Source organism: Erythrolamprus reginae, chromosome 1, assembly GCF_031021105.1.
Source record: "Erythrolamprus reginae isolate rEryReg1 chromosome 1, rEryReg1.hap1, whole genome shotgun sequence".
NCBI lineage: Eukaryota > Metazoa > Chordata > Lepidosauria > Squamata > Dipsadidae > Erythrolamprus > Erythrolamprus reginae.
Window position 1 is genome coordinate 372,362,206 of NC_091950.1, and position 72,089 is coordinate 372,434,294.

The following is a 72,089-nucleotide window of genomic DNA, read 5'->3' on the forward strand; positions in this document are numbered from 1 at the left end:
ATTCCATTTGCTTCTTTTTAACCCACGGCCTCGGGTCAATTTGAGACGGAAAGTCACTGTCTTCCGTTGAAACTTCCCCCAACAAAAATACAAAAGGCGTTCGCGAGTTATTGTCGCAGGGCGACAGGAGCCCGCTTCACTCAAGGCCGCTGAGATTCCCATCCGAGCGAAACAACCCTCGCGTTGCCAAGACTACTGCATCTCCAGAAGGCCCTGTCTCCTGCCCCGTCATGCCAAAAACCCGTGAACCCGTCTTCCCTCTTTCAAGATGGCCGCCCCACCGGCCTCCGTTCTACTGACGGTGATCCCACCCTCCGGCTCACTTGACGCGACTGACAAGAGAGAGAAAAGAGAAACGTCGGCCGGCCTATGGGGGCGTGGCTTCTTTATATCTTCTCCAGAATTGGCTCTCCTGTTTCTAACGGAGGGGGAATGATGAGGGGCCCGCGTTGCTATAGGCTGCTTCGTTCCATGCTACCGAGAGTAACTGTTGGACGAAGGAGCGAGGGAGCCGCTTGGTGCCATTGGCTACGCCGCTGTCACTCCTTCACACACACACCCCCAACCGTCAGTGGTGGCGCTCCGTTTCTGGGCCTGAGGCGGGACTGCTGGTCAGGCCGCGCTCGGGAAGCGGGTCCGCATTATCTTCGCGGCGAGGGACGGTGGAAGAGAGAGCTTGCGCGGAGGCGCCGCGAGGTAATGCCGGGACCCGGGAGGGAGCTGGCGCGGCGCTGAGAGACCGAGGCTAAACGGGGAGAGAGAAAGAGAGAGAGAGATGCGCTGGCCTTGCGGGTCCGCACCTCCCGTTGCTGCCTCCGACGCTGTGTGCAGCTGCAGCTTAGGTGGGTGATTCTGGTTAGCTTCGGAGCTGAGCAGCCGGGAGGGGAAGGACGCTTCCCTTCTGCCCCCCCCCCTTTTTTTTTTCTTTGAAAGGCCCGTCCGTCGTGGTGGGCAAAGCGAGTGACATTCCTCGGCTGCTGCTTCCAGCCCCCGGAATGAATGGAAGAAAAGGGGACGGCAGGAGGATGACCAGCAAAAGGGGGAGGGGGGATGAAATGTATGCGCGATTTCATTCTGGAAAAACTCAGTTGGAAGGCTACGAAATGAGATTTTTTTTCCGGATTCCTTGGGGAGATTGATCTGAGTATGAGCTAAGTAGCTTAAATACGGTAGGCGGTATTTCTTCGATGGAGGATTAATTTTTTAAAAAACAAATATTAATTTTTTTTGGGAGGGGGCGAGGTCTGGAAAGCTCAGAAAGCCTGTCCTAGGTGTCTCATCTGTCTTAAGTCTTGCCAAAGGCATTGCGACTTCACAAGGAGCGAAACGATAGATTAAAATATAATAATAATAATAATAATAATAATAATAGTATAATCATCATAATAATGTAATAATATTAATAAAAATAATAATCGGGAGCCGCCCCGAGTCTTCAGAGAGGGGCAGCATACAACTCTAATAAGTTATTATTATTATTATTATTATTATTATTATTATCGATTATCAGTAACTGGGAGGGAAAAGTAAAATCTTATGTTTCAAAAGCGTTAAAAATTCCTTCATCATCTTTTTGCAAGTTAAAGCTATAAGCGGATGAGTGCCTTTTAAACTACAGTTTCGGGTCATGGGGAACTGGGACAAACGATGAATTAAATAACGTATTGAATATTTGCATAGAAAAATATATTTTCAGCTTTTCACTTAATTTATAAGCCATCCAACTCTTCCGGACTCTTTATTATTTGTTTGTTTAATTCGACTTCTATGCCGCCCAATCCCGAAGGACTCAGGGCGGCTTACAACAATATAAAAATGTAAGAACAATTAAAAAGAAGTCAAATATGCAATTCTAACTATAAAATCCAGATTAAAACCCACACTAACTTATTGCGGTTGGCTCTGGGCCAGCTCCTGCTACAAGGACTGTGGGGGTTGATGTGGGAGAGGCCGGTTTTACTGCCAATAGCTTCCGATAGTGAAGCGTCTGTGTTAGGGGAAAATTCTGGAAGTGAAGTAGGATCAACTGATGAGGAGGTAATTACAGGCAGCCCATTAGCTAGTTGCCCCATTAGTGAATCATCATCGTTAGATTCAGAAGAAGAGGGATTCATAGATGCTGGCAGACACAGGTTTATGTCAAGGAAGGAACAACTGCGCAAGTATTATAGGAAATAAGGAGAACACCTGTGGCTGGGGCAATTAGGCTAATGGGGCTGCTGATAAATTGCCTACTTTGTTGCCTCTCAGCATGGGAGTTTATCAATTTGGAGAGAGAGAACTGTATTTTATGTCAGGATTTTACAAAGACTTCTTTGAACTGTTTCAGGATTTTACCAGGACTCACTAATTCACAGTTAAGTTTGGCTTGAGGACTCTTGAAGGAGGGTGGCTGTGATGTCTTAACAGCTGCGTTTATCTGTTTTGCTTTTGTTTTGGCTTATCACAGCCTTCAAAGTTTGTGGTTTGTGGGAGAGCACTTTGGCTGATAAAAGTGTGTTTGGACCATATTTGTTCTTTGTGATAAACTTCCTTTGTTTACTTTACAATAGAGTGTGTTTGAATTTCTACTTCAGACTTAATTGGGGCTTGTAACTTGAAGCCTGGCATAACACTAACTAAACAATCAAAATGCATGCCCAACATTCATACAATTTGTGTATGATGGTTGTTAATCCATGGGCCCCAGGCCTGCTGGCAAAGCCAGGTCTTTGTGGCCTGATTTATCCTTTATCCTTATTTGATTAGATAAGTTTTGGATTTATTGCCCTGATGGTCTATGTCAGTGGTTCTGAACCTTTCTAATGCCGCAACCCCTTAATACAGTTACTCATGTTGTGGTGACCCCCAGCCATAAGTCGAGCACCAATTCTCCCAACCAAGCTTTAAGCTGATTGACAGGAAGGTCAGAGGGACACCCCCACTGTAAACACCTGATTGGTCAGATTGTAAAAATTTGTTCCAAGGCACGAGATTAGAAGTTTTAGTTCCTAACACCATGGAAATTTTGTCTTTTCTCGTGGTCGTAGGTGACCCCTGTGAAGCAGTTCTTTGATCCCCAAAGGGGTCCCAGCCCCCAGGTTAACCACTGACCTATGTGATCAGGATGGAGACAATTACAAACAAATACTTGGGGGAGGGGGGATTGAACAGATTTTTTTCTTCTGAACGTGTGTGTGCGTGTGTGTGTGTGTGTGTGAGAAAACTACTTCAGATTTCAATCATTGGTAGGGTTTTGTTACAGATTTGCTGGCACCTTTTTCTGATGGACAGGGATTCCCGTTAACTGGTTCAGTTATTCATAGTTTCAAAAGTGTTACACCACTAAACTTAGAATATGAAGAATGTTATATAGTACCTGGAAGCTGTTTTATGTATGATAAATGGGCAAAGGTGTATGTGTAAACTTAAAACTGGTGAAGTTATGGCCATTAAGTGTTCCTTCAGGCTAATAATTGTTGTATATGAGCAATCATTTTTCTTGTGCTAAAGATGAAGGTCATTCACAGAATTTTTTTTCAAATGGATGCCAAATATTGTATCTAACTTCACTAAAGATACTACTATATACATACTTAAGAATGGACAGACAAGAAAACAAACAAATGAATCAATTAAACAAGTCAGCCAGGAATTCTCACTCAAGGCACAAATGTCAGCCTTCTGAGATACACCTGAAACACAGCCAGATAAGCTAATTCTAATTTATTGTAAATCTATATTAGCCAAATCTTGGAAGTCTGAAATTACATTCCCCTATCTCTATCTCCTTTACAGCCCAAGAAATTAGGTAGGGTTTGTTGTGGGCCTCTTGCTTCACTCACATTCTTGCTTCAGGCCTTTTATCTGATGCTCCCTTGGTCTCATTTCTTTGCCTTGTCTCACAAGGGCTTTCCCATTACATTATACAAACGGCCAAGCTCAAATTACCGTATTTTTCGCTCCATAAGACGCAGGTTTTTTCCTCCCAAAGTAGGATGAAAAATCAGCCCCGTCTTATGGAGCGAAGATGGCGGCGGGCGGGGCTTGGCGGCGGGCGGGACTTGGCGGCGGGCGGGACGCGCGAGGGAGCGAGCGATCCGGCGTGTCGGGCTGCCCGGGAAGGCGAGCGGTGCGCGGTAGGCACGGGGACAGGGGGGGGAATCGTCTGAACGCGGTTCCGAGTTGGGGGGTTCGGGGGGGTGCTGGAAAGCCCCCCAGGCCGGCTGCGATCTTTTAAAACAGCCGCACCGCTTCTCAGCTGACTCCTGAAGCGCGGAAGTTCGCTTTTGGCTTCAGGAGTCAGCTGGGAAGCGGCGCGGCTGTTTTAAAAGATCACAGCCGGCCTGGGGGGCTTCCCAGCACCCCCCCGAACCTCTAAAATCTAGGTGCGTCTTATCAGCAGGTGCGTCTTATAGAGCGAAAAATACGGTATGTCATTTTCACACATCATGTGAAAAGCTACCGTGTTTCCCCGATAGTAAGGCAGTGTCTTACTATCTTTTTACCCCCAAAAGCCCCACTGTGTCTTACTTTGGGGGTATGTCTTACATTGTCCCGGGCACCGGGGCCGGCTCGCCTTCGGGCGCGGGGAGCTGCCGGAAAGGAGGCAGGCGCCGACCTCGACATTCGGCGGGTTGCGGGGAGCATCCCCTCGCCGCTCCCGGCAATGTTTCTCGGCAGGGGAGGCCAACTCCGCGGCGACACGGACGCTCGGCTGGCTGGCTAAAGGCAGGTCAAGGGGTGGATGGGCAGTCAAAAAGGGTGAGCGGCCGCCGCTGTGCCCTCCTTCGCCCGCCTCCTTTCCGGCAGCTCCCTGCGCGCCCCTCGCCTTCGCTCGCCACGGCGCCACCGCCTCTTCCCCTGCCGAGGCTCAGCTGCAAGCGGCCAGCGAGGCCGAGCGGCTCCGAGGCGAGCGGAAAGGAGGCGGGCGAAGGAGGGCGCAGTTCCGGCCGCTCGCCTCGGAGCCGAGCAGCCTTGCTGGCCGCTTGCAGCTGAGCCTCGGCAGGGGAAGAGGCGGGTGGCGCCGCGGCGAGCGAAGGCGAGGGGCGCGCAGGGAGCTGCCGGAAAGGAGGCTGGTGAAGGAGGGCGCAGCTCCGGCCGCTCGCCTCGGAGCCGCTCGGCCTCGCTGGCCGCTTGCAGCTGAGCCTCGGCAGGGGAAGCGGCCAGCGAGGCCGATCGGCTCCGAGGCGAGCGGCCGGAGCTGCGCCCTCCTTCACCAGCCTCCTTTCCGGCAGCTCCCTGCGCGCCCCTCGCCTTCGCTCGCCGCGGCGCCACCGCCTCTTCCCCTGCCGAGGCTCAGCTGTAAGCGGCCAGCGAGGCCGCTCGGCTCCGAGGCGAGCGGAAAGGAGGCGGGCGAAGGAGGGCGCAGCTCCGGCCGCTCGCCTCGGAGCCGATCGGCCTCGCTGGCCGCTTGCAGCTGAGCCTCGGCAGGGGAAGAGGCGGTGGCGCCGCGGCGAGCGAAGGCGAGGGGCGCGCGGGGAGCTTGGAAGCAATGTCATCGCCCCCCCCCCGCAATACCGTTTATCTACCGTGTTTCCCCGAAAGTAAGACATATGTCTTACTTTCGGGGTATGGCTTATATAAGCCGACCCCCCTGAAACCCACCATATGTCTTACAATCGGGGGGGGTCTTACTATCGGGGAAACACGGTAGTAGAAAGATAGTGGTGTGACAGGTAGAAGGAATAGATCATCCTGGAGAAAATCTGGGTGGTTGCTAAGATTCAGAGCATAGAACCTTTGATTCAGTTAATCAGAAGTTCTATGCTCCCTTGTGCATTGACTTACTGTTATTGTCCTCATAAATGTTGATGATTTTGCTTTTTAGTTTTGTAATCTACAATTTACATAATGAAGTTGCTCCTTAAATCTTATTACAAGCCAAGATTTCTAAATTAGGTCTAAAACTAGATACTTTAATTTCACTGTGATTTATTTACATTTGTAGACATGGAGCTGTTTCCTAAACATTGGTCTATCTTACTCAGTATTACCTGTTCTGATTACTAATTTCTTTTGAGGATACAGATGTGAATTAGTTAAAAAATTTAGAAACATGTAAAATATTCATGGAATAATGTTAGAAACTCCTCCTTGCCTTTCTCTGTTGTAACAGGTATAATCCATTAAAAATCCTTAGCTGAAGAGTTAGTTGAACCAACCGAACTTTTCTTATAATGATATGAAGATTACAGTGCAGACTGTGTAAAGATTTTCACACAGAATAACCTCACTGGATTAACCATGTGATGATGGATTAAAGCATATTTCTAGTATAAAAATATAAAGGAAATGCTAGAATATGAGAATAGCAACAGATGACAAGTATGGTATTTTGCTTATCTTGTAAATCAGTATTATTGCATTAAATTAAATGATCTATAATTTGTGAGCAACACTTCAGGTTTTTATAGATGGTTATGTCTATGGTGAGCAAGGGAATGAAAGATGCAAAATGGGAGGCATGGAATTTTTGCAGAGACTTTGTTTTGTTTATATTATAGTTTTCATGTACTTTCCACCTTGAAATAGTGGAGCATAAAACTAGATTTTAATTACTCTTGGTATCACAAAATCAATTACTCTTGGTATCACAAAAAGATTAAACTAAATAACTAAAGATTGCATGCTGATTTTGCTTAACTTAATATTACAGTACTTGGTTTTAAGGTACAGTAAAGCTTCTAAAAGGAAAGTAGAGTTACATTAACTTTTTGTGAACTAGATTGATGAAAACGTAGACTTACTTTACATAGTAAAAATTATACTTTCTCCTTAGTTCTTACAATGATATGCTGATAATTCATAGATAAAACCAAATCTAGAAACACTACAATTAAGTAAGTAAATCCATGAGATGCAAATATTACAATGCTAAGTAAAACAATAAAGTTTTATATTTGTATTAAAATCAGGTAGTAATCAGGAGAGAAAAATTTTGTTTGGCATTCATGTGATTTGATTTTATTGGGATATTTCTAAATCACTATTTGTTATGGTTATACAAATCCTTCAGTTCAAATACTAAAACAATCACAATTTAAATTTCTGATTTTATTAGCAGTCTGCCTTTTAAACGGAAATTTTTATAAAACAACAATCCAAGTGTTTAGGCTTCATTCAAATATAACATCAGACTCTTGAATTTATATTTCATAATTGCCTGCATGCTACTTGGTTTCACAAAGAGCCATACTATGCCATTGCTTTTTATATATAAAACCACTATCTTCTGAACTCAAGTAGTTTTGTCAGCAACTTCATTGATAAGATTAATTCTGATATTTTTGAATATAGATGTGCAACAAGGAATGCTTGAGTATGACCAATAAATTTTTTTTATTATATCTAAGATGTTATATAATATACAGTATGTAGCATATAAACTGGATTGAATGTAATGTATAGTAGAGATAGTAACCAGGATTCAAAAGACAAAAGATGATTCAGTATACATGCATGTACAGTAGTTAAGAATGTATTTTATATTGATTAATAAATAAAATCAGCCTTTCTACAGGATCACATGCCAATTGCAGGGGATAGCTATAGAAATCCCAGGAAAGATGAAGCTGCTCTAAGGTGTTACAAAACACATTTTGGCTTTGAAATATGGTTTTCTGCACAGTCTAACACATTGTAAGAGACGTCACAGTTTCCAACTTGCTAGTAATAGATTTTGAGCCAAAGTGGTTAAGTGCCAGCATTTCACAAGTAATGCCAGGCAGAAGAGTTGAGGAAGTTTTGTCCTCAATTGACTCAGCTGCACCTCTTACTATTTTGGTGTTGCTGAGTTCTGTACTGGCTAGATGAATTGTTACATTTTACAATATTCTGTTTTTATAGTTGATAAAAGCATGCATTTAAAAATAGCCAGGATAAATGTTGATTCTTTACATGTGCAGAACTATGCTGCATTATAGTTCTGTGTAAAACTGAAACCCTAACAAGCACTTGTGCAAGACACTAATCCTAAGACTATAACCTAGGGAAAAAAGTTAAAATAGATTTAATTCTAAATAAGCATGAAGGATCTACAGTTGATTATGTTTACTTTATTGTATGTCACTTTGGTTAATTAGGAAAGTAGATTAGAAGAGAAAGATAGAAAACTTTTTGGTTAATGTTAGGGGCAAGGCTGTACCAATTATAGTGTTGAAGGAAGTGATCAACAAACTTCAGTTATACAGTTCAATTGATTCTTAATAAGCACAGAATAGTATTGTGTTGTTTCAACATGCTGAAAAGAAACAATTAAGAAAAAAGAGAATTGTGTGCTCTGGCTCTTAAATTCAAAGATAATTAACCTGCGGACTGTTTCTAATATTTAACGAAATATAGCCAAGAGACAAATTCTTGAACTTTAAAATTTGCACATTTTATTCTTTTGTTTTGGCTAATCCTAATAAATGTATTACCCAATTTAGGGATTTTTGATTTTTTTTAAAACACATAAAGTTGATTGATGTCCCTACATAGGAACATAAGCAGTCCCCTTCTGGATTATCTGTTGTTGAAAATGTTGCATCTCCCTCCTCTTCTTCCTTCCTTTAATGAAGTACAAAATTTAATATCCTGCCTTGCATGCAACATGTTACAGATTCAAATCCCAGTAAGGTTCAAATCCCTTCCATTTCACTTATCAGCAAAAATACATATAATATAAATACATAGAAACACACCTTTGCAAAAGGAAACATATAATATTCAAATATATATATTATATAGACCATTATATAGAAATATATACACAAAACTCACTTTAGAGTAGTAGATGCTTGGATCAAACTTCCAGCTGACCTGGTTGGTAAATCCACATTAACTGAATTTAAGCATGCCTAGGATAAACATATATCCATCCTAAGATAAAATACAGGAAATAGTATAAGTGCAGACTAGATGGACCATGAGATCTTTTTCTGCCGTCAATTTTCTATGATTCTATCTCCCCACTCCATATTTTCTACAGATGATTCTTGTTAAAATCAGATTTTCCTTTTTAGATACTTGGTAATATTTTTCCCCCTTTGAAAGAGCCAAATCCCATAGAAGGATCAAAGGCCATCTTCCAGTTAGTTTTCCTCATAGTTTAAACATCGAAGTTTGGATCTTAGTAATAGAAACAGGGAACAAACTATTTAAAAAGTCTTGAAGGTTAGAATTGAGTTGTGCACATCAAACCACATCTTGCAAACAGAGAAATAGTAAACTAAGTTGAACTCATTCATGTTCCTATTTTATAATTGCATATACTTTCTAGATGGCCAGATCTCTTTTGAGATCTTTTTTGGCATTCTTGGAATAAAATGTAATGTTGGAGATTGCAGCTTTGATTTTTAGCATGCGATATTTGCATGTTTAAAAATGATATGAGAAATTGAAAAGCATTTTTAAAAAATGTATTGTTGGCAACTTATTTGTTCCAAGTGGCATCCAGTTGGTAACTTTAATCATGCAATGCTGGTTTTGCAATTTTTATGCGATCATGTCGTAGCTAATTTTTATAAATATAATTATTTTAGCTACTTTAGATAGTGGGAAGCAATGCAATCCTTTTTAATCTGCTATCTGAAACATTCAGTCTCCTCATACTGTATATGATTCTTAAATATGCAATTCTGGGTTTTGTTTTTGTTTTGTTTGCAGGAGCAAGTTGCTGAATTCAGGGAGACCTATTTCTGAATAGATTCCCATTGGGATATATCGCTAATTGGACAGATTCAGCAACTTTTTATTCTTTAATAATACTGATACAGTGATACCTTGTCTTACAAACTTAATTGGTTCTGGGACAAGGTTCTTAAGGTGAAAAGTTTGTAAGACGAAACAATGTTTCCCATAGGAATCAATGGAAAAGCGATTAATGAGTGCAAGCCCAAAATTCACCCCTTTTGCCAGCCGAAGGGCCCATTTTTGCGCTGCTGGGATTCCCCTGAGGTTCCCCTCCATAGGAAACCCCACCTCCGGACTTCTGTGTTTTTGCGATGCTGCAGGGGAATCCCAGCAGGGGAACCCCAGCATCGCAAAAACAAGCGCTTCGCTGGCAACGGAAGTCCGGAGGTGGGGTTTCCCATGGAGGGGAGCCTCAATGGAATCCCAGCAGCGCAAAAATGGGTGCTTCGTTGGCAACCGAAGTCCAGAGGTGGGGCATCCCAGCGGCGGCGGTGGGTTTGTAAGGTGAAAATAGTTTGTAAGAAGACGCAAAAAAATCTTAAACCCCGGGTTTGTATCTCAAAAAGTTTGTATGATGAGGTGTTTGTAAGATGAGGTATCACTGTACTTCTTTTTTGTTTTGGGGTTGGTTTTTTAAAGCAAAATGAAAATTTGGGCCCTTACATAAGATTAACTAGATCACAAATGTGGCAAACATGATTGTCACAGTAGGCATGGTCAGCACCATAAAACAGCATGCCTTGCCATCCTTCAGCACAGTTCTTCAAAAAATCCTAATTGAGTCAAGCAATCCAGCTTCAGCAATTTCAACTTCCCTTCAGGCAAATGCCATTCCAAAAACATCCCTTGAACTGCACACGCAGCATACAGCTCACACAGCATACAATTACAGAGAACAATTGCTCCAAAGCTTCCACACACTCCACCATCTCAAACACTCATATTCTTTCCTGATTTTACATATTTATCTTGAGAAGTCAAACCAAATGTTTTACCCTTAAATACTGATAGGGAAGGAACTCTTAACTAAAAAGCACAAACGTTTTTCACAGTATCTTCCGATGCATGAGCTGGAGAGCAGAAATTTGCTGAGTTTTTATTTTCTTAAATTGGTTCTCTTCCCGTTGGTCTTTTTTGGTAAGATTTTGCAACAGCTGAAACTCCAAAAGCTAAAAGTAAGGGAGACTTGAGAGGAGAAAAAGCAGGAACGGAGCAAAGAAATCAAAGGATTGAGAGACAAATTGAACAATGGAAAAGCAAATGTAAGCAGACTGTTTGAATAAGATTTTGTTTAAAGTGCTTACTTAATAATTATAACTACCAAACCTCATTTTTAAGTCTATAAACTATTTTTTTAAATGGACACTGGTCACATTTAGTTTTAAACAATCTTTTTGAAAAGTTGAAGAACATGTTTTTTAAAATATATAAATAAAATGCATAGTTTATACATTTAAGGGCAAATGGCCTGATTTGTATTAAAAATGGTTGTACAGTATATTCAATAAATTTATTTTCAAAAAAAAAAGAAAAAAAAGATAGTCTTTATCCATCATGAAGCAAGCATTCCCTTTGGAATCCCTAAGATGTTAATTACCATATCATTTGTTTTTGACATTTCTTAGACATATTTGTATATTTCTAAACAAACTGTACTATAACAAACTATTATGGGGCCTGGAAGTGTTCTGGGAAATCAAGATGACAACTGAGGGAGGTACTTTATTTCATAGTATCCTAGCTTTGCATCCAGGAAAAATAAAGTAGACATAGATTTCATTAAGGCTCAGCATCCCTGGCTGAAATACCTTTGGAAATTTCTTTTTCAATGATAAAAGGGCAGATGTGACACATTGCTATATTTTTGTGTCCATATTTGTATATCAACAGAACACAAACCCAAAGAGGAGAATTAGGACCAAAAGAATGATGCCTAGAAGTTGAGCTATTCTAAACTTAATTGATTCCCTGTATTTTCCCCCTCTTTCATGCAAATCTTAGAACTTTGCCCAATTGTTTTTAGTAATGAGAAGATAATGCTTTGTTATTCTTGAATTCATATGGTGAAGTCATCAATAAAATAGATTTTATAGATAGAGTCCAATATATAGTTACCTGGAAATAAAATTTGTTGAATAAAGCTGAGCCTGTGGATACACATTCAAAAAGGTTTGAATGAATTAACAAAATACTTCTATGCATTCATGTTCAGTAGTCTACCCTGCTAAATTTTGTAAGGCTTACTCTAGGCTCAGTCAGGATCATAATGTCAGGTTTGCTTATTACTTAGTTCGAGTAACAGATATTTATCTTACCTTGAACACAGTAATTACTATTGCTTTCCCATCTGAAGCACGCTGATAGAAATATGGTCATAGATTCATTTGCAGTGGCTGTTTGGTACATAATTTCAGTTCTCATGGCTTTCTTGTTTTAAATGTGATCTATGAGAACTCTATTATGTGCATTGTGGTTGTTACCTAAATTTGGCTTTGTCTGAGATACTAATTTTTGCCTGTGCATGATCATGAATATTTGATGGTTGAACTGCTTAGTAATATTAATAGCTTAATAATGCATACATTAGAAGATAATGCAACTCCACTGCTTTAAACAAATGGTCTGGCTGAGTGCCATTATAAATGAGTATGACAAATTTGAAGAATAAATACGGCAAGGAGATATTAATTTCTCTTACTTATATTCTAGTTCACTTTATAAAGGTAAATGTCTCCCTGTCCATTCATGTCTGATTTTAGGGCACAGACTTCATCCCCATTTCTTGGCCAAGGAAGCCAGTGTTATTGAAGACATTTTCCATGGTCAAGTGGCCAGCATGGCTATATGCGAAAGACGCACAGAATACTGTTATCTTTCCACCTAATAATCTAGTTGGATTTGCATGCTTTCAAATTGCTGGGGGGGGGGGGGGGGGGCAGGAACAGGAGTTCACTCCATTGTGCAGCACTTGGAACTTTTTAATAGGATTCTAATTCCATAAATTATCAGTAGAAACCTTAATGGGCACAGGGACTCCTTCCCCATCCAAACTAAAATTATTCTGGCATTTCATGTATGATATGCCTAGTTTTGTTTTATTTTCAGTCATAATAATTATGATTGAATGAAAAAAGTTTCCAGGATGAAATACTAGCCTTTATTTCTTAGAACATTTGATCCCAAATGTATTCAGAGATATTACTGGGAAGTAAAAGCAGCAGACAGCTGGAAAGAATTGCTTCATTTTGAAGTTTGATGGACAACCCAAATTGAAATGGCACAAATAGCATCCTTTGTATTGTTCTATAAATATGGAGATATACATAATGACAGTCTTGGGAGGAAGGATTGGGAGTGACTCAGTGTAGTGGGAAGAGGTTAAAAAATGGCTAGAAATGGTCTGGAGGTGAGAAAGAGGATGAAAGAAGGCTTGAATTAGAAATGTGACCAAGCAACAAAAAGGATAAAGAGCCCAAGGAATAGCAACTCTGAATGATTTCTACTATTCATAAACTTGTCATATTGAGTGTAGGATAGAAAAATTGTGGACCACTGACGATAGGAAGTGCCATTTGTTTCACTGTATTATGCTTGTACATTATATTTCATTTTGTTTTCTTTTTGTTAATATGTTGGGCCTTAGGCAATATCTATTTTTTTAAAAAGACTTCTCCCAAGGATGTTTTTTCAAGAGGCAACTTGAAGATGTTTTTCCTTGAAGATGTTTCGCTTCTCAGCAGCTCTTGCTGAAGAAACTTCTTGGATAAGATGCGAAACGACTTCAAAGAAAAGTCCAGTCTCCTCTTGAAAAAGCACCTTTGGGACAACTATGACCTGGATGACTGAGAATCTCCATAGACAAAAGACTTTTCTCTTTTGCAACGAAATTGTGAATGAAGAGCTCATATTAACTGAAGGTGATGTTGAAGAATTGTTAAGTGTTAGGGCCTGGAAGGAAGTATGTTTAGTTAACATGGTACTGAAGAGTACCTTTTGAGTTGCAATCTAAGAAATTGGACTCATTCAAGTCCAACTCTTTATATTTCAGTATTTCACAGACAAATTCTCCATGGTGTCCTCCGGAGAGTCCAGGATGGGAGCTCTAGTCCTCCTCCCTCTCAACGGTCCCCAGTTCTTCAACTCAGTCAGAGCTCTGGGACGTTCAGGAGATCATTCCTGAAATATTTAGAGTTAGGTCTTTGAGTTTGAAGGTTGAAAATCCCTGTTTTCACAAGGAAAAGGTAAATAAGATGACTTTGTGCTGAGCTGTCAAATCAGCTGTTCGGTGGTACTCTCCACTGCCTCTTGCATTTCCAATGGTCCAATGACAAAGAGCTTAGTCCTGGGCTCTGGGCTAGCTGGGTCGGTTTCCCATCTTCCTCTTTTTGACATGTCTGCTGCCCAGTCACAGCCCTTGGCTTTGCACTGAATCTGTGGTAGAATAAACAACTTAAATAGAATGGGCAGTAGCAACTGTATTAATATCTTTCCTACTTGCTCCTTAGATGAAACATGTTAACCAGTGTGAGATGGAATACAACAGCACATTAGTATGCATGATATATTGTAGGTTGATATTGTAGGTTGCTGTTAAGCAATGTAGTGCTAATAATACTTGTGAACTAAAAATAAATTCTAGTCTTTCAAAGTGTTCTATCATTTTAATGGCAACCATAAAAATTACTTACCTGGAAAACTAATATTAGAAAAGAGGTATATATTTAGTAGCCTTTTGATGTTAAGCAGCAGCTGGGGGGAAAAGCAGACAGCCTGCTCAAATGATCCGCCAACTCCTCAGATCACCAGCCACTTTGTGGGTCATCATTCAGAATTCTTGCTTTAATGTACTTGCAGATGAATAAAACACTTTTTACAGTGTTTTGCTAATTGTTCTCTTTTAGCAATATTGCAGATTTTAGCATTTAAGTTCCATCAGTGGGTTTTCAGGGAGCTTTTTAAAATGTCCAATGATCCAGAATTGTCTACAATTATTTTAAATAGAAGATTTTGTAATTCATTAGTATGAAAAATTTTAATAAACCTACCAAGTGAATGGGCTACTCAATCTAAATGTATATTTTTAGTATAGATATATTTTTACCATTGAAATGAAATCAAAAATTCAGTTCTAATATGATTGATAGCTGTGGTTAATCAGGGTAATTCTTAAACCATGTGACCTTTTTATGCTGAAGTTTTTGCATCAATATTTGTGTCATTACGAATAAAAAGAAAGTACTGAGGAATCAGCGTTGGGTTTTCTGTCTAAATTTTGCACATGCATTCACACACATACAGAGAGAGAGAGAGAGATGTAGATAGATGTTCAAAGTCTGTCACATCTAAACTCCATGCTTAAGTTCTTGAGGGAGGACTTGAAATGTTACATTCATCTAGAAAGTACCCACATTAAACTGCATACCAACTGTACTTCTTAGTAAAGTTAGGCTTGATCATTTGTAATCCTCTTGTCATTTGGAAACGTTCTGCTTTTGTCACTGAAAAATTGACAAATGGCAAGGACAATAGTAATATATATCTTGTGTCTCTACCTGGCAACATGATATTTATATCTCTGACTGAGGCAGATACTGGTTAGTTGGGCATGTGCACAATTACTGCTGCTTATTTTAGTAGCGCTAATTATTAATCCTTTTCTGCAACATAATGATGAGCACTTGGAAGTACATGCTGTATACAAAGGCAGGCATGGTTTTCTTTAATCCTATGATCTTTATATGTCTCAAGTCAATTTAAATATAAAATTGCACCCATTTGGACTTATTTATATATTTATTTACAGTTATGTGTAAATATGCAAACAGCAGTAAAGCGTGGAATAGTGGGAGGAAAAAATTGTGTTCTTCCCAATGAAAGTAATGTAGCTGATTTGTATTACAGTAACACAATTATTTCAGTTACTTAATCTTTTATTGATGTTTAAGTTATAAACTGAAAGTGAGATAATTATTTTACTTTTATTCATGAATTAAATATTCAGTTATTTATTCTTTATTCAGTAAGTGACTTGACTAAATTCATTGTCTTTCTGTCTTTGTGATGTAGGTAACATAATCCATGGGTAAAGTTGGGAAAATGTGGAACAGCTTCAAGTACAGATGCCAAAGTCTCTTTAATCCCGAAGGTGGAAATAGAAATGAAAATGTAGACATAAATTCCAATAGTGCATCTGTTAGAGATAAAAGTGTTTGTGTGCCTGGTCCAACTCAGCAGCAACCAAGCAGTCCTTTGCAACTGAATCTAAATATTTCAAAAGGCTTTTCTAGAAAGAATCAAAACTGTGCCACCGAAATCCCTCAGATTGTTGAAATAAGCATTGAGAAAGAGATTGACTTGAGTGTTGCCTCAGGAGCTAAATTTGCACGAAGGGATTCCTACTCAAGGCATGCTCCATGGGGTGGGAAAAAGAAACATTCCTGCTCTACAAAAACCCAGAGCTCAATGGAAAGTGATACAAGATTTGGCTGTTCTCACTTGCAAAGGAGGGAAAGAAGATATGGTGTGAGCTCAGTTAACGATACAGATAGCATCTCAAGCAGAACCGTAGGAAATCATTCTCTGAGGCAAAGATTGCAGGAAACTGTAGGATTATGTTTCCCTATGAGAACTTACTGCAAACAATCTAAGCCTCTTTTTTCCAACAAAAGGAAGATCCATCTTTCTGAACTAATGTTAGAAAAATGTCCTTTTCCTGCTGGATCAGATCTGGCCCAAAAGTGGCATTTAATTAAGCAGCACACTGCTCCAGTGAGCCCACATTCTGCTATTTTTGATGCATTTGACTCCTCCTTGGCTTCTACAGAAGATGAGGAAGATAGGCTGAGAGAGAGACGAAGGCTTAGTATAGAAGAAGGCGTGGATCCTCCTCCCAATGCTCAGATACATACTTTTGAAGCTACTGCACAGGTTAATCCATTATATAAATTAGGGCCAAAGCTGCCCCCTGGCATGTCTGAACTGATGGGAGACTGCAATTCAACAACGCAAGGAAGTTGTGATTTGGAGGAAGACACAACTACTCTCTGCTTGCAGTCGCGTAGACAGAAGCAGCGCCACATATCTGGTGAGAGCCACAGCCACATCAGCAGGCAAGGAGCTTGGAAAGTACACACTCAGATTGATTATATTCACTGCCTAGTGCCAGACTTGCTTCAGATTACCAGTAATCCCTGCTACTGGGGTGTGATGGACCGTTATGAAGCAGAAGCACTTCTAGAAGGAAAACCCGAAGGCACTTTTTTGCTCAGGGACTCTGCTCAGGAAGACTACCTCTTCTCCGTGAGCTTCCGCCGTTACAACCGGTCTTTACATGCACGCATCGAGCAGTGGAATCACAACTTCAGTTTTGATGCTCATGATCCCTGTGTGTTTCACTCTTCCACTGTAACAGGGCTTCTGGAACATTACAAAGATCCAATCTCCTGCATGTTTTTTGAACCGCTACTTACAGTTTCTCTAAATAGGACTTTTCCCTTCAGCTTGCAATATATCTGCCGGGCAGTAATTTGCAGGTGCACTTCATATGATGGCATTGATTGTCTTCCTTTGCCAACGATGTTGCAGGACTTTCTGAAGGAATATCATTATAAGCAAAAGGTCAGAGTACGATGGTTGGAGCGGGAACCAATTAAGGCAAAGTGAACAGAGTTCAGAATCCCTAGTAAACTCACATTGTGATTTTTTTTTGTGTATGTGTTACAGTATACTACGTTAAGCACATCAGTGTTCAGCTTTTAATGTACTTTGAGCTTATTGTGTTTATGATGCTGCCTCCAGTTAGTTGTGAATACCTCTTGAAACATGAACAGAACACAAAATGACATTTTTCATCCATTTAAATTTGCCAGTTACAAAACATGTCTACTTTCTATTACATTATTAACATAAGATAGCTATTGGGCATTAACTTTTAAATTCTATTCAGTTTCATAATTCACAATAAAGTAGCGTGCTAACTTTTTTCTTCTTGATTAATATGAGCCCTTAGATACCAAAAATTGATTCCACGTAACTGCATTCTCAATTTTAAAAAGTACTACTTTTCATACTTATGCCATTTTTAATATCGAAACTGTTTTAAGAGGAAAAATCATAAGTAACGGGAAATCACTATAACGTCATTTCTATGTTTTAAAATCATGTGCATTAAGAAGTTCTGTACCAATATTTGGTTCCAGGATTGTCTTCATATTAAAACATTTTAATAGATTAATAATGTGGGAATAATTAGATAATTAAATTTGCCAAAAATGAATATAAATAAATAGTTCTAAAACAGAGCAAGAAAAATACCTTCAGATATATTGGCGGTAGGTGAAGCATAGTCTAGTAAAGAGGTCCCCAATCCACAGATCGGCACCATGCCACGCAAGCAAGCGTTGCTTCATCCGTGCACATACAGGATCGAGATAATATGCAAAACCATGCCCTGCCAGTCTGTGGAAAAACTGCCTTTTAGAGAGGAACCAGTCTGTGGCACCCAAAAGCTTGGGGGGGGCTTTAGTCTAGCAGGTCTCCTGGATGCAAAGGAAGTTTACCCTGTCAGTACAGCAAAGGAGCAATGCCTCTTCAGATAAGTCCATATGCCATAACTTGTTTCATTAACCAGGGTCATCTCCACTCTGCCTTTTCAAAATTAACACTTTGTTATTTTAAAAAATCCGGTGGCTTCTAATTAATACACCACTGTAATAAATACAGTGGTTAAGATAAACCTTGATCTTGAATTAACACTTGAAATTTGTATTAACTCAGAAGTTCTTTGTCTGATCTGCAAGTTCTGTCGAGAGACTTCTGGAAATGTAGTGTGACACTGAAGAGTATCTGAACTAGATCTTGCATTTGATTTATTTTTTCTGATCATGGTGATCAAGACCATTTTAATCTGGGTTGGATTATGAAACAGGCTAATACAACCTTGGTCCAGGTTTCTGCTTTTCAAAATAGAAAACTGCTACAAGTTACTGCGTTTAGTAATGAAAGGGACTCTTTAACAGCCTAACCTTATGCCCGTTATTTTTTAAAGTGTTGTTTCTGAGGATGCTAGTACTAAAGAAAAATGTTTATTCAAATATGGATTATGCACTTCAATTGGTAGAAAATTAATTGGAATCTTATGAACCATTTAATTTATTTCAATTTATGTGGCTTGTCAAATATAAATTAAAAGCTTATCACTCTGATATTTTTTTAAAACTTCTTCGGAAAGTATGTTTACAGATCTGCTACCAACTACAATACCATCTAGCTTAGTTATAGCTTAGACTGATCCAGAACAATTAATATTCTATCCCACTTCTTCTTTTCCTCTGATGCCTATTTGATGCATTGGAACAGTTGTATTTGTAAATCGTATAGCAGCTTTTTTATAATTTGCATATTGTGTTCCTCCCTAAGTGAAATACTTTGGAAAACTTGCTCTTTTGCTTTTATTTTTCCCCTTTGGGAACAGAACATACCTTGTTTTGTTCTAGCTGTGTTTGCACTAAAATTTGTATTGGAAAACAGAGTCCCTTAGTTTTGCTTATGTGTCTTGTATCAGTGGGTAGTTTTCTTAGTTTCTTAACCAGTTGCAACAGTATATTCTTTTCCATGGCAGCAAATGGGAGGTGACAGACTTCAAAGCTGCATATACAAAAAAGTTATATTGTAAGCCGACAGTAACCAGTTTATCCACATATGTGTTTTTCTTCTGCTTGGTGTGCCTTGTTACAGCTTTTTGTGTGCGTGTGTGCAAATAAAGTACAATATTTTCAATTTTATTCTTGTACAATTACTCATTTATATTTTCATAACACTTCTTGGAGCTATTAACATTTTTTGGATCTTGCAAACAGTCAAATCTATCTGCAGCTATATATTCCATTCCTATAGTAACCCCATGGCTACCATATAATAAATATATTTTATTTTATAACTAAATAAATACATTTAATAATTAAATAAATGAAGATTCATTAGACAAGCTAACTTATTCCATAGGATGGTTATGGTAAGACAGGATTGCTATATAGGTATTATTACATTGAGTTTTTGAAGGAGAGACAGGATACCCTGTTTCCCCAATAGTAAGACACCCCCGATTGTAAGACGTATCGGGGGTTTCAGGGGGGTCGGCTAATATAAGCCGTACCCCAAAAGTAAGACATATGTCTTACTTTCGGGGAAACATGGGGGTATTGCCGGGGGGAGCTCGATGACATCGGGAAGACCCAGGGAAGGTTTCTTTGGCCGCCCAGCAGCTGATCTGCTCGGCAGCGCGGCAGCAGCCCTGGCGGCGGTTCCCTCGGCAGCGCGGGACGGCGCTGGTCCGAAGCGAGCCGAGCGGGCGGCGGCTTGCAGCAAAGGCGCTCGTCCCAGCAACCGAGTCCTGCCGAGGCTCGGCTGCAAGCGGCCAGCGAGGCCGACCGGCTCCGAGGCGAGCGGCCGGAGCTGCGCCCTCCTTCGCCCGCCTCCTTTCCGGCAGGCAGGTGGGGCTGCCCAACTGCGCAGAGCAGCTCCTCCCCTCCAGACACACGCTTCCCCGACACGCGTCTGCGGCTCCACGCGTGCACCGAGGGAAATCCTTTGTGCCTTGCCGCCGAGCTCTCCCACCTGCTCGGCGGCCGCAAGCCTCTCCCTGCCACCGCGCTGCCGAGGGAACCGCCGCCAGGGCTGCTGCCGCGCTGCCGAGCAGATCAGCTGCTGGGCGGCCGAAGAAACCTTCCCTGGGTCTTCCCCGCCGCCCACGCAAAGGGGAAACCCCAATCTTCGCCTCCTCGCTGCTGCGCCACTGAAAGGACCCTTTCAATTTTTTTCCAATGTAAGACATACCCCGAAAGTAAGACGTAGTGGGGCTTTTGGGGGTAAAAAGAAAGTAAGACACTGTCTTACTTTCAGGGAAACACGGTACATACCAGACAGAACTTTTAAATAATTTGTGCCTGAATGCTTCCTGGTCACGTCACTAAATCTCAACATCAGTGTAATTATCTAAAATTCAAAGGACAACCATTTCCAAGTACAGTGGTATCTCTACTTAAGAACACCTCTACTTAAGAACTTTTATAGATAAGAACCGGGTGCTCCAGATTTTTTTGCCTCTACTTAAGAAACATTTTCTACTTAAGAATCCGAGCCTGGAAAAAATTCCCAGGAAATTTGAGAGCGGCATGAAGGCCCGGCCAGTTTCCTGCCATTCCCCCTCTAATCCCAGCCATCTCAGGCTTTTCTGGGCTGCCAGAGGAGCCTTTCGGTGGCACTTAAGGAGGCTTTGGCAGTACAGCGCAAACGGAGCATTTTCCTTTCTCTAGGTGCTTGGAGAGGGAATAAACCACTTCGCTGTGGTGACTCTCTCATGCTGCCTCCCATACACTGGCACGAGGTTGCCTCCCAAAGTGTCGGCACGGAAAGGAAAAAGGGGGCGCTCACCTTACCTTCTTCCTTCAGCAGTGACTGTTCTGCTCTTCCTCCTCCTCCTCCTCCCACCCCAATTCTGAGCTTTTATTTCTTTCCTAATGCACATTGATTCCTATGGGAAAAATTGCTTCTACTTAAGAGCGTTTCTACTTAAGAACCTGGTCACGGAATGAATTAAGTTCTTAAGTAGAGGTACCACTGAATTCTTGATACGCAGATACTAGATTTTTATTGTGTAATCAGAACTAAAGAACATGATTCCTATTGAATGGATGCATATAGTATCTTAACTGGATCGATTTATATCACATCATACATTTTAGACACGCAGCTACATTTTAGCAATACAGTGATCCCCCGTTTATTGCGTCCCCAACCATTGCGAACAGGGTACTTCGCTATTTTTCAACCCGGAAGTCAAAATACCATCTACGCATGCGTGCCCGTGGGCACGCATGCGTAGATGGCAACCGGGAGATCAGCTGCTGGGCGGCTTCCCTGAGTCTTCCCCCTCTTGCTGGCGTCAGCGAGGAGTTTCCCCACCGCCCACGCAAACTCCTCGCTGCCGCCCGCCCTTCGCCCGCCCACGCCGTTCGTTCTCGGCGCTTTCGAGCTGAGTCCGGGAGCGAATTCGCTCCCGGACTCAGCTCGAAAGTGGCGAGAATGAACGGCGTGGACAGGCCGTTCCTTGCCGTTCGTTCTCGGCGCTTTCGAGCTGAGTCCGGGAGCGAATTCGCTCCCGGATTCAGCTCGAAAGTGGCGAGAATGAACGGCGTGGACAGGCCGTTCCTTGCCGTTCGTTCTCGGCGCTTTCGAGCTGAGTCCGGGAGCGAATTCGCTCCCGGATTCAGCTCGAAAGCGGCGAGAATGAACGGCGTGGACAGGCCGTTCCTTGCCGTTCGTTCTCGGCGCTTTCGAGCTGAGTCCGGGAGCGAATTCGCTCCCGGATTCAGCTCGAAAGCGGCGAGAATGAACGGCGTGGACAGGCCGTTCCTTGCCGTTCGTTCTCGGCGCTTTCGAGCTGAGTCCGGGAACGAATTCGCTCCCGGACTCAGCTCGAAAGCGGCGAGAATGAACGGCGTGGACAAGCCGTTCCTTTCCGTTCGTTCTCGGCGCTTTCGAGCTGAGTCCGGGAGCGAATTTGCTCCCGGACTCAGCTCGAAAGCGGCGAGAATGAACGGCGTGGACAAGCCGTTCCTTGCCGCTTGCTATCGGCGCTTTTGAGCTCAGTCCGGGAGCGAATTCGCTCCCGGCCTCAGCTCGAAAGCGCCGAGAGCCAGCGCCCCCCGGACCTCCAACCCGGGTTTGGGGGGCTGCTAGGAAGCCCTCCATGCCGGCGGCAAACAGCCGCGCCGCCCCCAATCTTCGGCTCCTCGCTAGCGCTGTGGGAGTAAAAACACCATCTGCACATGCGCAGATGGTGTTTTTACTTCCGCAGCGCTACTTCGCGAAAACCCGCTCGTTGCGGGGGTCCTGGAACGGAACCCTCGCAACGAGCGGGGGATCACTGTACTTCATTTTGTGGGGGAAATGGATACATTTCTTTAACTGTCCATTATTGACTTAATTGATCTTTATTCAGGGTTAAGTACCTTTCCAGCTGCAAAACTGTTTCAACTTCTTGCTACCGGCAGGAATTTTGGTTTTGATTTTCCCAACCCCGTTGAGATACTAGTTGCTTTAGAGATGTAGGATTCCTTGTTGTTGCTCTCGTGTGGTAGCACTATTAAAATAGTGGGTTATTTTTCGTTTTGTGTTCATTTCATTTTTAAAACCTACAATACTCTCCATTGTCAAAAACTGGAAATTGCATATTCTTTCAGAAAATTATTATTTATTTTAGATATTTTATCAGAAAACGAAATAACCAGTTGAGTTGAAATTGGAATGATATATAAACTTTGATATTCTAAATTTTAAAACCAATATATTTATATTTCTTACTGAAAAACAAAATGGTCCTCCATTCAAATCTCTGGTTCTATTAAGAACAATTTCTACTGTGAATTTATGGAAATAATATTACTGCGAGATCCTAGCGATATAGTTTGTAATGCCTTTACCGATAAACTTTTACTTATGTTTCTGTTTGAATTGTTAGTATAGAAATTTTACTAAGAACACTCTTGCATCTGATCTGGATTTTATACTATTTGGTGATGTTCTTACGTCAGGTTTTTTGAGACAGATTGACTGTAGTGGGTGGAGCTGACCTCAAAGAATGAGAGACACCATCCCTTCAGCCAATAAGGACCAAATCTGTCAAATTGTGTTTCTTTGTCCTCCTGCCTTAATTCCCCCTCCTTGACTCAGTCCTTGACCTGAACAAGACATCTGTTTTCCTTGCTCCCATTCTTTGGAGATTTCCTCCAATCGCTCTTCGAGTTTTACACTGTAAGTTCTCCCCAGCTGACTGGTTTGACATCGCAGTCGCTGGGTTGACGGCTTTGGCTTTGGCTCTCTCCGCCTGCCGAGCTGATGGCCATTGCATTCACAGGGGTTTTTCCTTTCATTTCAGCCTTGGGAGCTTTGCTCTGTTTTCCTTTGTCTGGCTCGCGCTTTTCACCTCTTTCCAGCTGAGGGACGCTGGCTGCGTAGCATAATAGTGAAGGCTTATGACCTGCAGTCCTTGCCACGACCTACCCGAGTGACAGTGCACTCAGCACGTGCTACTATGATGGCTGTGTGTTCCACTCAAGCATTAATCGAGGAGATCACCACTTAGGACTCACCGACTCCCTTTATCCACCACTACAAAATAGACAGCGGAGGTGACCTTTGTTCGCAGAGTTCTCCAACACGTGGTACTGGGGAAGCCGACCAGACTTAGCCCTCCCAACAAACAGACTGCTTTGGTATGTCCCATTCTTGGAGATTAGCTCCACTCACTATGGAGTAGGCACATTGGTTTTACCTGATATGCCTCTTCTCATGGTGGAGCTTGTCAGGGTTAGTATTGACCTGATATTCCAAATGCAGGAAGAAGGAGTATAATTACTGCAATGACTAACAAGAAAAAAATGCTGAGTCCCCGTGAATCTACAGAATGTGCTACAACCCGATTGGTGGACAAATGTATAAAATGTAATGCACCTTTGCATTACATTTTTATACATTTGGCATGTGGCTTGTTGTGGATGGTCTGTAGTAATATTGTAATAGTGTTGTCTAGTGAGATAGTTATAGTCTAAGTCGTTAGAATAGTTAGAATTTTGTAATTTTTGCATTAGAGCCTCCTTTTGGCAGTAGCTTGCATTTTCCCCCCTTGTAAGCAGTTTCTGCTTTAATCCTAACACATTTTCCTGCCTGTTTACTATATTTGGGTAAAGAGCATGGTTTTTATTTTAACCACGGTCAAGACTAGGTTACAATCAGTGGATGACTTGGTTCATTAAGTGTTGTACCACATGATTCTTGGCAAATGTATCTTTTTCTTTTATGTATGCTGAGAGCATATGCACCAAGACAAATTCCTTGTGTGTCCAATCACCCCTGGCCAATAAAGAATTCTATTCTATTCAGTGATAGCAACTACATATTCTAGAATAATGTGTTTAGCTGCATTTTCTCTTTGGCCCAATTTCTTTCCCTCTTCCCTTTTGTTGGCTTGATGAATTAAAAAATAGAAGACATACAGAACTGACCCATATTGCAGAAGGTGTCTTTGGATCTTTTCAACTTTGTCATGTAAACACATTTAAAAGGATTGAGACTGCTGGGTCAACCTGGGTGTTTCAGTAAGGAGACCAAATAAAACAAGTTAATGGAATATTTGGAACAGAAAATAGACTTAATGCAGAAAGCCAAAGCAAGAAAATGCTTAGAGGGGCATCCGGTATTTGATGCATCAGTGTTGGATTTAATGCATCACTGCCGTAACAGTACAAATGGATTTCAGTTCCAAAATGTCAAATTTCTGTTCCAAAGATAGACAATAATGAACTTTTATGTCATATGGTCTTTGGCATGTTACAGTGCTATTGGCATGGTTCTGCTGGAATCCTCAAAACATTGCATTTACTTCTTTTTTTTAAAGCCTTTCGAATGTAGCAAGATATTGGAACATTCAATTGTAACAAACATAACATATGAAATGCATCTGTACTAGGTGCCACATTTAATTACTTCAGTTATATTATATGCTTTCAATGCTACCATAGATAAATTCATTGATGAAAAGAAGAATTTGGGCACAGTGCTTGGAACTCCACTGAAACACTGTACCATTATGGTGCTATTAAATTATTTGTTCCTTCCAACTTTGTTGAGAAAAGGCTTAGCAGTGAGAGAACAGCAATGATTCCTTTGCAAAAAATCTGAGGATTCACATTAGGAGTACCCTCTACAGTCTGGAAATGAACTATGAAATGGAAATTACAGCATTACAATAATGATGCGCTCATAGCCTAGGCCAGGGATGGCGAACCTATGGCATGGGTGCCACAGGTGGCACGCAGAGCCATATCTGTCGGCACGTGACCCGTTGCCCTAGCTCAGCTCCAGCACACGTGCACAACAGCCATTTTTTTATTTTTAGCTTGCACGGAGGCTCTGGGACGGGATTTTTGGCTTCCGAAGGCCTACGGGAGGGTGGGGGAGGGCATATTTGCCATCCCCAAATTCCAGGTAAGCCTCTGGAGTCTAGGGAGGATGAAAAACCGGCCTACTGTGCCCACCCAAAATTTGGAAAATGGGCTGTTTCTGACCTCCAGAGGGCCTCTGGGGGAGCAGGGGAGGCAATTTTCACTTTCACCAGGCATTGAGTTATAGGTGTTGGCACTTGTGCAGGGATGTTAGTGTGTGCACAGACACTTTTGGCACCTGAGGGGAAAAAGGCCTAGAGCAGTAATGGCTAACCTTTTTTTGGTTGGGTACCAAAAGGGTTACAATAATGTGTGTGTGTGTGCCCACACCCATAATGCAATTCCTACCACCTGTGCTTCCCCACCCCCCATAGGTTCACCATCACAGGACTAGAGGGTTCTATGGCCTACAGCAGGGGCAGGCAAAGTTGGTTCTTTTATGACTTGTGGACTTCAACTTCCAGAATTCCTGAGCCAATCATGCTAGCTCAGGAATTCTGGGAGTTGAAGTACACAAGTCATAAAAGAGCCAACTTTGCCTACCCCTGGCCTAGAGCAGTGTTTCCCAACCTTTTTTGAGCCGCGGCACATTATTCACATTTACAAAATCCTGGGGAACATTAAGCGAGGGGGGGGGGCTAAAAAAGTTTGGACAAAAAAAATCTCAATCTTCCTCCCTTTCGCTCTATTTCTCTCTCCATCCCTCTTTCTTTCTCCCTTCCTTCCTTTCTTTTTTGCTCTCTTTCTCTCTCCCTCCTTCCTCCCTCTATGTCTTTCCCTCTCCCTCCTTCCCCCCTCTGAGCTTCGGTTCGCGGCACACCTGACCATGGTCTAGAGGGTTCTCTTCGGAGAAGGGCAGCATACAAGTCTAATTATTATTATTATTATTATTATTATTATTATTATTATTATTATTAATAATAATAATAATAATGTAGCTTGCTTTTTTTCACCATTATGTAAAATGAGTAGCTTACATTCTCCTTCCTTTTTGCTCCTAGACAAAGAGTTCAGTGTACCTTTAAAGTCTGAATGTAAACTCACATATGGAAACACTTCACCTTTTTTTTATAAGGAAAGAGATTATTCTAAGGAGTTAACACTGAAACGTGTTTGGAGTTTAAAATTCAAATGATTAAACCTAGATTTTTAGTTATTCCTTCAATCACTATGAATTAAACTGAAAGTCTAACTCTAAACTATTTTCTCGGGAACTTAGTAGCTTTATTAAAAGTGAGCATTCTTTTAGGAAACACATTGTTCCTTTTTTTACAAGAAGATTTTAATATCTTTAATCAAGCTGAAAATAATTTAATTTGATTTATTTAATTAATTTCAATTGTATTCATTTAAACAAAGCTGTATTATTTTATATTAAGCTGAAAGATGTTTAGATTATCAGGAAAACACCTCAGTTTTATATTAATGACTTTCCCTGCTCCCAGTCTATCTCTATCCATGTCAAAATAACATTGCCTGCACAATCCCATCTAGATTTAGAAATTTGAACTGATTAAACTACAGTGGAACCTCGACATACGAGCAGCTCTACTTACGAGCTACTCGAGATAAGAGCTGGGAGGGGAGCGACATTTTTGTTCGCCTCCCGAGCTCACATTCGGGATACGAGCGCCAAGGAGCTGTCTCCTGAAGCCGAACACTAACTTCCGCTTTCGGCTTCAGGAGACAGCTCCTTGGCGCTCGTATCCCGCGTGTTTTAAAAGGTTGCAGCCAGCCTGGGGGGCTCGGGGGGGTGCTGGCAAGCCCCCCAGGCCGGCTGCAACCTTTTAAAACACCCGCGCCGCTTCGCAGCTGTCTCCTGAAGCCGGAACGCTAACTTCCGCGTTCGGCTTCAGCAGACAGCTGCGAAGCGGCGCGGGTGTTTTAAAATGTGGCAGCCGGCCTGGGGGGCTCGGGGGCTTCCCCCCGAGCCCCCCAGGCCGGCTGCCACGTTTTAAAACGCGCGCCGCTTCGCAGCTGTCTGCTGAAGCCGAACGCGGAAGTTAGCGTTCCAGCTTCAGCAGACAGCTGCGAAACAGCGCGCGTGTTTTAAAACGTCACAGCCGGCCTGGGAGGCTCGGGGGGAAGCCCCCGAGCCCCCCAGGCCGGCTGCCACGTTTTAAAACACGCGCGCCGCTTCGCAGCTGTCTCTGAACGCTAACTTCCGCGTTCGGCGGCAGCGGGTTTTTTTGTTGTTGCACGGATTAATTGACTTTACATTGTTTCCTATGGGAAACAATGTTTCATCATACGAGCGTTCCGACTTACGAGCCTCCTTCCGGAACCAATTAGTCTCGTAAGTCGGGGTTCTACTGTATATAGAAACATAGAAGATTGACAGCAGAAAAAGACCTCATGGTCCATCTAGTCTGCCCTTATTTTATCTTAGGATGGATATATGTTTATCCCAGGCATGTTTAAATTCAGTTACTGTGGATTTACCAAACACGTCTGCTGGATATTGGTTCCAAGGATCTACTACTCTTTCAGTAAAATAATATTTTCTTATTATAGAAATCCCTACTTTCTATATAGAAATCTAGAAATCTAAAAACCCTACTACATATAGAAATCCCTACTACATGAGACCAGTTTTATTTATATCGTTGAATTATATTTTCACAGCCAAAAGGCCTTGACTGAAATTGTCATTAATTTCATCATAATCAAAACTCAACATGTTTTCAACACCACCACATAAAAACTGTAATCCATATGGATTTGTAGCCCTGCGCATCTGGAAGGTAACAAGCTGGTTAGTGCAAAGCTTATTGTAAGACTAATAGTGGTTATCTAGAAGGCCATCTTTCTATTCTGGTGAAAACATCAGGCATTGAAAAAGCTCCGAATTTTATATAACCAGTTGCATCAGCTTAAATACAAAGATGCCTAGGAATGAATGTTTCAGAAAGTTCCCTCTTGAACCATTGGCCTTATCAGAAGGTGAACCAGTGCAGTTTGTAATATCTGGGGCATGTCAATCAATCGGGCTGGCATTTGAATAGCTGGTGGCTTCCAAGAGTAATAAAAACTTCAACAAAATCCAGAAGGACACAGATCAAATGGTTGTAGAAGGGAGAAGGATCACATTAGCAAGGATAAAAGAATCAGAAAGGAGCAGGGTATTTTTAGAGGACCTTTATTTTTCAAATTAGCATAATTACTTCAATATCATGTAGAGATGCCTTATAAAACTACTTCAAAGCTTCAAATGTAATAGCATGTGTTTTATGCAAAGAGAGGATGCGAAAGTAGGTGATAACCTATATTTTAGATCTATACTAGCCTCCCTTTTCATTATCAGTAAAAATATATTTCTCTCTCTCTCTCTCTCTCTCACACACACACACACACACAAACTGGAATCTAATAGCAAAATGTATTGTGAACATCAAGTCAAGTGAGTAGAAAAGAAGTCAAGGAAGAAAATTGTGCAAAAATCTTTGTTGGTATAACACAGCCTCCAAATGGGGCCTTTACTTGTTTTGCAAGGACAAAAACTGCAGTTGATCTTTGGATTATGGTATAACCAGTGTAGATATATCCTTTGCTTAAACTGAATAACTGATTTTTATGGCAGGTGATTTAGCTTCCTTTTATTCATTTTGTAAACATGCTTCTATTTTGATATAAATATTTTGCAGGCATACGTCATTAACTCCACCCTTCTGATCTGATCATGTATGTTCAAAACAAAATAGTTTTTGAGAACTACTGGCTTGTTTATACCATAAGAGCAGATCTGATTGCACATCCATGAAAGTGTCCACATCGTCTTCTCATTGATTGAATGACTTTCTGCTCATGCTTCATGCGGTAGCAATGATTGCATAACAAGTTGACATGTGTGGGCACAATGTATGTTGCAGTAGTGTGTTTCACTTACCTTTGCTACCGATTTGGGAATGGGAGCATACGGGCACATGTTTTGCATGCACACAACACTCTGCATGCGCAGAAGCTTATGCGCATACACCAGAGCATTTTGGATTATATTTATTTTTATTTATTTATTGGATTTGTATGCTGCCCCTCTCCGGAGACTCGGGGCGGCTAACAGCAATAATAAGACAGCGTACAATAATAATCCAATAATAAAAACAATTAAAAACCCATTAATATAAAAAACCAAACATACATACAGACATACCATGCAATAAAATTGTAAAGGCCTAGGGGGAAAGAGTATCTTAATTCCCCCATGCCTGGTGGCAGAGGTGGGTTTTAAGTAGCTTACGAAAGGCAAGGAGGGTGGGGGCAATTCTAATTTCTGGGGGGAGTTGGTTCCAAAGGGCCACAGAGAAGGCCGCCAGCTGACATTGTTTAGTCGACAGGACCCAAAGGAGACCAACTCTGTGGGACCTAATCAGTTGCTGGGATTTGTGCAGCAGAAGATGGTTCCATTTGTATTCATGAGCTTCATAAATAGGAACGGACCTGTAGGAAGAGAAACACAGTTACCAAACTAGCATATTTCAGATATGCAGAATAAGAACTCCTAGTCAACATGGGTGCTGCCCCTTCTGGCTTGGAATTCTAAGAACATCTCTCCTGGACAAAGTGATGCTTGATATTAGAAATGTTTATCCATTTATTTGTAAAACTTGTCTGCCTGAATCCAGCTAGTTGGTGTGAAGTTTACAGAGTTCATCAACATGGGCAAAAACTAAGAAAATTGAAATAAAATATTAGTTAAAAATTACAGAATTCTAAAAGTGGTGTCACAATATAATGAACTTAAAGCTTCCGTAAGAGCCCTGCTTTCTTTTGGTGCTTGAAAGCCGTGAATGGTGGAGGTTATAGATGGCTTCAGCGGGCAAGCTGTTCCTAAGGAGGAATTTAATTTAATTTAATTTATTAGATTTGTATGCTGCCCCTCTCCATAGACTCAGAGCGGCTCGAAGGCTACTACTAAAGCCATTCTCCCGCAAGGGACAGGCATGTGACACAGAAATGTCTGCGCACAAGTATACATTACTGCCCACGACCATGGCAAAGCAAAGCAGTTACTTAAATTAAAAACTATATAAATAAATAATAATTATTATTATTATTTTTAAATGTTGTGTACTGTATATTTTATATATTGTGAGCCGAGGACTCGGGGCGGCATAAAAATCCAATTAATCATAATAATCATAATAGTCATAATAATCATAATGATGATGATGATGAATGCCTATAAAAGAAAGCACCTTATTTATAAAATGATTTGAACTCTGCATAAGCCTATAAAATAAAATAAAATAAAATAAAATAATGCCTATAAAATAAAGCACCTTATTTATAAAATGATTTGAACTCTGCATAAGCCAACGTCTCATACTGAAAAAAACCGAGAGAATTATATACACACATGCCCACACACTCCCATCTCTTCTTCCAGCAGAAACGGCCAAAAAGAACAAAAGATCAGAGCAGGGCAAGAATGAGAAATAGCTGTATAGGGAAGGGAAGAGAAGGGAAAGGAAGGGAAGGGAAGAGAAAGGGAGGAACAAGACTGGGTGGACATAAGCTAAGAAGAACTGCAGAGAGAAGGCAACAAAAGGGAGCCAAGCTCTGTTTGATCATTCCAAAAAGGGCAATTCCCCAAATAGCCTTTCCCAGCCAGCAATTAAACTCAGGCCAATCTGCAAGCACAGCCCTTCTTTGCAACAGTGATGTTTGCAAGTCTTTAAGTCCTTTGTTTCTTGAAAGTTTTCAGCTTTATCTATGCATACAAGATGGCTTGTCAATTCATGGGTAATTATTTGGGAGGAAAGACACTCCTCCCTATCCAATAAATAAGGAATTGTTTTATTTATTTTCCAAAACATTTATTTTCCTAAACATTGTCGGCATCGGGGCAATAAACATCTCAAATATTGCATTTCTATTTGAACCTTGATCTTATTCCTAGCTCTATTAGAGTAGGCAATGATTAGGGGACATGTGTGTCTACTGAGAGAGGTACCACCATTCTTTCTCATATTCTAAACCAGGGGTCTCCAACCTTGGCAACTTTAAAACCTGTGGACTTCAATTCCCAGAATTCCTCAGCCAGCAAATCTGCCAAGGTTGGAGACCCCTGTTCTAAACGTACCACCTCAGAAGACCCATTGATTAATGTAGTGTCACAGTTCAAGAGCTTGCAGCATAATTTAGCATTTGGCTGCCCTTCTGATAAACTTGGGAGCTGAGCCACTTTCTATTTTCTGCAGTGAAGAGCTATAGAAGGTTGTCATTTAACAAGAATGCATATAATCTGAGCGATCTTTAAACAAGGTCTGCTTGGGGATGATTGTCAGCAGAAGTCTGGCTATAATTTGAAAGCTTAAAAAAAAAAGTATCTTGGAAGAATGAAAAAGACCAAGCAGGAGGGGGTGAAACTGTTGAAGGCCTTGGCACAAAAGCCCTGCTGTTTATTTATGAGAAAGAGTGAGTTATCGTCCTGAAACTATTCTTCTGGGAAATAAACCCACAAATCTTGGAGGGACACAGATTAAATGGACTACCCACATGACTGACTCCACCTCAGTAATGGCTAATTCCTTGTTACTGTGTAATGGACAGCTATTATAAACGGCCCCTTTTAGCACCTTTGTTTATTCTTGGTCAACAAATCTCCTTTGCTAACTTGTTTGCTAGAGTTTGTATCAGTGTTCCCTCTAATTTTTTGGGGTGGGTGGGTGGAAAAGTATAGTGTCTTCGGGACTGGGCGGCACAGAAATAATAAATAAATAAACAAACAAACAAACAAATAAAAAACCCACCCTGTTTTGCCTCAGAGAATTTCAAAATAAAATACTGTACTGTGTGTCTATAACAGTGAGTTCATAATAGGGCAACTCTATCAATATCAAAATGCCACTTAAATAGTTGAGCTAGTTTCAAACTAGATTTTGATTTTCTTTCTCTCTTCCTTACTCCCATTCTTTTTCTTTCTCTTTTCCTTCCTCTCATTTTTCTATCTGTTTCTCTCTCTTCCTCTCTCTCTCCTTCCCTCTCACTCTTTCCCTCTCGGCTTCTGGGCAGGTTTGGAAAACTCTGAGTTGATGATGATTTTTAAGTGAACGATTGCTCACTGCTCAGCTTAGAGGGAACTATGGTTTGTATATCCTTTGCTTTCTACCTTTCAAGCTAGCAGTGCTCCCTCCTATCCTTTGTCTTCCCAGAGCTGGGAGTTAGATTGAGTGATTGGGCCAAAATGACCAAGTGACTTGCCATGGATGAGGATGCATTAAATCCTTGGCCAGTTTGATTAGTCTGAGTTTCGGGTAAAAAGTTGGTTGGATCCTTAATATTTTCACATTATACCCAGCTTATCGGACAGTTCAAAGATACTTTCACTTCTGGGTATACTGTAAGTCTAGAGTAGTGTTTCCCAACCTTGGCAACTTGAAGATATTTGGACTTCAACTCCCAGAATTCCCTAGCCAGCGAACGCTTGTAACCTGGATTGGTTGAGTATCTACTTTTAAGTAAGCTGAATATAGCTAATGTAAATTTCCTGTATATAGAAGACTGAAGCAGAAGATATTTTGCATTGAAGAGTAAAACTATTGTTTTCTACAAATGTGTCTTCATCATTTATCTGGTTCCTTTATTATTATTATTATTATTATTATTATTATTATTATGTCAGTACAACACAGCAAACGAGATCACTATGCTGGATTTCGTATTTCATCACCAGTCGGGCGCTTCCCAAGCACCTAGGACTGCGTGATGTAGCGGCGAATTATGTTTGCCGATCCCAGTAAAGCGGCCTTTTGCAATTGACAGATGGAGATTTTGTCAATTCCGATGGTTTTCAAATGTCCGCTGAGATCCTTTGGCACTGCACCCAGCGTGCCAAGTACCACTGGGACCACTGTCACTGGCTTATGCCAGAGTCGTTGCAGCTCGATTTTTAGATCGAAGATTTAGATTTTCAGGACTACCTAGAAGAAAATTCAGGACTACCTAGAAGAAAATGACATCATGCCAGTGGAGCAAAAAGGCAATAAAAGATGAAGTAGAGGTACGAAAGACCAGTTCCTAATTGATAAAAATATTATTATTATTATTATTATTATTATTATTAATAATAATAATAATAATATTAATTAGATTTGTATGCTGCCCCTATCTGTATTATATTCTGATATCTTATCTAGTCCTCCTGCGTTACTCTGCATACATATATCCAGACAGTGCAGACAACCGGACTGGTCCACGTGATGAACTTGTGGGTGTGGGAATGAATCTTAACCTGGGTGGGGAACGGTAGGAAAAGTATAGATTTGACTACGGTTCGTAACCCACATGGCTCTGTTAGTAAATTGGAATTTGGAAGAAGGACTCTGATTTATTTCTCGGATCTTTATTGGGACGCTGACAGTGGCTATGGGAAGCAGTCCAGGAGGAGAAATGGTTTGGTAGTAGGAGCCTCACAATTCACCTTAGCCAACCCTGGTGAATCTTCTGACAACAGCAGGGTTTATTTCTCTGTGTCATCCAGCCAGCACTTGAAGAACCTCCTCGCGAGTGGTGCCACTCTTAGGGAAGCCCCACTCACTCTTGCATCCCAGGCTGGAGTCTGCTTCTGAAATGATGACAAGCTCTCCAAGGAACCACAGTGGGGAGATGAGTCTTGACCAGGGAAGGCAGGCCAGGAGGTTGGGCCTGCCCGTGGAGGAGGGCTTGGTCTAGCTGCATTCTGCTAGGGTCTGTCAGCCAAGTGAGGAGTGGGAAAGATAACGGGAAGGCAGGCAGGCAGGCAGGCAGAGAAGCCCTCTTTGCTAAGCATCAGTATACTGGTGATACTCAACTATGCATCTCCACCTCGTATCAATTTAGTGAAGCGGTGTAAGTGATGTGCTGGTGTCTGGAGGCTGTGAGTGCTTGGATGGATGTTAATAGGCTCAGACTCAAGCCCGACAAGACAGAGTGGCTGTGGGTTTTGCCTCTCAAGGACAATCCCACCTGTCTATCCATTAACCTGGTGGGGGGGAGAAGCTTTTGCCCCCCTCAGAGTGGGTCCACAACTTGGGCACCCTCCTCGATCCACAGTTGAGCTTAGAATACCATCTCTCAGCTGTGAGGAGGGGGTATTGTTTATGATCTATAAAGCCCTACCTGGCATCATTCCAGACTACTTATAGGACCGTCTTCTGCCTCATATGTCCCAGTGGCCGGTCAGATCCCACAGAGTTGGCCTTCTCCAGGTCTCATCAGCTAAACAATGTCACCTGGTGGGACCTAGGGGGAGAGCCTTCTCTGTAGCAGCCCCGGCCCTTTGTAACCAACTTTCAACCTTTTTTGAGCCATGGCACATTTTTTACATTTACAAAATCCTGGGGCACATTGAGTTGGGGGCGGGGCTAAAAAAAGTTTGGACAATTTTTTTTCTCTCTCTTCCCCCCTTCCGCTCTATTTCTCTCTCCCTCCCTCTTTCTCTCCCTTCTTTTTTCTCTCTCTCCACCCCTCTTTTTCTCTTCCTTCCTTCCTCTCTTTTTTGCTCTCTTTCTCCCTTCCTCTGTCTTTCTCTCTCCCATCTTCCCTCCCTCTCTCTCTTTCTCTTTCTTTCTCTCTCTCTCTTTTGCTCTCTCTCTTGCTCTCTCTCTTGCTCTCTCTCTTGTTTTCTTTCTCTCTTGCTTGCTTTCTCTCTTGTTTTCTTTCTCTCTTTCTTTCTTTCTTTCTCTCTCTCTCTTTCTCTCTTTCTTTCTCTCTCTTTCTTTCTTTCTCTCTTTCTTTCTTTCTCTCTTTCTTTCTTTCTCTCTCTCTTGTTTTCTTTCTCTCTCTGAGCTTCGCGGCACACCTGACCATGTCTCACGGCACACTAGTGTGCCGCGGCACACTGGTTGAAAAACACTGCTCTAGAGATTTGCACTCCCCCGACCCTCCCTGCTTTCCACAAGAGTCTAAACATCTATCTTTGCCGACAGACTTGGGGCTGCTAAGACCAACATCTAGCTCTAGCCAACGAATGAATTCATGTTTGATTATCTGAATATGAGTGACTGTTTTTTTAAGTAATTGAGATTTTGGTATGTTTTTAAAATTTAGATTGCTATGTGTTATGTATTACTTTGTTGTGAGCCGCTCTGAGTCCTAGGAATAGAGTGGCATAAAAATACAACAAACAAACAAATAGTAATGAGGAAGAAAAAGAGGAAACTGGAACAAAAGACCAAAGGGAGAAAAAGGTTATCTCACAAAAAGAAACAACACAGTTCAATTTGAGATCCGTGCACTAAATGAAATAAATAAAACACATGGAAAATTCATGAGTATAACAGGACCCACACACACACCCTACACACCCATGTTTTTAGAGATGCCTGTGGATCTGTTGTGTGAGAAAAGAAGACAGAAGATGTCAGCATTTTATAAACAACTGGCCAAACAGAACTTAAATCCAAATGGCAATTTTGAATGTTGCACCGACAGTTGAACAGACTCCCAATCCTACAATTAAACTTTTCAGCTATCGGTAGCTTTAACCGTCAAAAGACCTTCAAATATTTGCCTTTTCTCCCTTTTCCCTCTGACTTCATTTCCTCTCTAGATTATTGGCAGACTCAGTAAAAAGGAAAAGTCATTTCCTTTCCTGTCATTTATGGCTATGTATTTTGTTTCATTTACTGAAAGCAGACTTGTAAGGGAAAGTGTCAGATTTTCCCATACTTGGAAGTTTCCATCCCTGATCCAAAATCCCTTTGAGACAGGACAGGTGCTGTGTTACTGACCTCCTTGTATCACAAACAACTGGAGGAATCAGGTGGAAACCTATTGGTTTTGCAGGGCAGCTTTCCACAACCTGGTTGGTGCCTCAAATGTATTGAATTCCTGCTCCTGACAGCACCACTCAGTATAGCTCAGCATTTTTCAGTCTTTGCAACTTTAAGATGTGTGGGCTTCAAACAGCTGGTGAAATTTGGAATTGAGGTGCACACATTTTAAAGTTGCCAGGTGGAAAACCACTGGCATAGTTAATGACCCCATGATGGCCAAGGAGAAAAAAATGAGTCCCATGATGATAGATGTACTATATAGAAACTACTTTGCCATAAGAATGCAGCAAAGGGCACAATGAATACTTGAACAGAAGGAATCCTCAATCTGAGTATTGTATGGGCAGTTCTGTGTTAGCAAAAACTTCAGAAGAGAAGGATTTAGGGGTAGTGATTTCTGACAGTCTCAAAATAGAAACATAGAAACATAGAAGTCTGACGGCAGAAAAAGACCTCATGGTCCATCTAGTCTGCCCTTATACTATTTTCTGTATTTTATCTTAGGGTGGATATATGTTTATCCCAGGCATGTTTAAATTCAGTTACTGTGGATTTATCTACCACATCTGCTGGAAGTTTGTTCCAAGGATCTACTACTCTTTCAGTAAAATAATATTTTCTCATGTTGCTTTTGATCTTTCCCCCAACTAACTTCAGATTGTGTCCCCTTGTCCTTGTGTTCACTTTCCTATTAAAAACACTTCCCTCCTGGACCTTATTTAACCCTTTAATATAATATATTCAAAACGGGTGAATAGTACAGTCATGCCGTAGGGAAAGCAAGTAGGATGCTTGGCTGCATAGCTAGAGGTATAACAAGCAGGAAGAGGGAGATTATGATCCCGCTATATAGAGCACTTGGTGAGACCACACTTGGAATACTGTGTTCAGCTCTGGAGACCTCACCTACAAAAAGATATTGACAAAATTGAACGGGTCCAAAGACGGGCTACAAGAATGGTGGAAGATCTTAAGCATAAAACATATCAGGAAAGACTTCATGAACTCAATCTGTATAGTCTGGAGGACAGAAGGAAAAGGGGGGACATGATCGAAACATTTAAATATGTTAAAGGGTTAAATAAGGTCCAGGAGGGAAGTGTTTTTAATAGGAAAGTGAACACAAGAACAAGGGGACACAATCTGAAGTTAGTTGGGGGAAAGATCAAAAGCAACATGAGAAAATATTATTTTACTGAAAGAGTAGTAGATCCTTGGAACAAACTTCCAGCAGACATGGTAGATAAATCCACAGTAACTGAATTTAAACATGCCTGGGATAAACATATATCCATCCTAAGATAAAATACAGAAAATAGTATAAGGGCAGACTAGATGGATCATGAGGTCTTTTTCTGCCGTCAGTCTTCTATGTTTCTATCTGTTCCTGGTCTAGCTGTAAAACCTACAGGTTTAAAACTACAGGTGAAACTCAAAAAATTAGACTATCCTGCAAAAGTTCATTTATTTCAGTAATGCAACTTAAAAGGTGAAACGTAATATATGAGAGAGACTCGTTACATTCAAGGCAAGATAGTTCAAGCCATAATTTGTCATAATTGTGATGATTATGGGGTACAGCTCATAAAACCCCCAAATCCATCATCTCAGAAAATTAAAATATTACATGCGATCAAGAAAACAAGGATTGTACATAGAACAATATCGAACCTCTGAAAAGTATAAACTGGCAGATGTACTCAGTACTTGGTTTGGACCATTTTGCAGCAATTACTTTGTCAATGTGGCATGGCATGGAAGCTATCAGCCTGTGGCATTGCTGAGGTGTTAGGGAAGACCAGGATGCTTCAATAGCGGCCTTCAGCTCTTCTGCATTGTTCGATCTCATGTGTCTCATCTTTCTCTTGGCAATGCCTAATAAATTCTCTATGAGGTTCAGGCCAGGCGAGTTTGCTGGCCAATCAAGCACAGTAATCCCACGGTCATTGAACCAGGTTTTGGTGCTTTTGGCAGTGTGGGCAGGTACCAAGTCCTGATGGAAAGTGAACTCAGCATCCCCATAAAACTCTTCTGTGAAAGGAAGCATGAAGTGCTCCAAAATCTCCTGGTAGATGGCTGTGTTGACTCTGGACTATTGAAGCACAATGGACCAACACCAGCAGATGACATGGCTCCCCAAATCAGCGCAGACTATGGAAACTTTTGCATCTCATTTGGAAACCAAGGACCCAGACTATGGAGGAAGAATGGAAAGATACACACTGCAAGATGCTTGAAGTCCAGTGTGAAGTTTCCACTGTTGATTTGTAGAGCTCAACTTCAAATAAAGTGTATCGACCTTTATTCTATTTCATTCAGTGTTAATAAAGATAATAATCAGAACTTGCACAGTTGATTTCTTAAACACATTAGAGGAACTAATTTCCTCTAGATTGATTGGACCTGTGATGAGAAAGGAACATTTTGCTCTATATTTCTTTGGATCCACACACATATTTTACCCAGCCCTATAAATATATCTATACAAGAACACAGGATGCAAAATTGCCTTTCACTTGTAGACTTACTGCACATTAGAAATATAGCAGTTCTCAACGTATGACTACAATTGAGCCCAAACTTTCTGTTTACAGTAATACCTCATGATACAAACTTAATTGGTGCAAGGAGGAGGTTCGTAAGACGAAAGGTTCGTAAGACGAAACATTGTTTCCCATAGGAAACAATGTAAAGTCAATTAATCCGTGCAACCAAAAACCCCCCGCAAAAAACCGGCTTTCGGCGACTGCTGGGAAGCCGCACGGCTGTTTTAAAAGGTGACAGCCAGCCTGGGGGGCTTCCCAGCACCCCCCGAACCTGGGTTCGGGGTTCGGGGGGTGCTGGGAAGCCCCCCTGGCCGGCTGCGACCTTTTAAAACAGCCGCGCGGCTTCCCAGCTGGCTCCGAACGCCGAACGCGGAAGTTTGGCTTTGGCGTTCGGCTTCAGGAGACAGCTGGGAAGCGGCATGGCTGTTTTAAAAGGTCGCAGATGGCCTGGGGGGCTTCCCAGCACCCCCGAACCCCGAACCCGGGTTCGGGGGGGTGCTGGGAAGCCCCCCAGGCCGGCTGTCACCTTTTAAAAATTTTGCCTCTTCTTACGAACTTTGTTCGAGTTACGAACCGGCGTTCGGGAGGCTTCTGGGAAGCCCCGCCGCCCGGCTGTCACCTTTTAAAACAGCCGCGCGGCTTCCCAGCAGTCTCCGAACGCCGGTTTGTAACTCAAAAAAAGTTCGTAAGAAGAGGCAAAATTTTTCTGAACCCCGGGTTCGTATCACAAGTTGTTCGTAAGACGAGGGGTTCGTATCTTGAGGTACCACTGTATTTATTAATTCGATTTCTAGGTCACTTGTTGCTAAGCAAGACATCTGTTTTGCCCCATTTTATGATATCTTTGCCAACGTACAGTGTAGTTATTAAGTTGTAACACAGTTAAGTGAATCCCATGGACTTTGGGAAGTTTGTCAGAAGTTTGCAAAGGATGATCACATGATCTCAGGACACTGCATCCCTCTTAAACATGAATCCATTGCTGAGCATTTGATCACATGGTCATCAGGATGTTGCAACGATTGCATGGAAAAACAATCATGCCTTTTTTCTCAGTACTATTGAAACTTCAAACAATCACTGACCAGAGATCTTCAAACTTGGCAACTTTAAGACTTGTGGACTTTAAATCCCAGAATTCTCCAGCTAGTATAGCTGGCTGGAGAATTCTGGGAATTGAAGTCCACAAGTCTTAAAATTGCCAAGTTTGAGGATCCCTGCACTAAACAAATGATTGTAAGTCACACACTTTCTATAATGTCATGATATACGAAGAACAAAATTTGAATAACTTTCCATTGAAATTCCACAGTAGATTCCACTTTTCAGCTGGAGCTGAGCTTCCTGCAGTGAAGACCCAAATATAAGTCATATTACTAATGTGATTACCATGAGGTCATTTTTAAAAATTACCGGTAAGTAATAATTTTTTTATGTTAACAGCCCTATAAACAATGCATCCCACAGATTAAGCTAATACATTCTACTGTTTTACAAAGCAAAGACATTACACCAATATATTGCATTCACAAGATTTGTATTTTCCACAATATCTCATAATACGATTTAGATGGTTGTGGTTTTTGTCAGCATGGTAATGACTTTATAAAAGAATTATGGAAACAACAATTTGTCTCTTTTCATTTTAGTGATTTCAAGTGATGCATTCGTTTTTCCATTGAAGCGTTATCGTCCATTCTCAGATGCCCTTTCTACTGATTTCCAATATGTTTTGGTTTCTAATCTGTCAATCATTAATAAAGAAATGAATATATTAATGGTGCCTTTCTTTTCAGATTTCTATTCTTACCAGAAAATAACAGCAAGAGACTTAGATGTATTTCTTTTCTATTTTTCACATGTAATAGTACAATTTCCTAAATTACCATATCCAAATATTTAATGACATTTAAAGATAGCTAAAACATACAAAAAGTATTTTTGCCTTGGCAATCCTTCCAACATGTGCTTGTATTGGTTTTCATAGGTTTAAATTTTTAAATGGAGTGATATGTCAACCAAGTAAAATCTAAATGCCGTTTGGACTAAGTGCTGAGAAGAGCAACACTCAGGGTTTTCGTTTCCATATTTGTCCCAATTTTAGTATTTCTCTCTCAAAATCTAATATCTTCTTCTAATTTTTGAAAGTTAAAGATTGGCCCACAGGATGACTTATAAGTAGCACATGGGGAAAAGGGCCTTAAACTGCCATTGAAACTTCGAACAATCACTAACCAGAGATCTTCAAACTTGGCAACTTTAAGACTTGTGGACTTTAAATCCCAGAATTCTCCATCTAGCATAGATGGCTGGAGAATTCTGGGAATTGAAGTCCACAGGTCTTTCTCCATAATCTAAATGAAACAATTGCCATAACTTTTGATTGTACAATGAAATAATGTTCCTGGAAAGCTATTTAATTTCAAATCCTTATGTGACTGTTAATCACGTGGCTAACATACATTTATAAAAAAAGAACAGATTCTTTAGAACACAGCCATGTCATCTGGACTATCTGAATATACAAGTTATGCATTTTCCCCGTAGTATTGTAAAGTATTGTATTCTCTACTTTATTTAAGAATCAACCAACATAATAATAAGCAATTTTTAAAAAACCCACTATAACATAGAAACATAGAAACATTGAAGTCTGACGGCAGAAAAAGACCTCCTGGTCCATCTAGTCTGCCCTTATACTATTTTCTGTATTTTATCTTAGGATGGATATATGTTTATTCCAGGCATGTTTAAATTCAGTTACTGTGGATTTATCTACCACGTCTGCTGGAAGTTTGTTCCAAGGATTTACTACTCTTTCAGTAAAATAATATTTTCTCATGTTGCTTTTGATCTTTCCCCCAACTAACTTCAGATTGTGTCCCCTTGTTCTTGTGTTCACTTTCCTTTTAAAAACACTTCCCTCCTGGACCTTATTTAACCCTTTAATATATTTAAATGTTTCGATCATGTCCCCCCTTTTCCTTCTGTCCTCCAGACTATACAGATTGAGTTCATTAAGTCTTTCCTGATACGTTTTATGCTTAAGACCTTCCACCATTCTTGTAGCCCGTCTTTGGACCCGTTCAATTTTGTCAATATCTTTTTGTAAGTGAGGTCTCCAGAACTGAACACAGTATTCCAAATGTGGTCTCACCAGCATTCTATATAGCGGGATCATAATCTCCCTCTTCCTGCTTGTTATACCTCTAGCTATGCAGCCAAGCATCCTACTTGCTTTCCCTACCGCCTGACTGCACTGTTCACCCATTTTGAGACTGTCAGAAATCACTACCCCTAAATCCTTTTCTTCTGTAGTATTTGCTAACACAGAACTGCCAATACAATACTCAGATTGAGGATTCCTTTTCCCCAAGTGCATTACTGTATTTTACATTTGGAAACATTAAACTGCAGTTTCCATTGCTTTGACCATTTATCTAGTAAAGCTAAATCATTTACCATATTACAGACGCCTCCAGGAATATCAACCCTATTGCATACTTTAGAGTCATCGGCAAATAGGCAAACCTTCCCTACCAAACCTTCCCCTATGTCACTCACAAACATATTAAAAAGAATAGGACCCAGAACAGACCCTTGTGGCACACCGCTTGTAACCTGACTCTAACACAATTGTGCTTTTTGTACTATTGAAAACAGTGGGTTTCAGTGTATCTAAACCCTCATCAGCCACATCGGTTGCCTGGATTAAGACTATGGTAAATCTGAAAATTTTATCTCAAAGTTGTAAATTGAGTCAGAAATTCCAGACAGTTACAAGCAGATTTACAAACCAGGAAGCAGCCAAAGAAACCAAAATAGAGAGAATTTAAAGGCATCATTCAAACCCCAAGGAAGCTCTTTGGATCTAAGCCTTCTAAAATAGGAATCCCTAGAAAGCTTCACAAGTAGGATGATTCTTAAATATCCTTGGTCTCTGTCTCTGTGCACAGCTGATGTTCCTGATTAGTCCTGCTTCATTTCAATAGAGCACTCCCAAATGGTCCTGCCACGATTAGGTGGCTTTTAACAGAATAACAGAGTTGGAAAGGACCGAGAGGAAGGGGGGGGGGTTTCCTTCTAGTCTAACTGCTCAAATAAGAAACCCCATAAAGTTTCAGACAAATGGTGGTCCAACCTCTTCTTTAAAACCTCCAGGATTCGAGCATCCACCACAAAGTTGTTCCACTGATTAATTGTTCTAACTGTCAGGAAGTTTCTCCTTAGTTTTATTTTACACGCACACACACTGCTTCTATAGATAGTGGGGCAAGCCGTTAATTTATCACCAACTTCTGCAGCGGATTGACAGACAAGTCGTACCACAGATATTAAAGCTAGAGTCATTACAGTTACACCAGAGATATTAAAGCGCTTATTTATTTAAAAAGAAGAGGTAAGGTATCGCCAACCTCCTTTAATCTTTCTTTATCAATGTTTAAAGCAAGATTTCAAGCCCCTGGAAGCAGCTTATAAGGAAGAAAGTACGATTCTTAGATCTGAATAAAAAAGTGTACTGGAAGAGAAAACAGTGTTAAGTTACAGAATATTGGAAACCGGATATGTGGATTTTGGCCTTCATTTATCACTGAATATTGTACATTTCCAGACACTGTTTTCCTTTAGAGAGAAATCCAATTAGGAGAAGAGGAAGTAGTTGAATGCTGGAAAGACGGCTGTTTTTCAGCCCCTGCTGAGCCTGTGCCAAGGGAGCAGAAAGTGAGCGATGTTTCACTATTCTTTCCCATCTCCACTTTTTTCATAGAATAGAATTCTTTTATTGGCCAAGTGTGATTGGACACACAAGGAATTTGTCTTTAGTGTGTATGCTCTCAGTGTACATAAAAGAAAATATAGATTTGTCAAGAATCATGTGGTGCAACACTTAATGATTGTCATTGTTCTGCCGGGCTCTCTGATAGGAACCTCCCGAAAATTCAAGGGTACAAATTTCAGACACACACACACACGTTTGAAAATTCAAAACAATGTTCTTTATCACAAAAGTCAAAATAAACTAAGCACTCTTTTTGTATTGCAAAGAGCACTCTTCCCAAAATTCAGGTAGTCTGTACAATTTCCCTTAAGCAGTCATTAAGTACTTAGCCAGCAGCTGTGGAGTAACTTCACACCCCTTCTTCTTCCAACGAAGAGAGAGAGACACACACGTTGCTCTGCTTTGGTTTCAAAGGCATGAAAAAGCAACAAAGTCCAGCACACAAGATTCCTGACGAACTGTGAACAGATATTCTTCCACAATGGCCAAACCCACATGCTGCTATTTATAGCAGCAGCCCTAATTACTGGAGCCCCACCCAAACACAGGTGGCCTCCCTTATTTCTTGTAATATATTCTTACTTGGTCTCTTCTACACATAATTCTGCGCTTGCGTGGGTCCAAAATGTCATCATCTGAAGCAATAGAAGATAAGGAAGATTGACTGCCTTGGCTGTGTGCCAAGCCCTCCTCTGCCGAGTCACTCCCACCTTCTTCTTCGTCCAAGGAAACTAAACTCTGATCTGATTCTGTCGGCAATAACACAGGCCTGTGACATGTTGAATTTTCCCCTGCATCCACCTCCCCATTCCCTGGGGCAGGAGCTGGGCCAGAGCCAACCACAACAGTCATAGGGTCAAATAAGCAATGAGGACACAATCAATATTAATAAAAATCTTAGGATACAAGCAACAAGTTACAGTCATACAGTCCTGAGTGGGAGGAAAAGGGTGATAGGAATGATGAGAAAAAACTAGTAGAAATAGAACTGCAGACTTAGTAAAAAGTCTGACAGTGTTGAGGGAATTATTTGTTTAGTAGAGTGATGGCGTTCGGGAAAAAACTGTTCTTGTGTCTAGTTGTCTTGGTGTGCAGTACTCTGTAGCGACGTTTTGAGGGTAGGAGCTGAAACAGTTTATGTCCAGGATGCGAGGGGTCAGTAAATATTTTCACCGCCCTCTTTTTGACTCGTGCAGTATACAGTTCCTCGATGGAAGGGAAATTGGCAGCAATTGTTTTTTCTGCTGTTCTGATTATCCCCTGAAGTCTGTGTCGGTCCTGTTGGGTTGTTTTACTTATTTCCTCCATTGGAACCTGTTCTGTCGGGCTCTCTGGTAGAATCCTCCCAAAAATTCACAGGTACAAATGTCAGACACACACACGTTTGAAAATTCAAAACAATGTTCTTTATAATGAAAATTCACTTAAACCAAGCCCTCTTTTGGTATAGCAAAGAGCACTCGTCTCCAAACAAACTGGTAATTTATACAAGTCCCTTATCAGTCCTGTGATACTTAGCTTGCAGCTGTGAGGCAATTCACAGTCCTTCTTCTTTCACAAAGTGAAACACACTTTGCTCTGGTTTAGTTTCAAATCAGGGAAAAATCAGCACACAAAAAGTCAGTCAGTAAAGCAGTCATGAAACACAACGATCAGATAATCCTTCACAATGGCCAAACCCCCAGGCTGCTATTTATAGCAGCCTCACTAATTACCACAGCCCCACCCAACCACAGGTGGCCTCATTGTCTTTGATAATAATCTCTCAGTTGTTGTCTCCTATGCATCACTCTACGCATGCATGGATGTGTCATTAATTCTTGTTCAGAGTCCAGGGATGATACAGATGACTGATCTCCTCCTGGGCTGTCTTCCAAACTCCCCTCTTCCCTGTCACTCACGCTTCCTTGGTCAGAGGAGACTTCATCGGCAGATTCTACTGGGAGCAAAACAGGCCTGCAGCATGTGGATGTCTCCCCCACATCCACCTCCACAGTCCTTGGGGCAGGAGCTGGGCCAGAGCTAACCACAACAGAACCAAAAGGAAGAAAAATAAATGTAGCATCCCCAAGGATAACATACTGCTCTCTTTCCATTTCTGGAGGCATGTTGAAAAAGTACTTGTACCATGGACATGTTCAAAGATTCTATTCATTGCATCTCCAGCTAGGGCTTTAAAACTCCTCCGTAAAACTGCTGCTTATACTGCTGACAATAATGAATGGTTATTTGATGATATAAGACAACTTCCTAGATTCCTATATTTTTCTTCATGTAAAGTCTTCAGTGCTTCTTCTTCCTTTCCCCCTTTTGCTCTTTCTGCCACCAGAGCACCACCATCAGTCCATAAAGGAATGAAAGGTAGCGGATCTTCCTACCAATGCAGGGAGCAAGCAAGAAGGCAGAATCTACACTTAGATAGAAAAACCAAAATTATACATATAAACTGGGTGAAACCAGACTTAATAGCATTGACTGTGAGAGGGATCTTAGAGTCCTAGTGGACAACTAACTAAATATGAGCCAGCAGTGTGCAGCGGCAGCCAAAAAAGCCAGTGCAATCCTAAATTGGGTTAAAAGAGGGATACAATCTAGATCTAGTGAAGTACTAATAGAATAGAATAGAAATTTACTGGCCAAGTGTGACTGGACACATAAGGAATTTGTCTTGGTGCATATGCTCTCAACGTACATAATACCACTCTATAAAGCCTTAGTTATTATTATTATTTTATTATTATTATTTATTAGATTTGTATGCCACCCCTCTCCGAAGACTCGGGCGGCTCACAACAATAATAGAAACAATATAACAGTGAAACAAATCTAATATTAAAAATAAAACATATATAAAACCCCAGCAATTAAAACCATACAACACATACATACCAAACATAAAATATAAAAGCCTGGGGGAGGATGTCTCAGTTCCCCCATGCCTGGCGATAAAGTTAGATCCCACCTGGGGTATTTCATCCAGTTTTGGTCATCACACTATAAAAAAGATGTTGAGACTCTAGAAAAAGTGCAGAGGACAGCAGCCAAGATGAACTGGAAACTAAAGGATATGAAGAAAAGTTACAGGAATTGGGCATGGCTAATCTTGTGAAGAGAAGGACCAGGGGAGACATGATAGCAGTGTTCTAATACAGTGGTACCTCGAGATACGAGTTTAATTCGTTCCGGACCTGGGCTCTTAAGTCGAGCAGCTCTTATCTCGAACGACTTTTCCCCATAGGAATTAATGTAAATAATTTTAATTGGTTCCAGCCCTCAAAAAACTCACAAAGTTAGTCTAAATTATGCAAAAAGACATTGCAAGAATAAATGTAACTTTACTTATTAATAAGATGATAAGCTGAGAGCTTTCCTTCCCTTCCTCTTTTTACCCAAAACAATCAACATGGCAAACTTTTATTTTTATTCATTAAACTGTAGTTATTTATTCAACTTCACTGCCACCCAATCCTGTAGAGGGAGGAAAGAAGGGAGGAAGGAAAAGGAAAGCAAGAAATGGAGGGAGGAAAGGAAGGAAGGAAAGAAAGGAAGGAAGAAAGAAAGGGTGAAGGGACAGGAACAGAGGAAGGAAGCAAGGAAACTTATGAAAGGGGAGAGTAACTTCACTGCCACCCAATCCTGTAGAGGGAGGAAAGAAGGGAGGAAGGAAAAGGAAAGCAAGAAATAGAGGAAGGGAAGGTAAAAGAGAGAAAGAAAAAGAGCAAGAAAGAAAGCAAGAGAGAAAGAAAGAAAATGAAAGAGAAATAAAAATAGAGAGGGAGAATGAAAGAAATGGAAGGAGGGAAGGAAGGAGAGAAAGCAAGAGAAAGAAAGAAAGCAAGAGAAAGAGAAAGAAAAAAGAATGAGAGAGCAAGAGAGCAAGAGAGAAAAAGAAAGAGAGAAAGAAAGAAAGAAAGAAAGAAAGGCAACTTCAAAGAAAGGCTCACTGAGCATCTCTCACTCTCTCTCTTTCTATCCCTCTCTCTTTCTCTCCCCCCTCTCCCCCCCTTTCCCTCTCTCTTTCTCTCTCTCCCTCTCTCTTTCTCTCCCCCCTCTCCCCCCTTTCCCTCTCCCCCCCAGGCCGGCAGCGATGTTTTAAAACAGCCGCGCCGTTTGCGAGCTAACTCCTGAGGTGCGGAAGTTCGCCTTTGGCGTTTGGGCCACTCGGAATGTGAAATTCAAAACAGCGTTCGGATCCCCCCACCCCCAGCAGAAGCCAAGGACCCCCAGAGTGGGGCGGCAGGGGAGGCGACCGCCTCTCCACTCACCAAGTGCCGGGATACGAGCCGAGAAGAGCCGGGCTGGCTTACTTTCCTTCCTTCCCGCGCTGATGCAGAGCCACTCAAACAAAGTGTCACGCCCCCCTGATGCTTTTGGCGGCAAAAGAGCCCAGTGTCGCTTCGGAAGCCGCCGAAAGCATCAGAGGGGCGCGACGCTTTGTTCGAGTGGCTCTGCATCAGCGCGGGAAGGAAGGAAAGTAAGCCAGCCCGGCTCTTCTCGGCTCGTATCGCGGAGAGGGGCGGCATACAAATCCAAGTAATAAATAAAATAAAATTAAAAAATGTCTCTCCTCTCCCAGCTCTTATCTCGAGTAGCTCTTAAGTCGAGCAGCTCTTATGTCGGGGTTCCACTGTATTTGAAGGGCTGCCACAGAGGGGATCAAGCTATTTTCCAAAGCATTTGAAAGCCAGACACGGAATAATGGATGGAAATGTATCAAGGAGAGATCCAACCTGGAAAAAAGGAGGAACTTTCTGACAACCATCAACCAGTGGGACAGCTTGTCTTTGGAAGTTGTGGAGCTTCAACACTTTCAAGAAGAGACTGGACTGCCATTTGTCGGACATGGTGTAGGGCAGTGATAGCAAACTTTTATGCTCAGGTGCCAAACGGACATTCACACACACAATATTGTGCAAGTGTGTGTCCACACCCATAATGCAATGCCCTTTCCCATGCATGCATGCACCCCCCCCCCTGCTCTCTCCCTGTGCAAGTGCGCAGGCTTCACTGAAGCCTCTGGGCTCTGTGTGTGGCGAAAAATGGTCTCAATGGACTGACCAGAAGTTCGGAAATGAATTTCCAGTAGGCCCGTTGAGCTCATTTTTCGCCATCCACAAGCTCTGGAGGCTTTCCTGAAGTCTGAGGAGGGCAAAAATGGCCTCCCCCACCTTTAGCTGGCCAACATGCTCATGCACCCTGGAACTGACAAAGGGCAATGCTTCGCATGCTCTCAGATGTGGCTCCACGTGACCGCTGTGGCACATGTGCCCTAGGTTTGCCATCATGGGTATAGGGTCTCCTCAGTAATGGGCAGCCAGAATTTTTACTGCCACACTGTGGGTGTGGCTAATTTTGTGGGTGTGGCTTAATGGACATGTGACTGGGTAGGAGTGGCTTGCCAGCCATGTGACCAGGTGGGAGTGGCTTGAACGATCATCATCGTTCAAGTGAACTGTTAAGTCCTCGACTTACAACCATACCAGTGTCGCTCGTTGGGGTGACAATTTGCTTCACGTTTTCTCCTTCCTCAATCACTCCTCCATCTCAGGCTGGGTAGCAAGGCGAATGGGTGCTGACAGAAGCATAAATGCTGCCAGCGCCACTTCCACCCATGCCTTCTGCTTGTACCTCAGGCGGGAGGTGGACGCGTGACGCTGGAGGGGAGTCGGGCAGGAGAGAGGGAAGCTCTTCTGAGGCCAGGAAGGAGGAAAGAGGAAAAAAGCAAGGAGCGCAGACACAGCAGCAGCAGGGGGAAAAAGGAAAGCTGAGCCGAGACTAGCAATCCAGGAAATGACAGCTGCCTATCAGCTGGAGCTGCACATGCATCTTCATTTCTGCCAGTGGAACTGCGTTCCACCCCGTCCTGCCTGCTGCCCACCCTTGGGTCTCCTGCATGAGCGGGGGGAGGGAGGGAATTGGACTAGATGACCTACAAGATCCCTTCTAATCCTGTTAATCTGTTATCTGTTATCTTTTGATGAACTGAACCCACCTCCTTAGATTTTCCCATTTCCAAGGGGCAATGAGTTTCATTGTTAAACAGAAAACATATTTGGCTGAGACAATTTTGAGAGCAACAAGGACTCTCAATCCTCATGTTTTCCAGGCTTTTTGGGGGTGGGGGTGGAGGGACATTGTGTTGACGTGTCCTCATGTGTTATTTCTCATAGCTGATGTGCTTTTTTGAAAAAATAATATATCTCTTCCTTCCTTCCTTCCCACCATATTATCCAGGGAGTTCCTCTGACTAAACAGAGTGAATAAGAATTTGTTGGAGTCCATTCTGGTACCAATAATGAGCCTCACACTAGTCAACAGTGCAATGGCTGTATTCTCAAGTCAGAGTCAAATATCTCAGTGACTCATCTCTCTCTTTTTAATTGTCTGTGCTTGCCAAGGAATTAAGCACTTCTTCTGTCTCTCCCATATCCTCAATTAAGGATGTTGCAGAAGTAAAAGTCATCACGTATATCTAAATCATTTACATATGTTGAGATCCATAAGATTTATTTGGATGTTACTGTTGGCAAAATAAATTGCCCTAGTTCAAAGATTTTCTAAAAATGCCTCCTTATCAAATTAAGTAACAAAAAAGCTAAAACTAGTTTTTGGTGCCTAATGGCATTAAAAAATGCAGATCTTACATGAATATTCTACTTTAACCCAGCTCTTATTACAGTTTCATTGATGCCTTTTCAGAAGGTTCCTGTATTCTTGTGGATTAGCAAATAGCTGCTAGGGAAAAGGAATTATAATATCCTGAAACATGGTGTTATTTATATACAGCAGCCCACCCTATAACAAATGGGGTGTCTTGCAGAGTTCAAGGTTTTGCTCATATGCCTTACAATTGGGAGGATGAATATAGGTAGCCTGTAGTAAGTGGTATAGGGACTACAAAAACCCAGACTCCCACTAGATAGAGGATAGCAGGGATAGTTTGGGGGTCTTCAAATGGTTGTCTGGCCTTTTGCAACCCAGATCCCTAGCTGTATTTTGGGAAAACTAATATTTCCTAGTCTCAGAATAACCATTGTGAAATTTGGCCAGGTTCGCCTGGTGCACCAGTTGCGGCCCTATCTGGACCGGAACTCATTGCTCGCAGTCACTCATGCCCTCATCACCTCGAGGTTTGACTACTGTAATGCTCTCTACATGGGGCTACCTTTGAAAAGTGTTCGGAAACTTCAGATCGTGCAGAATCCAGCTGCGAGAGTGGTCATGGGCTTACCTAGGTATGCCCATGTTTCACCATCACTCCGCAGTCTGCATTGGCTGCCGATCAATTTCCGGTCACAATTCAAAGTGTTGGTTATGACCTTTAAAGCCCTTCATGACACTGGACCAGAATATCTCCGAGACCACCTTCTGCCGCACGAATCCCAGCGACCGATTAGGTCTCACAGAGTGGCCCTTCTCCGGGTCCCGTCAACTAAACAATTTCGGTTGGCGGGCCCCAGGGGAAGAGCCTTCTCTGTGGCGGCCCCGACTCTCTGGAACCAACTCCCCCCGGAGATTAGAACTGCCCCTACTCTCCCTGCCTTCCGTAAACTCCTTAAAACCCACCTTTGCCGTCAGGCATGGGGGAACTAAAACACCTCCCCCAAGCATGTACAATTTATGCATGGTATGTTTGTGTGTGTGTGTGTTAGTATATTGGGGTTCTTTTTAAATTTTTAAATATTTAAATTTATTTGGATTTGTTACGATTTGTTGTGTCTTGTTGTGAGCCGCCCCGAGTCTGCGGAGAGGGGCGGCATACAAATCTAAATAATAAATAAATAAATAATAAATAAATAAATAAATAAATAAATAAATAAATAAATAAATAAATAAATAAATAAATAGAAATTGTCTTGCTTTTTTCTTATTTTTTTCCCATCATGCTTGCACGATCTTGTGCATGACAAATAAATGACTAACCTAATCACCAAGATTAATGCCTTAGAATGTTTCATGTAAAAGCTTGAAAGGACTTCTAGAGGATCTCAATGGATGAGGCAGGAAATAGTTCATTTAATTTCAGAGCAGTGTAATTTTTATGTTCTGTAATTTTGAAAAGATTATTATCTTCTGATCATAGGGAAGTAACATAGGGCTGGGGCACACCGATTTTCTAGTACAGGACTGCTTTAGAGAGCAGTTATGGCACCATTTTTTTAAAGCAGTGCATTTATTCATGATCTATAGATGTTTATGGATCTACTAAGTAGGAAGACATTGAGTCAATAGGCCACGGAAGCACATGGTTGAAGTGCAGGACCACGGCAAGTAGATATCATTGCTATCATTGTTGTTGCAATTAGCTAATGAAACATTGTAGGAAAATTATCAAGTGCCTTCAGAGCAGCAGGATGAGGCGAGATATATGTAGTCAACCACCTGAGCCCTATTTTCTAATTCATAGGAGCCTTTAGTGCCCTGATTGGTGCGCATCAACAAGAGCTTGGGGTCTCCGGTTGAATGATTTGAAATCTAAAACTTTTTGTGGGCAATGCTTGGTGGTCATGTGATTGGGTGGGTGTGGCTTGGTGGTCATGGTCATGTGACCAGGTGAGCTCAAAAGCCAACTTTCACACTTCACATACAAACAACACAAAAATCACGTAACTGGCTCACACACGATGCAAAGCCACACAAAATGGCCCCTGCAACAACAAGCAGGAACCTCACAGAGCCACAAAGAGCTCAAAAACCAACTTTCACACTTTACGCAAACTGACCTGAACCCGTAGCATTTCCCCCCTGAACTGAACTAATAGTAGTTCCTGCCTTGATTGCTACATTGGGCAACCCAAATCACATTGGAATCTCACCGGCTGAAATCCTGTTGTTGAATATCAGTCCTTTTCAGCAACTCTTATCCAGCAAGCTGCCTCTCATCTGCAGAAATGCAAACAACTATAAGAGAAGTGGCTCAAACTGTCACTTTTGCTGGGGGGAAATGTGGATGAACTCAGAGCATCCTACAAGTTAACAAATCCCAATAATATTTATGCTGACTCCTGGTGATTGCCTGGACAATCTCTGCAATTTTCTTGGCAAATCTTTGGAGCTGCTTTGCTAATGTCTTACCTTCCTGGGATGTGACTGTGAGAGAGTAACTGGATAGTACTTGGAGAGTAAATCATCCAGCTGGCTTCTGTAACTAGTCAATTCACGTTTTCTACTCTTAGTCCAGCGTCTTAACTCCTACAGGTGGTTCTCAACTTTGACCATAATTGGGATGAGGAAAAAAATGAAGTCTTTTTTTGCCACCAATCTTCTATGTTTCTATGTTTAGAGCTGGATGACTGAGCATCTCCATAGTCTTGTCTTCAGAATATGAAGTAAGTCATAGAAAACATAGAAACATAGAAGATTGATGGTAGAAAAAGACCTCCTGGTTCATCTAGTCTGCCCTTATACTATTTCCTGTATTTTATCTTAGCATGGATATATGTTTATCCCAGGCATGTTTAAATTCAGTCACTGTGGATTTACCAACCACGTCTGCTGGAAGTTTGTTCCAAGCATCTACTACTCTTTCAGTAAAATAATATTCTCTCACATTACTTCTAATCTTTACTTCTAGTAAATAATCTAGTAATTGTTACTTCTACTCTTACATTAGCCTGGATTTTAGCCACAAAAGAAAGAGTTGAAGGACTGCCGGTAGGAAGCCATGAATATGAGCTCGTGGTTGAGAGAAAAATTTCTGGGCATTATACAATTATGAAGGTATTGCTGGTAAACTCTAGGGCACCTTTCAAATGTGTTTTGGGAAGAGCCGTTTTGGCAGTTGTATTTACAATCAACAGTCGACTTCCCAGCATTGTTTAGGAAAGATTTAAGGCAGCCATTCTATCCACACACACACAGAGAGACTATGACCTACCTGTTTATGAAGCTATCTGGAGCGTACCAGATTGGAAAAATCTATATAAGATTAATTTTAGGATTTTTGTTTCATGCATAAACTAGCACATCAATCAATTTTGTGGACACAATTGTCTTGAGAGCAATTCTGCTGAGAATGTAACACTATAAAGTCAACACAGAATTTGGCACGCTGAGTGGGTGTGCACTCACATGCACATATGAGCCCTACTATGAAATATGTTGTGGCAAAGGGACAAATGGGGAAACTTTTGCAGGTCTGACAAAACCAGATGGATCCTTCAGTAGGCAGTTGCATGTGCTATTTTTGGGCACAGAAAAAGCCAACATTTCTCTTGATCTGTTTCTTAATTTACTTTTTCATATGAACTTATTTAAATAATTGAAATAATTGTTTATTTAGCAATTTAATATTAATAATAATTTATTGTAAATTTTATATACAGTGTGTTCTGCCGGCGTGTGCCAACCACCCTTAATTACAGGTTAATTAGGCCAAGCAGACACACACACACACGATAGAAGGCAATTAAATGTTCTTTATCAACAGAAGAGAAGAAAAAACTCCCTTTTAAACTTCAAAGGGATTTCTTGTAGCAACAAAGCACAGTTGAAATACAATACAAGAACGAAATCCAGTAATAAATTCAATTACTAACTCAGTAACTGTGAAATTGGGTCACAGCTACTGCTGTCCAAACAGTGATAAACACTCACAATGAATTATAATCCAGAGTCCGAGAATTCAAACAAAGACTTGAATATAGCAAGTCACGGTCTTGACGAACTACGATCAGATAATCTTCCACAACGGCCAAGCCAGCACATTGCTCTTTTATCAGCAGCTCTAATTACTGGAGCCCCACCCAACCACAGGTGGCCTCTCTTATCTCCTGTAATAGGTCTTAAGTTGTTCTCTCCTATGCATAGCTCTACGCATGCGTGGGTCTGTCATACGTTCCTCATCTGAATCCAACAAATCCAATGAAGATAAGGAAGATTGATCTCCTCCTGGGCTGTCAGCCAAGCCCCCCTCTTCCATCACACCCACACTTCCTTTGTCATCGGATAATTCACTGGCAGACTCTATCGGGAGCAAAACAGGCCTGTGGCATGTGGATGTTTCCCCCACATCTACCTCCACATTCCTTGGGGCGGGAGCTGGGGCGGAGCTAACCACAACACAGTGTAGTCCAAGACTTATGTCTTATGACACAATTGAGCCCAAAATTTTTATTGCTAAATGGAGAATTTTATCCCATTTTATGACCTTTCTTGCCTCAGCTGTTAAGTGAATCTCTGCAGTTGTGAGTGAATCTGGCTTCCCCCATTGACTTTGCTTCTCAGAAAGATGATTACACTTGACCCTGCGACAGTGCAATTGTCATAAATATGAGTTAGTTGCTTGTATTCTTACAATTTATCTTAATATAATTCCAATCAATCAATCAATCAATCAATCAATCAATCAATCAATCAATCAATCAATCAATGGTTTCCTGATTGCTTATTTGTATCCTGTGACAATCATTAAGTGTTGTACTTCATGATTCTTGACAAATGTATCTTTTCTTTTATGTACACTGAGAGCATGTGCATCAAAGACAAATTTATTGTGTGTCCTATCACATTTGCCCAAATTCTGCTCTTCTCTGTTCTGCTATGCCCTATTCCAGTGATGGCGAACCTATGGCACGGGTGTCACAGGTGGCACGTGGCACCATATCTGCTGGCACACGAGCTGTTGCCATAGCTCAGCTCCTACCTGCATATGTGTGCCGGCCAGCTGATTTTTGGATTGCACAGAGGCTCTGGGAGGGCGTTTTTGGCTTCCAGAGAGCCTCCGGGGGGATGGAGAGGGTGATTTTTTCCTCCCTCAACTCCAAGGAAGCCTTTGGAAACTGGGGAGGGCAAAACACGAGCCTATTGGCTCCACCAGAAGTTGGGAAACAGGTTGTTTCTGGCTTCCAGAGGGAAGTGGGGGAAGGTGTTTTCACCCTCCCTAGGCATTGAATTATGGGTATGGGCACTCGTGCATGCACAATGGCACGCATGCACCTCTTTCAGCACCTGCCCTATTCTATTCTATACTATTCTATTCTATTCATCTGACTTTTGATTATATGGGCAATGGTTGTATGAAAAATGGCCATAAGTCACTTTTTTCAGTGCCGTTGTAACTTTGACCGGTCACTAAACAAACTGTTGTAAGCAGGGGGCTGCTTGTACTGTAAGTTTAAAACTGAAATAATTCAAGCTTTCTCTTAAAGCCTCCTTTAACTCAGCTGAGCAGAATTAAAATGCATGCGAACTCTTGTTCATTAGCCATGTTAATGTATCTTTCTCCAGTCCTTGAGTCATCAGAAAAATATGCTGAAATCAACTGGGTGGTTTTGCCTTTGCAGCTTTGTCAAAGGCCAAGTTAAGAAGATAATTGGTAGATTCCTCAGCTGGTGGGAAAGCAGATACCAATTATTCTCAATAACATGGGATAGAGCTGAGGTTATGGTGGTGGTGATTTGTGTTACCTTAACAAGCAGATTTAGTCATCTCTACTTTTCTACTTTGTGATGGCGGGTGGGTGGGTGTTCCTGGGTGAAGAACTCCAGATGTGGAATATAAGAAATATGAACATAAGAAATATGAACATAAAATAGTAAAATACTAAATGAATAAATTATATATTGACATTTTAGGTAAGGGTTCATATATGCTAGTCGTTCCTGACTCTAGGGGACAGTGTGCATCTCCACTTCAAAGCCAAAGAGCCAGCACTCTCTGGAGACATCTCCGTGGTCATGTGGCTGGTGGACTGCATTGGTTGCCGATTGGTTTCCGGACACAATTCAAAGTGTTGGTGATGACCTATAAAGCCCTACATGGCATCGGATCAGATTACTTATGGGACTGCCTTCTGCTGCATGAATCCCAGAGACCGGTTAAGTCCCACAGAGTTGGCCTTCTCCGGGTCCCGTCAGCTAGACAATATCGTCTGGCAGGACTCAGGGGAAGAGCCTTCTCTGTGGTGGCCCCGGCCCTCTGGAATCAGCTGCCTCCAGAGGTTCACACTGCACTCTTCGCCTTTCACAAGAGCCTCAAAACTCATTTATATCACCAGGCATGGGACAATTAGATCAAGCCCCCTTCCTTTGTTTACCAGATTTAATGTGTGGTTGTGAATGAATTGGTTGACTGTTTTTTATTATATATGGGACTTTAGTAGTAACTTTTAATTAATTATATTTGTTGTTGTGTTGCTTTTGCACCCTGTGAGCCCCCCCAAGTCTTTGGAGAACGGTGGCATACAAATCTAATAAATACAAATCTAATAAATAATAATAATAATAATAATAATAATAATAATAATAATAATAATAATGACTAAATGCCAAAGGTGCACGGAACGCTGTTACCTTCCCATCAAAGTGGTCCCTGTTTTTCTACTTGTATTTTTTATGTGCTTTCAAACTGCTAGGTTGGCAGAAGCTGTGACAAGAAACGGGAGCTCACCCCGTTACATGGCACTATGGATTCAAACTGCCAAACCTCTGACCTTTCTGATCAACGAGCTCAGCGTTTTAGCCACTGAGCCACCACATCCCTTGTATTTTTTAAATTTTATTTTATTTTATTGACTTTTTAGGCATCAGCAAATGGAGGTGGACTACAATTGGACACTTTCAACTACAGACCCCATGGTTTATTCCTCAAGACAAAGACCAAAGAAACTGTGTTGCCTTCACAGGCAGAAAGGATATGGAAAAGGGAATATTTGGCCGCAACACAGATGAAAATAGACATGGAAAAACAAGGAAAACCTTCCAAAAGATTTCTGAACTCCAAATGAGTTTTCAACCTTGAATTGGTATGCTAAAGGAAGCCAATGGACAGATAGTGCTCCAGTTATTGCCAACTTGGAAGGCTGAATAGGGATGAATATTTTGTAGACTGAATATCTACAAAAACACAGCAAGCAAATCTGGAGGTTGACACAGTGGCTAATACATTGTTTTAAAAAGTTAACTAGTTTTTTTTTCCTTTCCAAGTAAATTTATCAACTGTTCTTTGCCAACCTTGCAAAAATAATTTATGGAAGTGAAACTGACGCCATTTGAATTGTATTTTTTTTTAAGAAAAAATCTTAGATAAGGCTAGTGCATTCATTTTAATATTTGGAGCTTTATCCTAATAAGCATTTTTAATTTTTTCACCATTCAATTTTTAAAAATTTCTCTCGAATATTTGCAGTAATTATTTTGAAATGTATCTTGGTTACTGCTTGTGAAATACACCCCAAATTTCTCATTGGGTCTTCTGATGACTGGCAACTTTCTTGTTATCTTTATTTTTATATATTTCATTTACACCTAGAGAACTAATTAAACAGAAAAATGTACATTCAACACCAATAACAAAAAGTTTGAGTGAAGACTCATCTTTGCCAGCAGACCTGGGGTGGGGGCGTGAGTGTTGAGAGCTAACTCTATCCAATGTTATGAGTGGCTAGACCCAGTTGAATGAATGGGGGAAAGATCAAAAAGCAACATGAGAAAATATTATTTTACTGAAAGAGTAGTAGATCCTTGGAACAAACTTCCAGCAGACGTGGTTGGTAAATCCACAGTAACTGAATTTAAACATGCCTGGGATAAACATATATCCATCCTAAGATAAAATACAGAAAATAGTATAAGGGCAGACTAGATGGATCATGAGGTCTTTTTCTGCCGTCAGACTTCTATGCTTCTATGTTTCTATTGTGTTTAAGATAAATGGGGTTTTAGGATTTTTTAGTTTTTAATATTAGATTTCTATACACCTTGTATATGTTGTACGCCACCCTGAGTCAGTTGAAAAGGGCAGCATAGAAGTCTAAATAGATAGACAGACAGATAGATAGATAGATAGATAGATAGATTTATATCTTAATTTAAAAAAAACAAAATCAAAGAATTGTTTTTTCTATAGGCTTGGCATCATTTTTACTTGAAATGAATGGTTAACTTATGGCAAAAATCTGCTTGATCGTTTTCCTTCCTTCATTATGTAGGCCACCTCTCCCTGAAAGAGCTTTAAATGAAAAAGAAAAATTCATTAGCAACCAGTCCGTGCCTTACCAAGACTAATAAAACCTTTTAAGATTGAAAATAAAGAAATGAAAACATGCTTCTCAAGTGAAGCGCAGCCAGTACAATGGCTAGGCCAGATGACAAGAGCTTATGGTTGACTGCATTTCACATTTAAAGCTCTCTTGCAAGCTAAATGTGATAGTAGCACATCTGTTGATTGAAACCCAGATGTTCCTCATTATAAAATGAAAAATAAAACAAGCCAGCTATGTAGGTGTGGATGTTACTTCCCCATAATTTTGTTGGTTATGACCTATAAAGCCCTTCATGGCATCGGACCAGAATATCTCCGGGACCGCCTTCTGCTGCACAAATCCCAGTGACCAGTTAGGTCCCACAGAGTTGGCCTTCTTTGGGTCCCGTCGACTAAACAATGCCGTCTGGCGGGATGCAGGGGAAGAGCCTTCTCTGTGGCGGCCCCGACCCTCTGGAACCAACTCCCCCCAGAGATCAGAGTTGCCCCCACCCTCCTTGCCTTTTGTAAGCTCCTTAAAACCCACCTCTGTCGTCAGGCATGGGGGAATTGAGATATTCCCTTCTCCCTAGGTTTATAAAATTTATGCTTGGTATGTCTGTATGTATGATTGGTTTCTTAAATTAGGGTTTTTTAATTTAACTTAAACTTAAATATTAGATTTGTTTATATTGTCTTATTATTGTTGTTAGCTGCCCCGAGTCTACGGAGAGGGGCGGCATACAAATCTAATAAATGAATGAATGAATGAATGAATGAATGAATGAATGAATAAATAAATAAATAAATAAATTTTGTTCCCTGTTTCTTTTTCCAGTCCAATCCAGGAATAAGAGCTTCTGAAATATACAGGGTTTGCGGCAAACATGTCCTGAGCAATTTGTATTGGCTACCATTTGCCAATCTTTGGCAGTAAAATACAACCTTCTGAATTTTTTGTTTGATAAAGGCTTACATATTTAAGGTTCTTGGAATAATATCCAAGGGCTGAAAGACTGTAGATCATTCTTTTCCTTGCTGCACCATAGATTCTGCCTTCCATCACCTGCCCCAGCGGTGGGTTGCTCCCAGTTCGGCCTGGTTTGTCCCACCTGGGACACTTCCGCGCATACGCGTGCACAAACTGGTAGTGATGGGATTTACAACCCACTACTGACCCACCCTGGATTCAGCATTATTTACTTAGTATTCCCTCCAACTTTATCTGTAAAACAGCAATCTAGTGAGATACACTGCCTGCCCAAAGCTCAATCTTGATAAGCAGCAACTGTTCAAAACATTAGTAGCCTTTGGTAAGTGAAAATCAATTTAAATATCAGGGTTGATCACAATATATATGGATGGATGTAAAAAAAATTAAAATGCCAGTCACAGTGGTGTGACCAAAGCCATGCATTTTTAATTAATTGTTTAAAACCAAAACACCAGAATTGCAATTCACCTGAACTTGTATTAAGTGACTTCCCAAATAGTTTAAATGTTTATTAGGGAAGGACCTTTGCACCCAAAGGTGGTTTTATACAATTGGTTCATTTATTTCCCTATTGTTTACAGCTCTTATACACTCTAATTCCTTTTGTCCTGAAGAAAAAAATTGCACTAGTCCTATTTCAGTGTCAGTACAAACTGTGATGTATGATGAGATTTAATACAAATGAAATACTACAAATAAAGAGAGAACTAGGCTGGGGTAATTTCCATGAGGGACCTAGGAGCAATAGTTCCCTCTAAGCTGAGCAGTGAGCAATCGCTCACTTAAAAATCATCATCAACTCAGAGTTTTCCAAACCTGCCCAGAAGCCGAGAGGGAAAGAGTGAGAGGGAAGGAGAGAGAGAGGAAGAGAGAGAAACAGATAGAAAAAAGAGAGGAAGGAAAAGAGAAAGGAAAAGAATGGGAGTAAGGAAGAGAGAAAGAAAATCAAAATCTAGTTTGAAACTAGCTCAACTATTTAAGTGGCATTTTGATATTGATAGAGTTGCCCTATTATGAGCTCACTATTATAGACACACAGTACAGTATTTTATTTTGAAACTCTCTGAGGCAAAACAGGGTGGGTTTTTTGTTTGTTTGTTTGTTTGTTTGTTTGTTTATTTATTTATTTATTTATTTATTTATTTATTTATTTATTTATTTATTTATTTATTTATTTATTTATTTACTTACTTACTTACTTATTATTTCTGTGCCGCCCAGTCCCAAAGGGACTGCCGCTCAGACACTGCTAGGAGCAGGGGTGAAATCCAGCAGGTTCTGACAGGTTCTGGAGAACTGGTAGCGGAAATTTTGAGTAGTTCTGAGAACTGGCAAATACCACTTCTGCCTGCCCCCTGAGTGGGGAGGGAATGGGGATTTTGCAGTATCCTTTCCCTCCATGGCCACCAAGCCACGCCCACCAAGCCACACCATGGCCACCAAGCCACACCTACAGAACCCGTAATAAACATATTTGGATTTCACCACTGCTTAGGAGCCATTGTTCACCTAATAATTACTTTGCATGATTTTGCGGAAGGGGAGAGATCTTCCCTCTCCACCAGAACATCTTCCAAGAATATGATGGATTCTTGGTAATTTTCCCCATGATGAACAAAGCTGGTGCTTACAGTAATTTGTCAGAATTGTATTCTAGATTTTCCATTTGGCAATCTTTGAAATTCTGCTGAATGTGAATAGTTTTATGCAGAATCATAAATCTAAACAAAGGGATTAACTTGTCTAGATAGATGTATGTGTTTGTGTGTGTGTTTTACTGAGCTTTACAACTGAACACTGTGTTTGGAAGTAAAAAAAGACATGAAAAACTGAAGATAAAATTTGTGTTTGGTGTAAAGTGGTTCAAGTGCTCCTCTGAAACGCATAATATAATTAAAACTATAGGGAAGAACAGGTGGAGTGTAATTTTTTAATTTGTAGATTTATAAACTTTACATCAAAAGTCTGAATACGATGTATAGTATAACAAAAGAATAAAAGCAAAAGCCATCGGCACAACCAGAATAAATAAAGTAGTCACAAATAGTCATACTAAGGGCAATCAGGATACATCAAGATTTTTTATGACAAATCATATTGCATGAAATTGTCTTTTACTGTTACTTATTTGACAATGTTTGGTGCCAAAAAAGCAATAACATATTACAACAATATTGAACGAATGTCAAAACTTAAAATGCATCTGTTTGGCCAATTCCATAATATTTGTGCATACAATTTTGTATAGGTTTTTCACATCACCAAGATTTCAATTAAAAGTTCTTTCAACTCTATTCACCAAATCTATTCCCTATTTTCAGTACATACATACAGCTCACATCATATGAAATATTGCACAGGTCATATCTGGTTTGCTTAATAGTTTAATTTGTTCCTTTAGTTTAAATTGCATTTTACAAGATAAGTTAATAAGTTAATGATAGCAGTGACTCTTGGAATTTTCCCATCTTTGCTTATAGAAAAATTAGTTTGATTTTGGTGTTGTGCAGGTGCTCTATCTTACAAATGACTCTTTTGGAAGTGTATGATCCTGGTGATGCACAATGTTGTAATTTGCAAGCACTTTCACTACTACTATGTAATGTAATAAACCGTGACAAACCAAATCACAGAAACCTTTTAAAAAAAAAATATTTTATTGGTTTTTGCACACACATAACACAATACAAACAACATACAACAGTGCTCTGTGCATGTGTCCCATCACCCGACTGAACATACATTCCCCACCACCAATTGGGGGGGGGGGTTTCAATTATTTATGAGTATATATTCTGTTATTTCCTCAGCTCTGATTTGCATTTATTTACAATTCAAAGATTGATTTGAGTTTATTTTTCACCTTTTCGTTGCAAATTTTACTCAACATATATAGGGATTATATGTTGACCAAATCACAGAAACCTTTATCTTCAATAACAGCTGATCAGAGACAAAGTATTTTTCCTAGTTTAAAATTATTATTATTTTAATAAAGCCACATTGTAGAGGCAAGTGGAAGACATTTTCTATAAAAAATAATTTCTTCTGGGAAAAGAAAGTTTTAGCTTTTGATTCTCCATATTGCAAATTTTCTCTCTAAACATCGGCAGCCTTCCCCTTTTGCAGTTAGGCCTCTGAAACTATTATAATGTCACCTTTTTTTAAATAATGGATTATAAAGATGGGTGAGTGTCAAGGAAAATATGTTGTCTCCCAAATGCAAAGTTCTCCATATTTTATTTTATGGACAATTCCATAGCTAAGGAAGCTGAGCCTGGTCTCTTTGGTGCTAGCCCAACACCGTAACTAAACCCCACACCATCTCTCATGCCTGTGCTATGGAGTTTGAATTTATGTAATGAATTTATGTAATTTATGTTATGTCATTTACTGAAAGAGTAGTAGATGCTTGGAGCAAAGTTCCAACAGACGTGGTTGGTAAATCCACAGTAACTGAATTTAAACATGCCTGAGATAAATATATATCCACCCTAAGATAAAATACAGGAAAGGGCAGACTAGATGGACCATGAGGTATTTTTCTGCCGTTAATCTTCTATGTTTCTATGAATGCTTTTATTTAATGAATGTTTTTAGGGGTTTTAAACTGTGTTTATATTGCTATATGCCACCCAGAGTCCAGAAGGAGTTGGGAGGTTTATAAATTTAATAAATAAATTAAATTAAATTACATTCTCTAAATGCTGTTGATCTTGTCAGCTTGTAGTTTTTAGTCCAAATTGTTTCCCATTTATCCAAACTTATACTATACCCAAATGTACTACCGATGGCACCTCCCCCCCGGCAAGACTATCACAAATGTATAAAGGAATAAATCCAAAATATTGGAGATGTAAAGAAAAGGGGACTTATTATCACATTTGTTGGACTTGCCCAATAATTAAAAATTTTTGGATTAAAATACAAAATTGGATAAAAGAAATATTACAAATTAAGATAAATAGAAGACCCGAAGCGTTCCTCCTTGGGATCATAGACCAAAAAATAGATAAAAATAAATATTATTTATTAATACACATATTGACTGCAACTAGGATGGCAATTGTCCAACAATGGAAACAACCCAAACCCCCAGATGACGATTTGATATTAAAAAAAATTCTAGATTGTGCAGAATCAGACGCATTAACACTCAAATTAAAAAACAAAGAAGAATCCGACCATTATAAAACTTGGAAATACTTCTATAATTGGTTTAAGAGAAGAAATAAAAACTTAAATTGAAATACAACAATAATAATACTTTATATCCTTTTTATTTGATATGACAAATCACAAAAGATCTATATACAATAATTTTTAGGGAAGATTTGTATGAATTTAAATAAATTAAATATGAATGAATGAAGGCGGTTAAGAAAATAAAAATGATTAAAAAAATATGGACAACCTAAAGGAGAAAATGGTAGTTACCGATGTTATGTTATACTTCACCAGAAGATAATTTAAAACTATATGATGATTTATAACTTACCCCCTCAAGGGAATTTAAATATAAATATTACATATTATGTTATATGTTAATTGTTATTGTCATTATTGTTTAGTGTATCTAAATAAGTAATTAATTATATTATTAGAATTATTCTATTTTTTGTTTGTTTGTCTGTTTGTTAGTATGTGTTAATTTGGCAATGTTTCAACTCATGATTTATACCATTTATTTTATTTTGTAAATGTGTATACAGTATATGTAATAAATTTTTTTAAAAAAATAAAATAAATAAATTAAATTACATTAAATTTAGTTAATATACACATAGATTTGCTATTTTAGAATGCATCAGAGAATCTTTTGCCTTGAATTTCACAAAGAATGATTTCTATCAAATAATGAATTTCTGAGACTTTTTCCTCTGTTCTTTTCACAGGAGAATAAATTAGGGGAGAGGGAGGGAAGAAGAGAGAAAAAGAGAGATCTCCTTTTCTTGCTTTTCAAAAACTTAAAAATTGAATCATTCAAGTTTACATAACTAATTGAAATGTGTACGCATTAGATATTGCTAAATTAGTCACTGTCAATTCACAGTATTCTACAATTCAGAAGACAGAACAAGACTTACAAAATCATAAAGACTTCAAATACGGTCTGCATTACTGAAAAATTTAATAAAGTGGAACATATCTTATGCTCCCCAAACAATTAAACTTCTTAGTGCCTCGCCGTTATTGCCGCTCTTAGAAATTGAGTCCAAAATCTCTGTAGGGTAATTGGTTATCTATCCCTGACAGTCATATCCTCTTTTATAGGATCAACAAATAAGACTATTATATCATCCAATTTGGTCTCCCACAGTGAACACTGGTATGCTGAATTATTATTTATTTGTTCTTTAACGCTACAAAAATCCTATCAGATACCACAAAATAGTCTACCTATCATAGCTAAAGTAGCATAAGCAATAATCTGCATAACACAAACAATATGTATTGCCCACAAGATCATATGCTGCAACGTTCTACTTGTCAGTGACTATTTCAGCTTCAATCGCAACAACACAAGAGCACGCAACAGATTCAAACTTAATATTAACCGCTCCAAACTTGACTGTAAAAAATATGACTTCAGCAACTGAGTTGTTGAAGCGTGGAACTCATTACCTGATTCAGTAGTGTCGACCCCTAACCCCAAACATTTTTCCCTTAGACTATCCACGATTGACCTCTCCAGGTTCCTTAGAGGTCAGTAAGGGGTGTGCATAAGTGCGCCAGTGTGCCTTCCGTCCCCTGTCCAATTGTCTCTCCTTATCTCATTTATCTTTTCTTCCTTTCAAATATGTTCACCTATACTTTTATATCTTTTCTTCTATTCTTTTCTTTACTTATATTATTACATATCTTTCTCTTCCATGTGTATTATGTATTGAACTAACTAACTAACTAACTAACTAACTAACTAACTAACTAACTAAATAAATAAATAAATAAATAAATAAATAAATAAATAAATAAATAAATAAATAAATAAATAAATAAATAAATAAGCCAACATAAAACCAGAATGTCAAATCAAATCATTCATTCAGATTCAACATATTTTGGTGTGTGTATGTGAGAGAGAGAGACAGAGAGAGAGAGAGGTGGGAGATTAAAAGTTAGCAACTATTTCCTTGTCTTCTGTTGGCTTTAAAAAACATACCTTTGCATGACATTTATAACCCAAAAATCCTTGGGCATAATTCAGTAAGAACTTCTTTGCTCTGCTGCCTGTTGCCTTTTTATAACTTAAAAAAAGGGGGGGGAATCCCTTTGGTGAAGAGGAGGAAGAAGGCTTGAGGTCCTTTCAGAAGTGGACAAGCAATCTGGTACCCCAAATCAAAATGTTCATAAAGGGCAATTACTAATGATTTGAAGGGAGGGGCATTCTCTTCAGAGCACCTGTGGCCACTTTATTTATTTAAAAGTTTTGAATGAAGGCTTGCTTCCGAATTAGTCCTATGCATCAGAAGCAGATGTCTCAGAAACATTGATGGCTTCCCCTGTGATTGCTGCAGGCTGATCTCTTCCCCTTCTGATTCTTCTTTGCCTTCCTGCTGGTGAAAGAATGAGGACAGAGAGAATCTATACCTGGGGTGCAAAATTAAAAGCAACCTCTAGATCAGGGGTCTCCAACCTTGGAAACTTTTTGGTGGACTTCAACTCCTAGAGTTTCTTCATTAGATTTGTTGAGGAACTACATCAATTCTCTACATCAATGACCTTTGCGATTACATCGCAAGCAACTGTGTCCTCTTCGCCGACAATGTAAAACTCTTCAACACCACCGATAACACAACTACTCTCCAAAAAGACCTTGACGCTGTTTCTGAGTGGTCTAACACATGGCAATTCCAAATCTCAACTAGCAAATGCTCTGTCCTACACATTGGGAAGAAGAATCTGAACTCCAAATACGAACTGAATAATCAAATTATCACAGATAATCCCCACTCGGTTAAAGACCTTGGTATACTAATAACAAAAGATTTAAGTGCCAAAGCCCACTGCAACAATATAGCCAAGAAGGCTTCAAGAGTTGTAAACCTAATCCTACGTAGCTTCTGCTCTGGCAATCTCACACTACTTACCAGAGCTTACAAAACTTTTGCCAGACCCATCCTCGAATACAGCTCATCTGTTTGGAACCCATATCGTATCTCAGACATTAACACCCTTGAAAATGTCGAAAGATACTTCACCAGAAGAGCCCTTCACTCCTCCACTCGAAATAGAATACCCTATGAGAATAGACTTTCAATCCTGTGCCTAGAAAGTTTAGGACTAAGACGCCTTAAACAAGATCTAAGTATTGCCCACAAGATCATACGTCCTGCCTGTCGACGACTACTTCAGCTTCAACCACAACAATACAAGAGCACACAACAGATTTAAACTTAATATTAACTACTCCAAACTTGACTGTAAAAAATATGACTTCAGTAACCGAGTTGTCGAAGCGTGGAACTCCATAGTGTCATCCCCAAACCCCCAACACACTTTACCCTTAGATTATCTACGGTTGACCTATCCAGATTCCTAAGAGGTCAGTAAGGGGCGACTACAAGTGCACTAGAGTGCCTTCCGTCCCATGTCCTATTGCTGTCCTATATCTCCTATACCTTTCTTCTATTCCTATATCTCTTCTATTCTTTCATTGATATGTTCTATTCCTATATCTTCTTTTCTATTATTTCTTAGATATATTTTACTATGAGTATCTCCTCTATAACCTTCATCATGTATTTTACTATGTGTATATAGATATATACCCACTAAAGCCCTCATTGTGTATTGGAGAAAATAAATAAATAAATAAACTCTGGGAGTTGAAGTCTACAAGTCTTAAAGTTGCCAAGGTTGGAAACCTCTGCTCTTGATAATAGCCAAAAAATATTTCACAGTCATCTAATGATCTTCTGACCTATTGCAGCCCAGATACAGTATACAAAAATGAGGAGATGAGTGGAGACTTTCAGTGGCAGAGAAGTCCTCACTCATTGGCTGCAGTCTGGGGTCTCTCACCTGACTGAACCCATCTTAGAGACTTACCTTCGTGTCATCTTATGCCCACCCACAGACACCCAGAGAAAAAAAAATATTGCCTCTGATTTTCTCGGGAAGACTGGAGGCTGCATAGTTGTCATTTCTTTCTGTCTGATTATTTTTCCCCCTTAATAATATTTGGCTTCTATAATGGGAACTATACACAGAATCCAAATGAGCAGAGATATTTTTTTACAAAATGCTGTGTCACCATTTCCTGTGACCCACAGCAGAGATTTTTCTCCCACAATTTTCCATCGCAGTCGAAGCAGAAATGATGGCATGAAATGAACAGCATATACAACATTGACTATGGTCGATGCTCACTTTCTCCTTTAATTATTTAGTTTTAGTGTACATTTCTTAAATAGTTTCTGCAATTTCCACACAAATATCCCCACACATATTTTCCTCCCCCACATTAAATCAGAGATGAGAAATTTTTTTTATCTGGGAATCATATTGCCAAAATTTGAACTAACCAGTCTCAACATTTGTACATTTTAACTCTGTTTATCGTTCACACATTCATCAAAGTATTCCCTCCTACACACACAGAGTGGGTTCATATTTTCTCAGCATTGTCACTTGTGTGAGGCTTAAATTGCCTGTTTTAGATCATTCTAATGCAAATGGAAAAACAATTTTGGCAGCAGTGCTGATGAACTCTCCAAAAAAATTATTCATATGGGAAACAAATAAAAACCCTAGGAATATGATTCATTTAGCATTACAAGAAAGGATTTTTTTCTTGTAAAGTCAAAAAAGAGGCTATCTTTCTTAGCAGGTAGAAGGACCTTGGATCACCTGATCTAATTTTAAATGTCATCAACCTGAATGAAAATTGATAGGAAAAACTATTGATGGTGAATGAATGAATGAATGAATGAATGAATACACACACACACAAGCAAAATGGAGGAAGCTCAAACTGTTAACTGTTTAGTCAAGGCAAAAAGGAAAAGAGGACCAAAGGGTTAATTTGGTTCATGATTCATTTCAATGTGACAAAAAAAATTCCAAAGGAAATCATATGGTAGTAGACAGCAGCAGTCTTAGAACTGCTCTGATGTTACTCAAGATTGCTGAAGTTATGCATTTATGCAGAGTTACATGACATCTAAGTCAAAGTACAATAGAGTCCCATGTTTTGCTTTAGACCAAAATATCTAGTAAAAGGGTGGATCACCTCTGGCGGAGAGATCACATCATTTTCCCCACTTTCATTAATTGACAAATGTCCTGAAATTGTATTATTATTATTTTTGCATTAAAAGTTAGATAAGGGAAGCCTTTTGGTGCTTGGAAGTTGCACTTAACACATTGGGTAAAGTTAAAGGCAAGGAGATAATGCAAAGCCAGCAATCAACTGATAATAATAATAATAATAATAATAATAATAATAATAATAATAATTTATTAGATTTGTATGCCGCCCCTTTCCGAAGACTCGGGGCAGCTCACAACAACAATAAAAACAATACAGTATTATACTGGCACAAATCTAATATTTAAAAAAACTAAAAACCCTATCATAATTAAAAACCAAACAGCACATACATACCAAACATAAATTATAATAAGCCTGGGGGAAAGGTGTCTCAAATCCCCCATGCCTGGCGGTATAGGTGGGTCTTAAGTAATTTACGGAAGACAAGGATGGTGGGAGCAGTTCTAATCTCCCGGGGGAGTTGATTCCAGAGGGCCGGGGCCGCCACAGAGAAGGCTCTTCCCCTGGGGCCTGCCAGACGACATTGTTTAGTCGACGGGACACAGAAAAGGCCAACTCTGTGGGACCTTATAGGCCGCTGGGATTAGTGTGGTAGCAGGCGGTTCCGGAGGTAACTTACTGTACATACATGAAGTAGTATGGACTTGGAGATTTTAAAAGCCTATTTTATTGATTTTGCCAGTACTGGTTTTGTGCATGTCTTTCTTCAAAATAATGAGAAATGCTGCCATTGACTTCAGCCACTGGGTTGGAGGTGGCTCTAGACATTTTTTTAAAAAAAGTTGTTCTAGGAAGCTAATCATAACTCTGACTCCTCAGGGCACTCGGTTATGCATTAAGTTGTAATCAGATTCTTCTCCCAGTAAGAAAATATCAAATTTGCCTTTTAACAAACAAAGCAGATATTTTCTCTTTCAGCAGCTTTCCTCCATGGAATAGTATCCAGGTATAATTCAACACATCAGTTAATTCTGTAGGACAGAGTAAGTAATCTTAGCATGTGGCTCCTTGGAATATTTAGGTTGATCCCAGAAATGCTAAAATGTAAGCTTTTTGCTCCTGAAATCTTCTTTATTTTTGAATCAGTGATATGACTTGCCTCCAGAAGTTGTGGATGCTCCAACATTGGAGGTTTTAAGAAGACATTGGACAACCATTTGTCTGAAATGATATAGGGCAGTGATGGCAAATCTTCTTTGGTTCACATGCAAAAAGTAGGGAGTGGGGGGAAAGTGACACCCCCTGCTCCTGGAACACAATGACACACCCATTTCTTAGCTCTCCCAAGGCTTCAGAGCCTTTCCAGGAACCTGGGGATGGCGAAAACGGACTTCTCTCCCCCCGGCAAGAAACGGCCCATTTCCCAACTTCCAAATGGGCCATTTCTGGCCTCTGGGGTGGGGGATCGGGGAAGGCCATTTTTGTCTTCCTAGAAAAGCTCTAAATCTTGGAGAGAGCAAAAAACAGGACTTCCGGTCCATCCAGAAGTTGGCAAATCGCCAGTTTCCGGCCTCTGGAGAACTTCTGGGGGACTGGGGAAGGCCCTTTTTGCTCTCTCCAGGCTCCTAAAAAGGCTCAGGAGTTTGGGGAGAGCAAAAAATGGGGTTTTCCCACCCCTGCCAGAGGTTGGAAACAACTCACAGTGGGCCCATAAGGTCTGAAAATCAGGTGAACTCATGTGTCCACCAATATGTGTGAGGAAAACCTGAGCTTGCGTGCCCACCAAAATGGCTTTACATGCCACTTGTGGCCCACATGCCATAGGTTCGCCATCGTTGGTATAGGGTTTTGTGCTTGAGGAGGGGATTGGACTAGAAAACCTCCAAGATCTCTTCCACCTCTGTTATTCTGTTGTAGGTTATAGCAACAGAATCTTTAAAAGCCTTTCTTGTACCAAACAAAATCAAGGCAAAGTCACTTTGAGTTTCTTTCTCATACTTTACTCTTTCCATTTTCCCAGGGCTGAACCATGATTTTTTTCCTTAACAGTTCATCCATTCCTTAAGAATGCTGCTTTAGATCTATTTTGATGAAGAATATCTAGCTCACAAGTAGTCATCTTTAACACGGGATGCCAGGCCCCTCTGCTGAAACAAATTGACACATACTGTATATAACTGTATCAGTATAACTATGAACTACAACACTGCTCAATAGTTAATTTAGGTAAGTAAGTGTTTAACATCAGAATAAATCATTTTTTCAAGACAACTGTGCTTAATCTTGACTTTGTAAGGAAACAAATCTTTTTTTTATTAAAGATTTAATTATAAAGCTTTACAAAGTTTTAAAGCAAATAGATTAAATTTGTCCGGTGTTTTCTTGTGGTTAGCTCTGGCCCAGCTCCTGCCCTAAGGACTGTGGATGTGGGGGAGACATCCACATGTTGCAGGCCTGTTTTGCCCCCCCCGCCGGTGGAATCTGATGATGAAGGCTCCTCTGACCAAGAAGACATGAGTGACAGGGAGGAGAGTGTGGCAGACAGCTCAGAAGGAGATCAATTATCTAGCTCCTCCTTGAATTCAGAACAAGAGTTAATGATACAGCCACGCATGCTGAGAGCGATGCATTGGCAACAACAACTGAGAGATTATTATCAAAGAAAATGAGGCCATCTGTGGTTGGGTGGGGCTGTGGTAATTAGTGAGGCTGCTATAAATAGCAGCCTGTGGGTTTGGCCATTGTGGAGGATTATCTGATCGTTGTGTTTCGTGACTGCTTTACTGACTTTGACTTTTTGTGTGCTGATTTTTCCCCACTTTGAAACTAAACCAGAGCAAAGTGTGTTTCACTTTGTGAAAGAAGGACTGTGAATTGCCTCACAGCTGCAAGCTAAGTATTACAGAACTGATAAGGGACTTGTATGAATTACCAGTTTGTTTGGAGACCAGTGCTCTTTGCTATACCAAAAGAGGGCTTGGTTTAAGTGAATTTTCATTATAAAGAACATTGTTTTGAATTTTCAAACGTGTGTGTGTCCTGAAATTTGTACCTGTGAATTTTTGGGAGGATTCTACCAGAGAGCCCGACAGAACATGTTTTAAAAGGAAAATAAAAACCAATGCAAACTAATATATATTTTAAAAGACATGTGGAGAAAACTAAAAATTCAAAAAATT

At 40.5% G+C, this 72,089-nt stretch overlaps 1 protein-coding gene across 3 annotated transcripts; it reads left to right on the forward strand.

Annotated features, from left to right (window-relative positions):
* The first annotated feature begins 376 nt into the window (after positions 1-376).
* Positions 377-19,436, forward strand: SOCS5 (suppressor of cytokine signaling 5). Of its 3 annotated transcripts, none has more exons than XM_070734550.1 (2): positions 377-696; positions 15,721-19,436. In XM_070734550.1, the coding sequence occupies exon 2, from the start codon at positions 15,733-15,735 to the stop codon at positions 17,314-17,316; it is 1,584 nt and encodes a 527-aa protein (XP_070590651.1). In that variant the 5' UTR covers positions 377-696; positions 15,721-15,732; the 3' UTR covers positions 17,317-19,436. The 3 variants fall into 3 exon arrangements, with proteins under 3 accessions (XP_070590651.1, XP_070590652.1, XP_070590653.1); XM_070734551.1 differs by having other exon boundaries at positions 414-842; XM_070734552.1 differs by lacking the exon at positions 377-696 and adding an exon at positions 13,483-13,571.
* Positions 19,437-72,089: the final 52,653 nt, after the last annotated feature.

Coding starts and splice junctions, on each gene's coding strand:
- SOCS5 (XM_070734550.1), top strand. CDS start 15,733: ATGGGTAAAGTTGGGAAAATGTGGAACAGCTTCAAGTACAGATGCCAA.